Source organism: Lupinus angustifolius, chromosome LG03 (genome assembly GCF_001865875.1).
Source record: "Lupinus angustifolius cultivar Tanjil chromosome LG03, LupAngTanjil_v1.0, whole genome shotgun sequence".
Lineage (NCBI taxonomy): Eukaryota > Viridiplantae > Streptophyta > Magnoliopsida > Fabales > Fabaceae > Lupinus > Lupinus angustifolius.
In genome coordinates this window covers 14,764,794-14,836,882 of record NC_032011.1, presented here as the reverse complement: position 1 = coordinate 14,836,882, position 72,089 = coordinate 14,764,794, and the positions used below count along the sequence as shown (strand labels likewise).

The window sequence follows — 72,089 nt, the reverse complement described above, 5'->3', positions numbered from 1 at the left end:
TTCAACATTTTTAAAACATTTTACCATCTAAGACTTCATAACACTTTAAGTTTATAAAGTCAAGAATTTTAGGTAAATCTCATTATTTCAAGTATACTACTAAAACAAATTTTCATGAACATCTTAACACCTCCTAATTTTTTAGGAAAAAACCTCAAGGTTTAGTAAGTGTTATTTTCATAGTCATGAAAAAGAATGACTCTTAATTTAATATTTTACACTAAACATCTTTTAGTTATTCTTACCACTTTAAAGTAAGTCAACTAAAATAAATACAACAATTTTTTTATGAGCATCTTAACACCTCCTAATTTTTTAGGAAAAACCTCAAGGGTTAGTACAACAAAACTTCATAACACTTTAAGTTTATGAAGTCAAGACTTTAATAAATCATATTTTATCCCAAATCATTATTTTAACTTGGAAATCAAAGAGTAAAATATGCTAAACCATTTTTAAACACATTACTGTCTAAAAAAGACATATTTTCAACAACATCTCAAACTTTCAAGAATAAAATACAAAATTTTTCCTAAACACATTAACGGTTCCTTTGATGTTAAAATCATCACCTTTAAACATATTCAAATACTAACAATAATTTCTAATATTTCCAAACAAATAACTCATCTAACCTTGTCCAAAGATATAGTTTTTCCATCTAAGAACACAGAAGAAATTTCAAGATTTACAAAAGTCAAAAACTACATAAAGGTTCATATGATTTTATTATCATCCCCTTTAGTTATGCCTTCATAAAATACTTGAAAGAAAAAATATAAACTTTACTTTATGAACAACATAATAAAAGCTCATAACTTTCTATGAAGTATGAGAAGAAGATGAAGAAGAGAAAATAAAAGACTACCTTAGTTTGTATAGGAAATTTAGTGTAAAAATAAGAGAATGGGGTGAGGTATTTATAGGAGAGCCTCACCCTCATCAAATCAGAAAATTTAATGCAAAGTAAGTAGGTTTAGACTAGCATAGGTGATGTGTCTAATGATGGTGGAGTCAGAGGATTTGTTGAGTGATTTAGGGGATTGTGTGTAAGAGAATATGTACTTTTGCTTGTTTAACAAGCAAGCTTCTTACACGAAAGCGATGTGACCTTTTCGACGACACATTCTCGATTAAAAAATGCCTGAGTATTTTCGGCTAATACTCGGTCGGATATTAAAAATCTCTCGATTTCGGTTTACAGTTAGAACTTCGAAACATGGAATTCGAAGTGAAAAATATTTAGAAATTCGTTCTGGACGAACTTCATGTCTATCTTGACTCGAAATAATATTTCGAAGCCAACGGCACAATCAAAATTCGAATCCGAGTTACGGAACTCAAAAACACATTATTTGGCCGAATTCGGGCGAATTTGGGTCCGACAGCAGTTCAAAAACTTCCTGTCACATAAAATTACAAAAATTTACCACAAAATAGGAAATCACAAAACAAGACTAACACTCAACTAAGGTTTAGTCTAACTCAATACCTTTTAATTTCTAAAATTAATCGTTGTTAAAATAAATAATTAATAAAACATACATAGAAAATTCACGGTGTTACACGACCAACTTTAATTTGAGTCTTCATTGGCCTTTCTAAAACTCACCAAGTTATCTCATTAAAATCATACAAGTACTTTCTTTAATATGGATAACTTAACCTTTAATTACGAAAATGAAACTTTCCTTGAATTCAAATGTATCATACAATGATAAGCAAACATATATACGTGTATATACATCAGGTAATATCACATTAACAAAGACTTATCTATAATGTTCATCCTTTCTACATGGCCAATTTAATTTTTGCGCGACAATCCCTTAGTTAATAGAACCGTTACCATTAGATTAGACCAATATACTCTATAGTCACTTTCTCATTCCATATTTCTTCTTTAAGTGACAAGAACTTTAAATTCATATGTTTGACACCTCTAGAATACCTGTCATTCGTAGGAAAAAAATACAACTTCAAAATTATCACAATAAAACTCCAGCGGCCTAGCTACACTGTCTATAATGTCAAGCCCTGATGTAAAGTTCCGCAGCCACAATACATGATTTGTAGCCTCAAAACTTGCCACCAACTCAACCTTCATGGTGGAAGTAGCAATTACATATTGTCTACCACTTTTCCATGAAATGACTCCTCCACCCATTAGGAAAACATACCCAAATGTAGATTTCCTTGATTCCACACATCCTGCATAGTCTGAATCTGAATAACCGATCACCTCAAGGTGATCTAACATTCTGTACGTGAGCATGTGATCCTTAGTGCCTTGCAAATATATGATAACCATCTTTACAGCCTTTCAGTGGTCTATTCTAGGGTTACTTTGATATAGGCCTAACATTCCAACAGCAAAGCTGATATCCGGCCGAGTGCACGTTTGAGCATACATTAAACTCCCAACCACTGATGCATAGAGAATTGATTCCATTTCCTTACATTTAAAATCATTCTCTGGACATTGCTTTTCACTAAATTTGTCCCATTTCTGGATTGGAACTATCCCTGCGGAGCACTTTTCCATTATGAATCTCTCTAATACCTTATTGATATATCTTTTCTAAGACATTCCTAACAATCCTTATGATCTATCATTAAATATTTCTATTCATATCACATATGATGTCTCACCAATATCATTCATTTCAAAATTATTAGAGAGAAACTTCTTTACATCATGTAACAATCATTTACCATTTGCAGCAAGCAGAATGTCATCAACATGTAGGACTAACGTTATAAACTTGCTCCCACTAACTTTCATGTAGATACATCGATCAATAGTGCTTTCTAAAAACCCTTATGATATAATGGTATAATTAAACTTTATATACCATTGTCTAGTAGCTTGTTTAAGTTTGTATATTGACTTATTTAATTTATACACTATATTTTCCTTTCCCGTGGTCACGAACACTTCGGGTTGGTTCATATAAACTTTATCGTTTAAGTCACCATTCAGAAAAGCGATCTTTACGTCCATTTGGTGAAGCTCTATGTCATAATGAGGCACCAAAGCCATAACAATTCTTAAAGAATATTCCTTAGATACTGAAGAGAAAGTTTCTTTGTAATCAATACCCTCTTCTTAAGTGAAACCTTTGGCGACAAGTCTAGCCTTATATCTTTCAATGTTGCCTTAAAAGTCACGCTTGGTCTTAAAGACCCATTTACAGCCAACTCATTTTGAACCCTTAGGCAACTCACTGGATCCCAAACTTTATTATCATCCATTGATTTCAACTCTTCTTTCATAGCATTCAACCATTTTTTAGAATTGTCACTTTCCATGACTTGTATGAATGAGTCTGGATCCTTATCAATGCTCAAGTCACATTCATGTTCAAGTGAGTATACAATATAATCGTCAGAAATAGCTGGTCTTCTTTGCCTTTCAGACCTTTTTAATTCTATTTCTTGTTGTTCTTCCATCACTTGATCATTAATGATTACATTAATCGGCTCATTAACTATTTGTTCATCCTGTGGGTTTTGGATATTATCTTGTTGTCTCTGTGTGTTATTTAATGGTAATATAACTTGAGGAACAACAACCTTAGGAGACGTCTTCGGTGAAGAAGATTAATCAGAAGTCTCCATAATATCCATCTTTCATGATTTATCACTCCCACTAGTTTGACCATTCTCAATGAACCTAGCATTACCAGACTTAATTGTTCTCGTACTATGGTTAGGACAATAAAATATGTACCATTTTGACTTTTCCAGATAGCCGATAAAGAAACCAATAATGATTCTTGAATCAAGCTTCTTTTCATGTGGGTTGTACACTTTTACTTCAGCTGGATAACCCTAAACATGGAGATGTCTCAAACTAGGTTTCCTACCAGTCCATAACTCATACGGAGTTTTAGGAGCTGCCTTACTGGGAACCCTATTTAGTAGATACGCATTGGCCCTTAATGCGTACATCCACAACAGTAAAGGTACATCATAATGACTCAACATTGACCTAACCATTTTCATTAGAGTACGATTCCACCTTTCAGCCACACCATTTTGTTGCAGTGTGTAAGGCATATGTATTGAGCACATATGCCTCGACTTTCGAGAAACTTTGCAAATGGTCCTAGACATTGTCCATTCTCATTATATTTTCCATAATATTCACCACCTCTATCAGACCTCACAACCTTAATCTTATTTTCAAGTTGCCTTCAACCTCATCAATGAATAACTTTAGGGCATCCTTGAAATTTTTCATGCAACAAATATAGGTAGCAATAACGTGAGTAATCGTCTATAAAAGTGATGAAATATTTTTCACCACCCCAAGATGTAACATCAAAAGGACCACAAATATTTGTGTGTATCAATTCAAGAATTTTTCTACTTCTCATGGATGGGTTCTTTGATATGTATTTAGTTTGTTTTCCTTTAATTCAATCTAAACACACATCCCAATTGCCAAAGTTCAAAAGAGGTAAAATGTTACTTCTTGTTAAACTCATTATCCTTTCTTCGGATATATCACCTAATCTTTTATGCCACAAGTAACCAGAATTCTTATCAAAATCTTTAAGCTTGCTACCAACATCATGTTCAACATTAAATGAAGATTCTTTAAATTTAAAATCAAGATTGAAGCAATATAAACCATTCATTAATGTAACAAAACCGAAATAGGACGAATGTTTACATAATTTAAAACTAGAATACTCAATCTTAAAATTAAAACCTATACAATCCAGCCTAGCAACAGAAACCAAGTTCCTCGAATATTCAGGAACATAAAGACATTTCTCTAGATCTAAATAGTCTCCACTATCTAGGATCAATAGTTAGATATTTACAGAATGGCAAGTGTATCGTATCAATCTAGTAAAATACTGGGATATCGTCTTCAAGGAGCAAACTAGATTTTCACTAATTCCTACAAGAATGAATTGAGTGCATATTTACAATGGTGTTTCCATAAAATTTTGTGTTTAATTGTAAAAACTCATAAATTGAACAAAAAACAAGTAAAATAAACTAGGACGAAATGCATCGTTCTTTCCTAATGACATCCATATATTCAATTCCAAGTGAATTATGAAGTTACTGATTCAGATGCACATATCATTCATATCAATCCCTTGAGTGTAAAATCTAGATAATGGCTCAAATACCAATTCCTTGGATATTTGACCAATTAACTAGCATTACATTCCATGTGAAAGCAATTCATGCATCACTCTTCATTCCTAGAGTAATGATGTATGAAGGAAGATGATCCAGGTTCGGTGTCAAGTTTAACTTCCCAATTAAACTTGAACCCAAGAATAATAAATTGGTAGCAAATTAAATTCATGCATTAAGAACAGGATTAACTTCCCAAAATCAAATAACAATTACAATGGAATCGAATCCAGAAGTACAAAGGTTAGAAGATTACATTTTGAATCCCTCAGCAAGATCTAATCTTTCTTTCTCGCTATTACAACACTCGAATCATGAAATTATACAAGGAATAATGTGAAGTAGAATCGCTTCCATGATTTCTATCCTAATCTTCTTGTGTTTCTCTCTATTTTTGTGCTGAATATATTCTGAAAATTAAATAGTATCCTCTTTGACTTCCGAAACCGCCAATATTAGTTCTAACTTCCACACCCTCTCCCAAGCTAGAGATTCTCGCTTGGGCGAGTAAATAAGAGGCTCTCAGACCTGAGCACCTCGCTTGGACAAGGCATCCATCGCTTAAGCGAGGATCAGGCATGACATCGAGCACTTTTTTGCTCCACTTGTCACTTGGGCGACAGACCCTCGCTTGGGCAAGGGACACCAGTGATTTTTGGTGATTTTTCTCCTATTTGTGGCTTGGGCGAGGCTTGCGGTGCTCAAAAGTATCAATCTTATACTTTTTCTCCTTTTTTTCATGAATCTTATCCTGAAACAATATAAACACATAAAATTTCCTACACAGAACAAGATCACTAAGTTATCAGGAATCTTACACAGTTATAGCATAAATGTGCACTAAGTACCCAAAAAGCATATGAATTTCCTTAACAATTTGGCACTTAACAAACTCCCCTCAACCTAGAATCTTGTTTGTTCTCAAGCAAAGTAACAAAGTGCAATTCAGTTCAATGTATCTCATTTTTCAAAAATATTCATTCCTTCAATCATGGCATGGCTAGAATCATTCACTTGTTGTTCACAAAGACCTGTTTCATGCTCAATCATAGTGGACCAAGTTCCAACTAATAATAGAATGAAAATCCAGTTTAATTTCAACCAGAATAGCAAAAATAACTACTCAGTTCCATCAAAGGAACTCTCTCGATCTCACAGGTCATGTGTTTCACTCATCTTTTTGCTGGACCCCAAACAATTTGACTTTGCGTTTCAGTTCAATCAACCATGTACACAGGTTCAATCATAGATCTTAAGGAATTTATCGGGGTTGTAACGAGGTCTGGCTACAAATAAAATTGGTTTTTTCTGGGTTTCAAAAAGAGAGGTAGACCATTAGTGCATACTTACCTTTTCTTCTCATGTTTCCTTTCCAATTTCTTTGTATCATGTTCTTTCCTATCAACTATTGGATTCTCCTACTTCAACTAACTCTTTTCTTTTGAGTCACTATTTTTTCGCATGACTCTTTTTTTTAAAACAAGGGTGTCAAAATAGTTGTGGTTTTTTTTTCGCATGACTTACTTTTCACTTGTTTCTTTCTTTTTGTTGCTTCATGCTTTACCATTTATCACATGGTTGAACAAGGAGTCTTTTTTATCACTACCCACATAAACACATACTTCATTTCATAATGCCCAGTAAGACTCATATTCACTAATGATGTCTCTCCATGAGAATGGGGATTGATACATTTTGATGTGATTTTGGTGCATAATTTTTCACATTAAAGAAAAGTTTTCAGCTCAAAGGGGCTACAAAAAAAAAATCAAGTTCATAATTCATTCGGATAGGCTATTCCCTGCTTAATGACAATAAAAACTCAAGCAAAGTTCATTGGTGAAATCCAGTAAAGACACTCATCTGTGTTTGGGTATACTACCTCACCCGGTTATAGGCTTTATCCTTTGACTAACTTCTCATTATTCAACCTATTTGGTCTATGTCTAAATCAACATCCACATCCCGAAACAGTCAAACTTCAGAACCCTAACCATTCACAATCACAAAATCTTATCTCAAAATTTAATTCCCATGTTTCTAGCACAACACAATTGGACAACAATAAACACAATTAACCAGACTTAGTTTCATTGACTACACATTTTGTCACTAAACTTGAAAACAAACAACATACAGAATTAAAACACATAACAATTACTCCTACACCTTAAACATACAATCTAAATAGTTGTCCTAAAGAATCCTACACATGCATCCTAAACATGGATCCTAAACATTTATCCTAAATTACAAAACAGAAATAACAAAACAAGTAACAGAGGAACCAATTTCATTCAGTTCAACATTGCTCATCAGAGCAGAAATTCAACATCTTCAACATCACCATTATCAGCAACAACATAACCAGCAAAATCAATTCCATCTGCAGCAGGTCCAGCAGCTCCTGACCCCTCCGGAAAGGTAGGGCTGACCCCATGCCAAGTAAACTATTGAGTAAAAGTGTATGTGGATCCCCAAAATTGGTTCCCCGGACTCAACTGCTGGAAAGCAACAAATAGCCCTTGCTGCTGGAACACCTGTCCTTGTCTCAGCATCTCATTTTAGAGCTCCAAATGCTCCATATGCATTGTTAGCCTGTGAAGCTACTCCTGAGTGGAGAACTCCTGATATGGTGCCGAGTGTGGCATCAGTTGTGGTTGTACTGGCTCGGGTGGAGGAGGTTGTGGTTGAGATGATCCTTGGCCCTGATCTTGGCCAAGCTCCTCTTTGCAGTTTTGAGCCATGTACTGCAAGGTAATAGGAGGTTTAATCTTCTCAGTTCTGCTCCCCGCAACCCCATGTTGTGTGCACAATTCAGTGATCAGAGAAGGGAATCCCAGTGCACCCTTCTTTCCAGCCCGCACAACAGTTTTGTACATCTTCTGTGAAATGATTCCAGCCACATCGATTCTTAGGCACTGGAGGATGGCATAGATAATGTGGCAGTCGAACAATGGCAGAGATGATACGTGACTATTAGGGATCACGTTGTTCAGGAGGAATATCATCCGCAATGGATGGCCATCAAAGTTAGTGGTGAAAGATTGTCTTGGAATGCACAACTTCTGAGTGGTGTTGGTTGAGTCAAACCCGCCTTGGGATAGACTACGAGAATTTTGAATCATCCAGTTGTACTCATCCTCAGTCTCGTTGGTTGCTGCATCATACGGGCTACCCAACATTTCATTGATTGTATTTCTGTCAAATAGCATCGTTTTTCCTCTCACCCAGGATTTGTAATCCAACTCTTCTCCCCCCTCCTCCAGCGGGTAAGCATTTGCATAAAATTCACGTACGACCTCTGGATCAAATTTGTCATTTGGGGTGGCCAATATTCACCACTTCAGCTGATCCAACTGCACAGTGAAAACTGAAAGGTCCGATGGCTCTAAATGCACTTTCCTCTCTAGCACAAAAATCCAGTTCACGAGTAAGAGATAACGATCGTCCTCGCCCTTCTTCTTGAATTTAGTTCTGTCGAATGCTTATTAGGACTGGGAGGTTGATACACCCTTCAATTTCTTGGGAGGAGGGAGGTCATTTTTAGCAATAGACTTTCTCCTCCTATAACATAGCAAAACCAAATGCATAGTGAGAGACATTACATAAATTAATTCACCAATGATGTCTATTGCTACAATGTCACTATTACAACCTCTTAACCAACTCGAACACATAAGTACCACTTTTATGAATAATATTTGGGGTTTCCGGTTAGGAACCCGGATTTCTTGATGTGGGCACTCATGGTAGCACAACAACAATGCAATGTAAAATAATGATAAAGTAGCATCAAAAGTGACCTAAAGTACCTAAATGTGCCTAAAGGAATGAAAGTTACTAAAATGCACAAATAGAGATATAATAGGTTCACGATGCAAAAAATGCACTTACATTGGTCCGCTCATAATGCAGAGCTTGTGTGTGTGCACTAACGGATGAAGAAGAAGAGAACTTAGGCTCTTACAGAGATTTGCGGGCATGGTTTTTGTGATTGAATGCAATGGGGATGTGAGGGGTTGGATCCCTCACCCCTGTTTTTAAAACCAAATTCGCGGTCTCTCACTTGAGCGAGGAGATCTATCGCTTGAGCGAGGAGCTTAGAAAATGTGGATTTGTCACCCTCGCCTGAGCGAGAAGCTCTCGCTTGGGCGAGGATTGGACAAAACTTTTTCAAAAAATATGAAGCAAGCCTCGCTTGGGCGAGGGGCCCAACACTGAAGAGCCAGTTCCACGCCTGAGTGAGGAGTTCCTTGCTTGAGCGAGAACTACCCAAATATTCCTTTTTTTTATTTTTATTTTTTTATTTTTTTATATTTTGAATGCAAACATAAAATAAAGTTGGATTGCCTTCCAGTTAGCGCTTGTTTAACGTCATTAGCTCGACACCTGTTCTGTTATGCCTCTGATAAGTTGATGATTATGGTGAGTCGCTCGATGTCACCACCCAAGTAAGGTTTCACCCTTTGGCCATTGACTACCCAACTTCTCTGAGATATTGGGTCTTGCAATTTGATCGCACTATGCGATTTAACTTCCTTAATTAGGAAGGGTCCTAACCATTTAGACCTTAGTTTGCCCGGAAACAACTTCATCCGGGAGTTGAACAACAACACACTCTAACCCAACCAGAAGTCTTTTTGATGGAGCTTCTAGTCATGATAAAGCTTGACCTTCTCTTTGTATAATTTGGAAGATTCATATGCAGTGAGCCTCATCTCCTCCAAATGTTGCAACTGAAGTTTCCTTTGGTCACTAGCTGCTTTGGGGTCCCGGTTGAAAATTTTGAGGGCCTAGAATGCTTTATGCTCAAGCTCCATAGGCAAATGACAAGCCTTCTCATATACCAGCTGAAATGGGGACAATCCGATGGGTGCTTTGAATGTTGTCTAGTAGGCCCATAGTGCATCATCCAATTGAAGAGACCAATCCTTCCTTGTGGTTGACATAGTTTTTTCAGAATTCTCTTGATCTCTCGATTGGACACCTCCACTTGTCCATTTTTTTGCGGAATATAAGGTGATGCTACCTTGTGTCGGACCCCGTAGTGTTGTAGGACCTTCTCCAATTGTGAATTGTAGAAATGTGATCCTCCGTCACTGATGAGTACCCGAGGTGTGCCAAACCGACTGAATACATTCCTCTTCAAAAACTTGATCAAAGTCTTAGAATCATCCTTTTGTGAAGTTATAGCCTCTACCCATTTGGACACATAATCCACCGCCACCAAGATGTATACGTGTGAGCATGACGATGGAAATGGTCCCATAAAGTCAATTCCTCAGCAATCAAACACTTCAATTTCCTGAATGTTTGTTAAAGGCATTTCATTCCTCTTAGATATCTCGCCTGATCTCTGGAATTTATCATATTGATGTGCATACTGATGTGCATCCTTGAATACAAAAGTCCAGTAGAAGCCAGATTATAGGACTTTTGCAGCTATCCTCTCTCCATTAAAGTGCCCTCCATATGGCGAACTGTGATAGTGCCATAAGATGCTCTTAGCTTCTTCTGTGGATATACACCTTCTCAATAGTCCATCTGACCCAATCTTAAAAAGATGAGGGTCGTCCCACACATACTGATGAGACTCTCGCAAGAATCTTCTCTTTTGATGCCACGACAACTCTACAAGAATGACCCATGCAGCTTTAAAGTAAGCCATGTTAGCAAACCATGGCCTTTCCTGAACCATGAGAAGCTTCTCATCAGGAAAATCCCCCAACACCTCTGATTCTCTTATTGTGACCTCTTGATTGACCAGTCTTGACAGGTGATCTGCTACATAATTCTCGGTCCATTTTTTATCATTGATCACCAAGTCGAATTCCTGCAACAACAAAACCCAAAGCAACAATCTCGACTTGGAGTCTGATTTAGTTAGCAAGTATTTTATAGCAGCATGGTCAGTAAAAATTACGACTTTGGAGCCAATCAAATAGGATCTAAATTTCTCCAAAGCATACACTATAGCTAGTAGTTCTTTTTCCGTGGTGACATAATTAATTTGTGCCTCATTGAGTACCTTACTAGCATAGTGTATGACATGAAAAACTCTAGCCTTTCGATGTCCTAGTACCACGTCGACAGCATAATTACTAGCATCACACATCAGTTCAAAATCAAGATGTCAATCGGGCGCTACAATAACAAGAGCAGAAATCAGTTTTTGTTTTAAGGTTTCAAAAAATTTGGCACACTTAGCATCAAATTGAAAAATAGTATCTTTGTTTAAAATATTGTTGAGTGGCTTTGCTATTTTAGAAAAGTCTTTAATAAACCTTCTATAGAAACCTGCATGCCCAAGGAAACTCCGAATTACCTTGACATTAAGTGGTGGTGGAAGGTCCTTGATAACCTCAATATTTGTCTTGTCAACTTCGATGCCCGTGGAAGAGATCTTGTGTCCCAAGACCACTCCCTCATTCACCATGAAGTGACACTTTTCTCAGTTCAGTACGAGGTTTGTCTCAACACATCGTTGTAGAACGATGTCCAGATTTGCCAAGCAGCTCTCAAATGACGACCTGAAGACCGAGAAGTCATCCATAAAGACCTACATGCGCTGCTCCACAAGATCAGAAAAAATAGCTAACATGCACCTCTGAAATGTTGTCGGTGCATTTCACAGTCCAAATCGAATCTTCCTATATGCGAAGACATCAAAAGGACAAGTGAAAGCTGTTTTTTCCTGGTCTTGGGGATCCACAGTGATCTGATTATAACAAGAATAACCATCCAGGAAATAGCAGAATTCTTGTCCAGCCAACCTTTCTATCATTTGGTCCATGAATGGCAGAGGAAAGTGATCTTTGCGAGTGACATGATTCAGTTTCTAGTAATCAATGCACATTCGCCAACCAATGACTGTTCTGGTCGGAATGAGTTCATCCTTGTCATTCCTGACCACAGTCATACCTCCCTTCTTTGGGACCACCTAAACAGGACTAACCCACTTACTATCATATATGGGATAAATCATCCCAACATCTAACAGTTTCATCACTTCCTTCTTCACCACTTCCTTCATAGTGGGATTAAGACGCCTCTAAGGTTACACCACCGGTTTGTAATCTTCTTCCATATGGATCTTATCCATGCAGTAAGATGGACTGATTCCATGCAAATCAGCCAGTGTCCGCCCTGTTGCCCCTGCATTCTTCCTCACCACCCCAATTAATAATTGTTCATCACCACATGTAAGGGAATTGCTAATGATTATTGATTTCTGCCATCCTTCTTCTAAAAATATATACTTCAAATGTGAAGGAAGTACTTTCAACTCCATCTTTGGAGCTTCAGTTGTCTTCTCTTTCCCCAACTCTTCAAAATGATTTTAATGAGATACAACCTTGTGGGTGCATCTAATTCTTCCAAATACGTCTTGCTAATCTTATCTTCATTTATGTTGTTTCCCTCTAGGTTTCCCCTAAAAACCTTCTCCAAAGGACTACTCCTACTCAAATGAATGTCATCGAGCACGAAGAAGTCCTCAATGACATCCACCCGAAAGTAGCATTGTTTGTCCTTCAGATGCTGCATAGCCTCAAAAACATTAAAATTTACCTCTTGGTCTTAAACTCTTACCTTCAACTTTCCATCATCAACATCAATAATAACTCGGGCAGTCTTCATAAAAGGTATGCCCAAAATAAGAGGCACCTCCTTATCCTCTTCAATATCCATTATGACAAAATTCACAGGAAAGACCAACCCATCTACCTTCACCAAAACATCATCTGCAACTTCATAAGGATACTTCACAGATGTATCAGCAAGTTGCAAAGTCATTCGGGTAGTCTTGATTTCCAAATCCCCAACTCTTTTCAACATAGAAAGGGGCATCAAATTAATGTTGGCACCCAGATCAAACAGTGTCTTTCCCACAGACAATTCACCAATAATGACCGAAATAGTGAAGCTGTCAGGATCTTTAGTCTTCTCAAGCAAAGACTTCTAAATGATAACACTGCACCCAGCTTCTAAGGTCACTGTTTCTTCCGAAAACATTCTTTTCTTTGTCAACAAGTCCTTCATGAAATTGGCATACACGGGCATTTGTTCCACCGCCTCCATGAATGGGATGTTGATCTGGAGGCTCTTGAATAAATCTAAGAACCTAGCATATTGTCGCTCCTTGTCTTTCTTGGAAGGTCTCTTTGGATAAGGGAGATCCTTCAACTAAGTTAGGTCATCCTTCCTCTTATCACTATTCTCCATTATATCATCCTCCATAGTAACAACCTCTTCCTCATCTTGTATCACTTTACCCTTCTGTGTCTCTCTGATTATCTTCTCTGATCTTCCAGCTTCAGTGTTTCTCACAACCTCTTTCTCAACATCCAAATTTTCACCAGTACCCTTACTAATGACCTTAACACTTCTAGTAGTGATAGATTTGTAGTGTTCTTTTGGATTGGTTTGAGTGTTGCCTGAGAATTGTTGTCAATCTGAGTTCTGTTCTGCCATTTGCTTAGCCAATTGACTCATCTCAGTCTCCAAATTTCTGATAGAAGCATTAGTGTTTTTCTGGTTTGAGATTGAGACTTGCACTTCTCCAATGTTTCTTCCAACTTTGTTTGCCTCTCATGTAATGGTGGATGTGGATCTTGCTGATAAGATGGTTGATATGGTGGTTGCCTATTATATGGTCCTGCATCCTGCCTCCACCCAAAATTCTGATTCTGGTTTCCCCTCCAACCTTGTGAAAACTGATTGTTGAATGAAGGGTTGTTAGGGATTTAAGCCTGACGAGGTTTATTGTTAACATCATGAACCTCTTCTGCTTGTGTGTTGGTAGGCATTGAGCAGTGACCAGTAACATGATCACCCCCACAAAACTCACAGTGTAGCACCTGTTGATGAACATTAGGAGTCTGCACCACATTCAATTGTTGAGGCAACTTGGACATTTGCATTGTAAGTGCCTCAATCTGTTGTGTCAGAATTTTATTCTGAGCCGGGATGGCATCAGAAGTATTCAAATCTAACACTCCTCTATTTTGTATCGTCCTTCTATTATGTTGAGCCTATCGATCTATAGCAGATAATGCAGTAATAATTCTGGTGGCTTGCTCAGCATCCACTGCCATCATGGTGCCACCAGCTGCGGCATCCAATATCATCTTAGTATCTAGCTACAATCCATTACAAAAGATGTTTAGTTTATCAACATCTTCAAATTCATGATTGGAACACTTCCTCAACAACATCTGAAACCCTTCCCATGCCTCATAAAAAGCTTCCTCAACACCTTGTCTGAATGTTGAGATTTCAAACTTTGCATGCACATACCTCGCCGGAGGAAAAAATCTTGTTAAGAACTTTGTTTCCAAATCACTCCAATTGGTTAAGCTTTGGGTTGGATGTGATTTTAACCATTCCCTAGCTTCACCAATGAGGGAAAATGGAAAGAGCGTCATGTATGCAACTTCCCTCTTGGTGTTAGAATACCCCATAGTGGCCACCAGCTCATAGAAATTGTCCAAATGAGCATATGGATCTTCATAATCCTTCCTCGTGAACTGATAAGCATTGACTAGATTCAGATAGACAGACTTGATTTCCACTGCCTTGGCAGTATGTGGAATCATAATGCTAGAGTAGTGTCGAGGACCTTGATACATAGCATAGTCTCCTAAAGTCATCCTTGGAGGATTAGGCCTTGGGTTATTATCAGCAGCATTATTAACATTCTCCATATTTTCGGAACGAGATTCTGAAACTATAGGAATTGTAATTGATTCAGAGCTACACTGTGCTTCCTGAGAACCCTGATGTTTCTTCTCTTTTGCTTTCTTCCGGTTACTTTTAGCAATCTTCTCAATCTCTGGATTATATTGTAGTTGTTCTTCTTTAGATTTACCTCGCAAAAGCATAAATAAGAAACCTACAGCAAAGGTTAGCACAAGGGTTAACAGTATACTACAAAGAATTAAAGAATAACTATGTGCAAAACTCAATAAACTCTATAAAGAAACTAATGTAAATCGTTTATTGCTCCCCGGCAGCGGCGCCAAAAACATGTTAGATATTTTCAGAACGACAAGTGTAACGTATCCTCCAAGTAATAAAATTCGGTAAAATACCGGGATATCGTCCTCATGGAGCAAACTAGATTTTCACTAATTCCTATAAGAATGAATTAAGTGTATATTTACAATGGTGTTTCTATAAAATTTTGTGTTTGATTGTAAAAACTCATAAATTGAACGAAAAGCAAGTAAAATAAACTAGGATCGAAATGCGTCGTTCTTTCCCAATGACATCCATGGATTCAATTCCAAGTGAATTGAGAAGTTACTGATTCAGATGCACATATCATTCAAATCATTCACATCAATCCATTGAGTGTAAAATCCTTAAATAATTGCTCAAATACCAATTCCTTGGATATTTGACCAATTAACTAGCATTACGTTCCATGTAAAAGCAATTCATGTACCATTCTCCATTCCTAGAGCAATGATGTATGAAGGAAGATGATTCAGGTTCGGTGTCAAGTTTAACTTCCCAATTAAACTTGAACCCAAGAACAAGAAATTAGTAGCAAATTAAATCCATGCATTAATAACGGGATTAACTTCCCAAAATCAAATAACAATTACAATGGAATCGAATCCATGAGTACAAAGGTCAGAAGATTACATTTCGAATCTCTCAGCAAGATCTAATCACTCTTTCTCACTATTACGACACTCGAATCATGAAGTTATACAAGGAATAATGTGAAGTAGAATCATTTCCACGATTTCTATCATAGTCTCCTTGTGTTTCTCTATATTTTCGTGCTGAATATCTTCTGAAAAGTGAATAATATCCTCTTTGACTTCTGAAACCGGCAATATCAGTTCTAACTTCCACACCCTCGCCCAAGCTAGAGATTCTCGCTTGGGCGAGTAAATAAGAGGCTCTCATACCTGAGCACCTCGCTTGGGCGAGGATCCTTCACTTAAGCGAGGATCAGGCAGGATATCGAGGCCTTTTTTGCTCCACTTGTCGCTTGGGCGACAGTCCCTCGCTTGGGCAAAGGACAACATTGATTTTTGGTGATTTTTCTCCTATTTGTGGCTTGGACGACCATATCCTCGCTTGGGCGAGGCTTGCAGTGCTCAGAAGTATCAATCTTCTACTTTTTCTCCTTTTTTTCATGAATCTTATCCTGAAACAACATAAACACATAAAATTTCCTACACAAAACAAGATCACTAAGTTATGAGGAATCTTACACAATTATAGCATAAATATGCACTAAGTACCCAAAAACCATATGAATTTCCTTAACAATTTGGCGCTTAACATCAATCTGTATGTTTCAATTCCATGAACTTGTGCCATCATTTTGTTCCCCATATAAGGAAACTTCTCAGTTTCTTGGGTTCGGATTGAAAGAAATCCCTGCACAATATTTGACACATGAGTTGTTGCACCAGAGTCTAACCACCAAGTATTATTAGAAACCTCAATAAGAAATGATTCATCTATAACGGAAACAAAATGTTTACTTTTCTTTTCGAACCATTTCTTCCTTTTAGGACAATCCTTCTTATAGTGGACATTCTTCTTACATAAGAAGCATTTTATTTCTTTATGGATTTTCCCTTCTTTAATGAGGATCTTTTCCTTCTCCTTTCCTTTGTTCCTATTGCTTGCCTTGAATCTGTTGGTGCTACTTGGCTCCTAAATGGACAAGTGAATGAAGTCATTCTTAATTTTCATTAACTTCCTCTCCTCTTGAACGAGCATGGCCTTTATTTCCAGAAAATTTCATTTCTCCTTTATGGTGTTATCGTTCACCTGGAATTGGCCAAACTCAATAGGAAGGGAGTTAATGATGAAGTGTACCAAGAATACTTTTGTCACATCCATCCTCATGCCTTTCATTTTCGCAGCCAGATTTGTCATGTTAGTTACATGATCATGAATGGGTAGCGACCAGTCAAACTTCTTGGTCGTCAGCTCTGTCATGAGATTTCCCACCACAGACTTATCAGTAATGTCTGATTAGGAGTACTCCTTGATCATTCTCATAAATTCCCTTGCATTATTCATCTTAGACATAGACAGCTTGACATTCTCAGAGATTGACATTTTCATCAAGCTAAGACTCAACCTGTTTAACCGATCTCAAGCCTCATATAGAGTCTTGTCTACCTCCGAGTTACTCTCAGTTGTGGTTGATACATAATCCACCAAAACTAATGCAACACATAGAAGCATAAATAACACGACATAAAAGACTAAGCGGGTTAATGTATGGTGGGCCAATTTTTGAGATGACATGTTAACCAAGGTGCGATAAACAAAAAGTTTGCGTTGTGGAGGAATAGTCTCTATATATTTTTATATAAATTTCTTGGGTTGATGAAATAACTAAAATGGACACTTTCAAAATCTGACATGTGTTATTTATGAGTTTTATTTTGGTAAATTTTGTAGTAAGAGATGTGTTACTAGCTATAATTAATATTTTGTTAGCTTGTTACGTACTTTTAATGTTGATATATTATTTATCCTCTTGAATGACATACTCAAAGATCTTCAACTTTCTCATGAGTAAGATTTTTCTACCATTTTTTTCTCATTTTAATCACTCATTTTACTTTTTGTTACAAGTTAACATTTTGTCTATCTTCCTCACAACTTCTTTATGTTTAATTTTTAACATGTAAATTATTCACAAACTCAAGAACTCACAAGTCACAAGTAAGATTTTTCTAACATTTTCTCTACCTTCAGTCGCCAATTTTACTTTTTGTCACAAGTAAACATTTTGTCTAGATTTCTCACAACTTCTGCATGTTAATTTTTCATATATAAAATTTCCACAAACTGAAGAACTCATATATAAGACTTTTCAAATTTTTTTTTTCTCCCTTCGGCCACTCATTTAACTTTTGTCACGAGTTAACATTTTATCTACATTCTTCACAACTTCTCAATGTTTAACTTTTCATAGGTACATTTTGTCATCATTTCTCACAATGTTGATATTAATTTGATATAATATTTATTTTTTGAATGACATACTCAAACACCCTTTGACCTTCTCATGGTTAAGATTTTTCTACCTTTTTTTATCTATCTAGTCTTTCGTTTTATTTTTTCACAAGTTAACATTTTGTCTACATCATTTATAAGTGTTTGCTCGAGCAAATACGGTTAATTCAAATATCCTTTGACCTTCTCATGAAACATTCAACATCGCTTGTTCAAACAAGCGCCATTGAATGTCACTTTCAACAGTGTTCCTCAAACAAGCGTTGTTGAATGTATCACTTTCAATATCGCTTGCTCAAGATAATCATATTGAATGTATAACTTTCAACAATGTTTCCTTCAATAAGCATTGTCAAATGTTGACTTTAGAAAGTGTTTGCTAGAGCAAACACTATTGATTCTCATGACATGTTTGTTTTTTAAATTCACTCATCAAATCGCATCATTTTTTATTAAGTTTTACATTTCATATAATTTTGTGTAACAAAAAAATGTATATCTAGCCAATAGTTAGAGAATTATTTTGTTTTGAAAAATATAGCATAAGTGACAAATGGATTAATTTGGATAATAATCCTAATGAAGGGATGAAAAACTATTTAATAATTCGTGTAAGATTCATTAGAACACACTTAAACTTAATGGATATTTCAATTCATCAATTTTAATTAATTGTATAGGTGAAATGATGAATATTTTACCCATTTAAAATTTTCAATTTTGTAAAATTAGAAGAAAAAAAAATCACTTTTTAAAAAGCACTCTCTTGAAAAAACCTTCTCTAAAAATTAATCAATCTTCTATGGGAAAAAAGTAGCAATCGCTTTTGCGTAATAAGTCAGCCCGTCTGGGATTTTGGAAAAATGACTCTAAGATCAGATTAAAGTTGAAGATATTTAATTGATAAAAATAAAGTAATTTTTCAACCGAATTTGTGTTGGTTGGATATCATTTGCATAAATATGGGTTGAATACTTAGTTGAAATCAATCATTTAAATTTATTAACTTAAATGAGTGAAAAGGATAGACTTAATTTGTCATGGATTTGAATGGTTGATGAACTCCCCAACAAATTTTCACCCCTAGTAGAGATCCCATAGTAAATTATATATCTTACAACAAAGTTATTTCATACACGGCAAATATCAAAACTCTAAGTAATGCAAGTTATAACTCATTAAATAATGTGACAACCTCAGTAGATGAGCGTAAAACTTATATATATTGAGACTATATCTTCAACTACATAGCTATTATAGTACTACAATAGGTATTTGATGATAATTGGCAGTAGAAAAACATAGAAAATTCTCAATGTTCTACTAGCTGGCTATTTGTTATTATTGGCAATATGACAAACTATTGCCTTCTCCAAAGTCCAAACTCTTGAACCTGAATGAAATGGCTGAGCCATGTATGACTACGCTTGATTGAAGTGAACATAAATAAGGAAATGAAAATTGATTATAAATGCAATGATGTTATAGATATAATAATGTCTCTAACTACAATAACTCAACCTTAATCCCACTAGGTGAAATCGGCCTTATAATTGACTCCAACAAGGCATAAAGTAAAATATTTGGTTGAGGCATGAGCTATAAGTGTAATACACATTAGAGGTTTGAGGGCCTTAGGACAAATCAGTGGTATGCACACATTCAAGAAAGATCATATGGCTTTACCTAAGTTGGATAAAACTTGAACGTTTAGTTCCAACATTCAACTGGAATACAGAAATTAAAAAAACTTAGCATTTGCCAGTACAAACAGTGTATTCCATAAGTTACATGAAATCTACATAATTACCAAAAGAAGCAATCTATGCAACAAAATTTATTTCTTTACTGCTTACACACCGGTATGAGAAAAAAATCACCAAGTACACTTATGATCCACAAAATCTGGATCAAAGTCCAGAAAACAGAATCTCCACCAATCATTAGGTTGCCATTGCAGCTCTGACAACATCTTCAATCAAGTTTCTCCATCTACAATGTAAAAGAGGTATCAAAAGAAAATATATAAGCATTGTGTTGGTGGAGCAAAGTTCATTAAAAAAATGAAGAAAAAATGTTGCATGAGAATCTGGATCTGTTTTTAAATGATAATATCAAAGAGATAATATCATAGATCCATATTGTAGAGATTTGACAAAATTTTACGTCGGCTTTTTATTGTTGTTACAATATCAAAGAGCATATATGTGATTACCATGTATAACTATTTATTAATAATTGATAATTAATGGTGAAATAAGAAGAAAAGCATATATCAATCATTACCTTCCAAAGACCATCATTGAGATAATGCAAGTTGTCCACCCCAATCCCCTTGTTGATTGCTTTTCTGAAACCAAGTTAGAAAATAAACTTCTTGAGTACAAAAACCGACCAAGGAAGATGATACTATGTAATCTATATCCTCCCTCTATTTCAAGTTCTATTCTTTACATGAAAATGTAATTTCCACCATATGGCATGAGAGGTTGGCACATTAAATTATCATCGATGTGAGGTACAGGACTATCTGGCAGACCCATTTATTTGGGAAAAAATTACATATTAATTTAATTGAACATTCCTGTATAGTCAAAATAAGATATAGGGTAAGTTTCTTACATGTCTTTTGCTGACATTTTTGTAAAGCCAATAGCAAGAGCATGCTGTTTTCCTTCAGCCATTATAGCCTAAGATCAGATATGTAAGTCACGAGTTGAAAGTTAATATGACCTCACTACAAAATGTTACTTTGCGTATAACAATCAACATGTAAAATATAATGGCAGTACCACTGGACTTTCTGCCTCCACTTCATCATCCAAAACACCCCCAGGAGATGTCAGACCAGGACACATTATATTCGCCCCCGACAAGACAAATCTTATTGCGCCACGGTCAACTTGTAATTTCTTCATTATATCAGGATCTGTAAAATCAAAAAAATAATACAGTTCACATGCAATACAAGAAATGCCAATTGCAGACTGCCTAATGCCTATGCTTGAGCCTAGAAACTATATTGAACCTTCATTAGCACTGTGGTCAAAGCATTGGAAGTAAAACTATAATTGATGGATTACTAATCCCTTCTTGCATCTAAATATGAGGAAGGATGCAATGAAATTAACGAGAAACTGGTACCAGTATGGTAACAAACAATGGTGTTGTACAGCGAAAACAATCGTTGTGCAGCATTGACCACAAGAGAATTTATTAACAGGGTTCGACTAATTGTACCTACGTCCTTAAGAGTGCTGAGCGGTTGTGCCTACATCCTCAAGAGTGTTGAGCGGCTACCAAGATATCATTAGAGAATAAGGATTACAAACCCTAGCACACATATGGGCCTACCTACCCATGAGGTGTTTCTATTTGGTGTTTATATCTGGTGCACATTATAACAAGGGACTTGAGTCCAATATATAATAACATATTTCAAATATCCCCAACAATCTGCACTTTGATTGAAATAGACGAATATTTCGCTCCTTAGGAAATCTATATGAGAATCTTCACCTTAGCAAATATATGACTCCACCTTGTTCAATGTCTAATTCTCTTTAATTGTTCCCCTACAGCATAGACCTTATGAGTATCCTTGACGATGTTACCAAGAGACTAGCTCTCCAAACTTATAGTGCAGCTTCCCATACCGCCATCAAATGGAACATGCCTCCTAGCCACCTATTGCTAGAAAGTCTTTCGATATATTAGAACCTCTACACAAAAGTTCACCAACAATCGTCCTCTTCAATACTCAGTCAAACTGAACCTTGGAGCTTCCTTGGAAAGTCTCAATCGCTACCACCATTGTCTACACAATCCTAGTTCAAAATGACGTCTTCACTCTATCCTTTTGTGGATCTGTGCTAACAAATAACTTTCTTCACTATGACGTCTCAGACACGCCATTAGAATATTCCACACATTCTCTCAACATCTAGAGAGATATTGTCAGCATCTGTCTCTAGGTCAAACTCAACACAAGTCCATATCTCCACTTTGATCCTAACCCAATACATGAACTTATGGGTTCTGGATCAACACATACATCACCCCACAACAGTTCCGCCATATTTCTTTCTCCTTCAACTCATCTACTCTATCTTTGCCATGACCTTTGACGCACCTTGTCTAACCATCACGCATTCATCATCTTTAGCCATTATCTGATGTTTGGGTTAAGAGTCATCTACCAATTGGCTCTGATACCAATTGTTGGTGCAGCGGAAGCGATCGTTGCACAGCGTTGACCACAAGCAATCAAATAAAGAGCATAAAATAAATATAAGAGAAGAAACAAGAGAATTTGTTAACGGGGTTCGACCAATTGTGCCTACATCCTCGGGAGTGTTGAGCGGTTGTGTCTACATCTTCGGGAGTGCTGAGCGGTTGTGCCTACATACTCGGGAGTGCTGAGCGGCTACCAAGATATCATTAGAGAATAAGGATTGCAAACCCTAGCACACCCATGGGCCTACCTGCCCATAGGGTGTTTCTATTTGGTGTGTGCACATTATAACAAGGGACATGAGTTCAATATATAACATTGATATTCTACTCTATTCTAATTCTAGGTAATGTGGAACTTCATATAATAATATATTTCAAACATCCCCAGTAAATGGTTTGTACCTCCTCCGTCCAAATTATCTTTTCTTTTTCTTCTTTCATCCTATTCTAATCAAGGCTCTTTATACTGTAGATTACAAATATCACACACACTATTGTATAATATCTAGTTCTCGGGATAAGAAGGGTGGAAGAATGTAAATAGGAAGAAAGTTTTCTCAATCTTCAAGGGATCGGAGGAATATACAAAACAAATATCGGATAATCAATAGAAGTAGAAACATGTGGTTTTCACATTCTCTCTTGGTCAGAACAACTAGAAAATTTATCGGATTTCAAGTCAAACATATTATGGCTCCTAATAACAAGACAACAATGTTATCAATTAAAGAGTTCATCCAGATTCTTGAAAACTCCTACTTCTTAAGCATAAAATGTGCTAACAAACCATGTCAATGAACATTGTTCCTATCTTCTAGCTGTAATAGAACTTAACCCCACCACCAAACTTCCACCACCATGTTTGAGAGAAATATGCATAGGAAGGAAGGGGGGAAAAACCCAGATCAAATTCCTATAGTCATGATAATCAATCAATCAGAACTTCACTTCTCCTCATAGCCTTCAATATGTAACTGTATTTTTTAAGAATTAAAATCCAACTAATCATCATTTTCATTTAATCTAAGTATAGTGCATAGCAGTTTCTAGAAGAGTTAATCTATCTCATTCAATGACTGGTTGCACAAAACAAGAAAAACAAGCAACTATAAGTTTTTCCTATAAGGTATTAGGATATCCTTTTCACAACATGAGTTGAATCCCAAGTCAGCTGACCCTATACTGGTTTGATCAAAGCACATATGCTTCACTAGCCAGACCAAAAGAGGCAACCAATGAAGTGTTTATAATTCTTCAACTTACACCTCTTCCCGGAAAACAGATCGTTTAGACAAGCTAAAACTTGTAAGAAATATAAACTTTACATTGATGAAGAAGTCGCAAGGTGGGCATGTATGGTCCATCACGGACACTGAAAAACAAAGGCACATTGTTCACTAGAACCAGATTGAGGTGGTTCTGACTACAAGAACAAGGAAAAAATAACCAGTTAGCAACTATAAAAGTAACTTGTAGCGAAAAGCACGGCAAAAAAATCTCACAAACAAACCATTTAGCAACTATAAGAGGGGACTTCTTTGGAAGTATATCATCCATCACCGGTTCAAGGCCAGGATACTGCAATGGACTGAGTGAAGTTAGCATCATAACATAAGTATCAGTGTATCACAAATGGATATACAAAAAGAAGCAAATGCATATTTTTTTGTTGCTGAATATGTGTTATTATTATTATTATTAAGTTTAAGGGAAATTGCATTATGCTCCTTGAAGTTTGACTTAATTACATTCGACACCCATTCAAAAGCTACACTCATCTCCCATTACATTTACCTCCCTTAGGGGAGATGATTTGGGGAGGTGAGTGTAAATTATTCAACAAGAGGGTTGATGAGTGTAATTAAGTAAAACTCGGGGAAATTAAATGTAATGTTTCACTTAAGTTTAAAACTTGCAATAACCAATTCCAAAATATGATATAACCTCTTCTGCAATACTTTGCCGTATTTTTCGTTGAACAGAAGCCTTCACTTGGTTCTGTGCAGAAACCTCTTCAGATGAAAATCTGAAACAAAAGATCACATGTAAAAAAGTGATTTTTCCCGAAAATTAATTTTATTCTAACCCAATCATGTTATAAATCTAAAGAAAATATAACGATCATGCAACACATTGTATATAAAAGAATTGTTGAAAAATTTGGGAAAAAAGGTCCACAAATTGAATAATAGATATTTGAGGATTTAGGGCACCGCTAACACCGTCATTGGTGCAAATGCTAATAATAATATTCATAAAAAATGATACATTAATAAATAAAAAAGAAAATGAATTGGTAAATGACATAAGAATCTAGAAAGTGTAAGTTTTGGAGATATCTAAATAGAGTGAAAGAGAGAGAGCGTACTTTTTGAACATCTTTTGTTGTTTAAGGTTTTGGATTGTGTCTGATGTTTGTGTTCTGTAACACAGTGAAACAGAAGAATGATGGTTTGATTGAGGGAAGGAAGAGATGCAAACGCGCATGCGAATCTCTCACTACCATCGGACCATTATTCTCCTTTCTAAATCCAGCCCAGGCCCAAGTAGGCCCAATTAATCACTTAGAGTTAGTTTGGGAGTTGGATTTTGGGGAGGAATGGAAATGGAAGATTTGGGAGCTATGAAATACACTTGTGAGAAGACTCTGTCTTCCCATTCCCTTCCTTCCCCTCTAAAATCCAACTCCCAAACTAACCCTTAAATGATTTTCGAAAAGATTTAAAAAAAACTTCTATGAAAACGTGTATATATATATATAAGAAGATAATCAATAAAATATTAACAACATATTAAAAATTTTATTCTAATTAAAATTTAATCCTAATTGATAGTACTATAAAATATAAATACACGTGTGTATCTAAATATGACATGTTAGATACATTTTTACGTAAGATTTTGTCCAATTATATTATAAAGTGGTCTCCTATCAAGCTTAGATAATCATTTTCTAACCGAGTCTATTAGAAGCTAAAACCCAATTATGATCCAAACTCGGATAGATACCAAAACACTAGATACCTGTTAGAGTAAAGTTTAATGAATAGAAGCCTAACTATCTTATGTGATCTAGTGTAAAGTTTGCTTTATATGATAATTGTTATAATCTTATTTAATCATCAAAATACATCAAACTTTTCTTAATATATTCATAGATTGATACAGAGTTGATAAGATAGAGACTTTATTTATAAATCATTAAATAAATAAAAATAAAATAAAGTGTCAACCTTATTTATAGCATGTTTATAATGGGTGAGAGGATGCATAAAAAAACAAAAGAGTGTAACAAATGCATTCAGCATGTCTCCTAATTAGAACCAAAGGTAATTTTTTGTAATGCTGATATTTGTTGAACAGTATTTTAGTAATAAATAGATTCCAAAAAGCTTATTATACAGGTATCTAAGATAAAATAGGATGCAATCTTATCACTAAGTTCAGTTCCTATAGCAAATATCAGGACAAAAATGATTCCATAGAAACATAACTACCAATGGATTTTGGATAAAGTAATGAAAGGGAAAAGTATAGACTTAAACATCAATGTTGTCTTGTGTAAAATTTCCCTATTTTAATTTTCATCTACCTTGTGCTTTAAGATATACACAACCAAATAATGAAAAGAACAGTTCTTAAAAATAAGAAGATTGTTTATCAAGCACACCCAATTGAGCAAGGCATTTGGCAGCAAGACTTTTCAAACGGCTATCTTTGTTCTGAGTCATATCCACCAAGGGCATTGTGGCCTTAGTTTTGTACTTATTTTTCACTTCATCCACTTGAAAAATCTGTTCTAAGGCTATTAGAGTTTTTTCCTGCAACGTTGTAGCTTGAAGGCTCAACAATTTTATCATTGGTGTAATAGCATTTGCATCTGCAAGTACCTTACTTCCACTTTGTGGTGCTTCAACATCCAGCAAAGTCAGTAGGGCATCTAAGGAAGCTTCACATGTTTCGATATCTTGATCTGCAAGCAACCTCACGAGGGGATCCAAGGCATTAGCTTGTATAATGCAGAATGAAGACTCAACTGTACAAGTGCCTTTGTGTGCTGGACAACCAATTTCACTGGCTATAAAGCAGGCTTTGAAAATACTCGGCTTCTTTATCAGCTTGCTCAATTGGTATGAACTTTCCGAAAACTGCTTGATTGAAATGGCTGCATTTTGTTTCGAAAAGGGTGTTCCAAAAACCAGCAATCGCACGAGCACTGGGATTAGGCCTTCTTCAGCTACTCTCTTCTGCAACTCCACATTTGATGAGACAGTAAAACGACAAAGCGCTTGGACTGAGATCTCTACGACTTGCTTTTTATGTGAGGCATGTTTGATTTGATCTGTAAGACAAGCCAAAATAATTTGAAGTGCCCTGGAATCTAGAAGCCACTGGGTTATGTGTGACTCCTGTGGTAGTTTTGAGATGATGCCCATAGCAGTAACCATTTCTTCAGCTTCATCAGAAGCCTCAATGATGGTAAGCAAGACTTTTATAAAACTTTCAGTTACATGAGGTGAGAAGTTGCTGAAATCACCGTCTTCTGCTAAGCAATAGAAAAGCTTCAAGGCATCTACCAGCACTGTTTGGGAATTAAGCTCTACCAAATGGACCAATACTATGGCTGCTGATATCTGCATTTATAATAAGTTTATAACAATGAAACTTGTAATTAATGTTGTTGCTATAATTTGAGGTTGCTACTTAGAAAGAAATAATGTGTTCCATAGTTTGATATAAAAAGAAGCATTTTGTCAAGCAAGAGAAATCAGGATTGTATGACAGAAAATGTAATAGAATACTGCTAAATATACTTTAAAATCTTAACATAGATAGAATATGGAGAATTACAATTATTAAAATTATAGGCATGCATAGTTCATAAAGAGGGTGAGCTTATTAGCACAACGGTAAGGTGTTGCTTAGTGACCATGAGGTCACGGGCTCCTGGAAATAGCCTCACCGCTTGCCGGAGTAAGGCTGTGTACGTCTACCCTCCCTAGACCCCACCAAGGGGGGCCTTATGCACCGTGCTACTCTTTTTTTATAGGCATAGTTCATAAGTGAAATGCAACAGAAAGGATTTTTTAGTGTACTACTACTAATGGATTAGACATTTCTCCTATGTTGTTTTCTTTTCATCTATTAATTTCCTTAAACATTGTAGCTTCTTTTCATTCTAAATAGCTATTCCATATCTACAACAAGGACAATCTATATTATATATATAGCAAAACACCAAAATGCTAGTTGTTAACATCAAGCATTTTTCTTCTACTTTTAATTTCTTCAAATTTTGGCACTATAAGAAAAGTGCAAACCTGTCTCAACCTCTTTCTGGTGGTAAAGCCAGAGAAAGACTTGCACAATGCCTGGAAAGCTTTGAGAATCATGTTTTGTATCTCAGGTCCTGTTAAAGAAATTAGAGAGAAGAATTTGTATATGTCTTCCTCGGAATCTAACAATGAAACTTGTTCTTCTTCAGCTTGTTGGTGAGTAGTTGATATGGCAAGATGCATGATTGTGGAAACAACTTGTTCGCGCAAAGTAGGAGACTGTATACTGTGGCAGTATAGCAATTCCAATAGTGGTTGAGCAACACCTTCCCTTATCATCTGCAGGCCGTTCTCCGGCAAAGTTGAGAGCTGTAGTAGAGCTTTCACAACCACTTCCTTGATTTCCACATCATTATGTAAGAGCAGATGAAGAAGAGGCTTCAGTGCTCCATCTTTGACTAAGGACAATTTATTTTGGTCAGTCAATGCAATTTTTGACAAAGTTTCTGTCATGGTTATCTTCATGCTTTCTGGTCCTACACCAAGGAAATAAGTATTCACAATCCATGAGTACATTGGTGCATCTCAGATTCATATTTCAGAAAGGGTCACTTTCAATGAACATCTAAACTTTTTTCATTTCAGGAATAAATTCCATGTTCTGTAGTTCCATTTTCTGTATTGAAATTTTATCTAAAAGGAGTATCAAACAGTTGTACCAACAACGCGATGGTTTAGTAGTGTAAGGCCCCACTGAATCCCCATGGTCGAGGGTTCAATTCCTGGGAGCAACACTTGTTGGGAGGGGCAGCCACGAAACCCGAAAGGGATTAGTTCCTTACCCAAAAAGGTGAGGGGATACTCTTGGTAGTACCAAAAGAAGAACGGTTTGGTTGTATCTAAAAGGGTCACTTTTTTTTCACCATAACTCCATTGGCTTGATTAGGTTATGTTTCCATTTTCCCTTGGATACATTTATTTTCTCTATTTTATCCACTCTGTATTGTATTGAACATATATCATATATGTGCAATATATAGATGCTCATGTCTACACTCACAAACAGAATTTTTTAACAGATACATGATAATTTATACACATTATTGAAGGGAGCAAAACAATAACATATTAGAAATCTTCTCTGTTATGGTCAGTGAGCATTACCAATTTTGAAGACTTTTGTCTATAATCACAAGCCATTAACACATGACACATCTATAATTCAACAAATAGCAGGGTAATGACTTTCCATATATTTTTTACTAAAGAAAAAAAAATCAAGCATGTGGACATGTTGTATTTATATTCTACTTCATCGGTATGAAGATCAATGTCAACAAATAACATTGAAGTCCCTCCCCCATCGCATAAAAGGGATAAATAACAAGAAACATAAAACTTAGAAAGTTCTAAGACTACAAAATCTGCACACATGCTGATCAAGACATTAATTGTGTTTATATCCTACTTCATAGGGTATGGATATCATTGTCAAAAAAACATTGAAGTCCCTTCCCCTTCTAAAAAATGGATAAAACTAATAAAATAATAACAAAAAATACAAAATCTATGAACTTGTAAGACTACACAGAGTTAGCACAGATGCTGATAAAGACATAATTCCCTAGAAGTTCAGATGGTGTATCTCATTCGTGGAATACCTGTAGAAAGGTTCAGCATCAAAGGCTTAAGATAATTTGCCTTTGCCATCTCTATGACATTCTGTTCAAGGAAAGAGAGGTTCTCCAGAAGCTCATGAGCATTTTTGGATGCTTCAACGTCATCACTGTTTAACATTGTCATGAGGAGAAGTATGCTTCCTTGAATGTTACCTACAAGACCGCGCACCATTTCACTTTTAGATAACTCCAACAGCAACTCCAATGCTAACTTACTTTCCTCGATTTGACGTGCAAGCGAGCGAACAATTGATCCAAGTGCGTTATCCACTTTAGCAATATCTTCCTGCCAAAAAATAAGTATTAGTGTCTTTTTTTTACACAAAATCAGTATTGTCCTCTTCAATCTTACATGGAGACATTTAGAAAAGTGCAGAGTTAGCAATGTTACATATTTATGAGGTACCTTGTTCTCTTCACTATCCACTGCAAGCAAAGACAGGATGATCAGAACATGCTTCCTTATTTCACGATTTTTAGAACCAAGAAGTCCAACAAGAACAGCAATGTAATTCTCCATTTTCAACCATTCTCGGTGAACCTCTCTTTCTAAACATATATCCTGCAATCTGTTTAAAGACTGAAGTATTTCCTCTTCTTCATCTTCTTTTTCAAGTTCGGATTTGATATTGGAAATCGTAATGATCGTGTTCCTGTCTTTCCATTCTTGGATAGACTGTCTGAGAGTCTTATTAGGCCTCAGGATAGAAGTATCCACCGGCAACATGGTCAAGGGGCAATGATTGTTCCCTTCGGCAAACCACCTCTTTATAGCACTTCTCTCAAATGTCTTGCCAGAAGAAGTCTCCACAGGATCCACCATAATATCAAGAGAGATTGGGCAGTAAAATGAATGCAAAGGCACCAATGGTCTCCTCCCCAAAGAATTTCTCCTTTCATAATACTTCTTTTCCTTCTCTCGCGCTGAAGTTATCGAATCAGACTTTTCAAGTACTGCAATAATCTGCTCCATATGTAGAACTTCTGCCATATCTTTCCTAGACTTAGCACTCTCCATGTCACTTTTTAGCTCTTCAAATTCTCTCTTCAAAGCAGCATGGTCAGTAGATACACCAATAGCATCTGCAATACAAACCAGCAACTGATTCGCATATGACCGATCAGCGTTTCCCTCGTTTATCGCTGTCTCGATTTTTTCCAAGATTTCCTCATCTGCTGCAGCTGTTTGATACTCAGAATCCAACATGTTCTGGCATAGCTCACCTATCTCTTTGTTCAAACCAGAGTTAATGTCCAAAGAGGACAAAGGGATGAGGCTTACTGCTCGACTTATATCTTCAATGCAACCCTTCATCTGAGAAACAATCCTTCTAGCATTGATTAAAAGATAAACCTTACCTCTATTGTTGCATTCAAAAACCAGCTTCTTAGCAACTTGAACCTCTCGGTTGAGAGCATTCATAGCATTAATCAATCTCTCAGGATTGTGTGTGTCTTCCTTTGACAAAGACTTCAATGTAAATGAGATCTTTTCCAAGTGAATTGAGAATTTCTTAAAATTTTCCTTGTGAATGACAACCTCATTGGCTGCTTTGACAGTCTCAAATATTGTGAAGATGGTGTTGGAAAGTAACTCAGACGCTTCGATTAACGAAGCGTGAACCAATAAATCCATCACAATTTCATCACAGAAGCTAAGGAAGAATTAACTTCAGTCCTGCTCAAAAATCAAAACTCATATTCCAATCAACCATATACCTAATTAATTTTTCTTTCCTGCATGTCAAGCACGAACATAAATTTTCATCTGATCAAATTAATGAACCTAAAATCAAGTTAATGAGTCAAACAAAAACATTGGTGAGCTAACTGAATGAACATAATTCATAAGTGAAGTCATTAGTCCAAACATGCTCAAAAGAAAGTGAAACTCAGCAATAATTTGTATTTGGATACTATAAAATGTAAGGTGAAAAGAAATAAAAAGAAGGATCCTCTCTCATATAGTTACCATTGCATAGGAACAAAGACTCAAAATTAAACATGGATTCTTCTCTTTAAACATAAAATTCACTAACTTCATTAACATGGTAATGATACAAAAGCATTTCTACACAAACCATAGAGATACAGGAACAAACCTGATTATTCCATCTTTGGTAGAATTACCAGGAAAAAAAGAGAAAAAATAAAAAGAAATCAAATAAAAAATAATGGGGTATGATCATAATTCATGTGGCAAGCATGTTAAGAGAAGAAACAGAGATAAAAGGGAAAGAGAGTTTATTTTGAAGCAGCCATGAAAGTGTTTATCTTTTTGTATTGACTAGTTGCATTGTCTATGCTCTTCACTCGGTTTCGTTGACTCATGTTATTGTAACACGCTGCTTCCGTACTTCAAGTCAAAACTCCAAACAATAACTGCCATAAACAAACCCTTGGTACATTGATATTCTAGTAATAATATAACTACAACTCATTCTTCAATGCTTACTTTATAATCTTTAATCATTTATTCATGGTTGTTTCTAAATAAGAAATAAAGAGAAAAAAATGTAAGTACAAAATGTATGAGTTTTATATATTATCATTATATCATTCATTATTTATTATAGTTGACTCATTCAAAAGGAATAATAGAAATTAATAATGAATGGTGTATTGCATATACATTTTTATATCAACTGATATTACATTCTAAAAATTATACTTTGATCAAATGATTATAAAAATAAAAAATGATTTGTTAACACCATAAACTTGAACATCATACGATGTTAAATGTTTCAATTTAATGTGTTTTGGAGATAAACGATGTGTATTAAAAATATCAAATTGGTGTATTTAATTACTTTACAATAATGGATACTATGTTAAACTTTTTAGGATTTAATATATATACACTGACAGTGTAAGTAATTTTTATATTGTCAGTAAATCCTTATGTCCAAAGAGGACAAAGGGATGAGGCTTACTGCTCGACTTATATCTTCAATGCAACCCTTCATCTGAGAAACAATCCTTCTAGCATTGATTAAAAGATAAACCTTACCTCTATTGTTGCATTCAAAAACCAGCTTCTTAGCAACTTGAACCTCTCGGTTGAGAGCATTCATAGCATTAATCAATCTCTCAGGATTGTGTGTGTCTTCCTTTGACAAAGACTTCAATGTAAATGAGATCTTTTCCAAGTGAATTGAGAATTTCTTAAAATTTTCCTTGTGAATGACAACCTCATTGGCTGCTTTGACAGTCTCAAATATTGTGAAGATGGTGTTGGAAAGTAACTCAGACGCTTCGATTAACGAAGCGTGAACCAATAAATCCATCACAATTTCATCACAGAAGCTAAGGAAGAATTAACTTCAGTCCTGCTCAAAAATCAAAACTCATATTCCAATCAACCATATACCTAATTAATTTTTCTTTCCTGCATGTCAAGCACGAACATAAATTTTCATCTGATCAAATTAATGAACCTAAAATCAAGTTAATGAGTCAAACAAAAACATTGGTGAGCTAACTGAATGAACATAATTCATAAGTGAAGTCATTAGTCCAAACATGCTCAAAAGAAAGTGAAACTCAGCAATAATTTGTATTTGGATACTATAAAATGTAAGGTGAAAAGAAATAAAAAGAAGGATCCTCTCTCATATAGTTACCATTGCATAGGAACAAAGACTCAAAATTAAACATGGATTCTTCTCTTTAAACATAAAATTCACTAACTTCATTAACATGGTAATGATACAAAAGCATTTCTACACAAACCATAGAGATACAGGAACAAACCTGATTATTCCATCTTTGGTAGAATTACCAGGAAAAAAAGAGAAAAAATAAAAAGAAATCAAATAAAAAATAATGGGGTATGATCATAATTCATGTGGCAAGCATGTTAAGAGAAGAAACAGAGATAAAAGGGAAAGAGAGTTTATTTTGAAGCAGCCATGAAAGTGTTTATCTTTTTGTATTGACTAGTTGCATTGTCTATGCTCTTCACTCGGTTTCGTTGACTCATGTTATTGTAACACGCTGCTTCCGTACTTCAAGTCAAAACTCCAAACAATAACTGCCATAAACAAACCCTTGGTACATTGATATTCTAGTAATAATATAACTACAACTCATTCTTCAATGCTTACTTTATAATCTTTAATCATTTATTCATGGTTGTTTCTAAATAAGAAATAAAGAGAAAAAAATGTAAGTACAAAATGTATGAGTTTTATATATTATCATTATATCATTCATTATTTATTATAGTTGACTCATTCAAAAGGAATAATAGAAATTAATAATGAATGGTGTATTGCATATACATTTTTATATCAACTGATATTACATTCTAAAAATTATACTTTGATCAAATGATTATAAAAATAAAAAATGATTTGTTAACACCATAAACTTGAACATCATACGATGTTAAATGTTTCAATTTAATGTGTTTTGGAGATAAACGATGTGTATTAAAAATATCAAATTGGTGTATTTAATTACTTTACAATAATGGATACTATGTTAAACTTTTTAGGATTTAATATATATACACTGACAGTGTAAGTAATTTTTATATTGTCAGTAAATCCTTACCATTCATATGTTTGTTAGTATTGACTTTCAAACAAAAGTATTACAAATCAATGGTGGATGATGTGCTGACAGTGTAAAAAACTTTACACTGTCAGTACATAGATTTTAAACTCAACTTTTTAATATCTAACTATCCTAGCTCGTGAGAAGATATATAAGGAGGGTGTTGGTAAAAAAGAAGGAATGTCATTTTCTCATTACTATGACAAAAAACAAAACAAAACAAAAAACGTATGACCAACCAAATTGGGATATTTTATCCCAATTTATTATACTTAACGGAATACAATTAATAGGATTTGTATAAATAATTAAATATATACCAAACAAAAATTAAGTTAAGAATATTATACCTGGTGATATTTGATTAGTGGTAGCAATTTACGTTCCTTACCAACCAAACGTTTTTTGTACTTCTACATTATTATAGGATAAATTGACCAAAGATGTGGTATTTTGTAGGAGTTTTAAATGATGAGTGAACGTCCTCCTTACACCGTTGAACTCCAATTGTGTAGTAGTGAATACGTTGAAAACATAGGATAGTTAAGTGAAGGTGGAAACATTCTTACATGCTAGACTAGAGGAGGCATTTTCTTCATCTAAAAGCGTAATCAGCCTAAGCTAAATATAGAATTTTAATGGTTCCAAGTTCTAATCATCTAATGTATTGAAAAGAAAAATTACTAAGTATGTCATAAGTCGTAATTTATCCATCAAAGTAACACTAATACATCTATATATGGAGAAACTAATTTTACTATGCTACATGTCTATGCGTAAAAATAAATATATTCTTTTAAAGATTTTTAATCTTTTATATTGTTTTGGTTTAGTTGTTGGAGAATTTTTACACCTTTGAGTTGCGGATTGTATTTTGGAGGGAAAAAGATGAGTATGATCCGACCTACCTTCTCGCCTAATTTGCCTCGTTCATAATTAAACCTGAATACGGTTAGATTTCATTGAGTCTATGACCAAGTTCGATTTCTAAAATTAGACATGAACAAAATTTGAATATGGTAAAAGATAATCATGATGTGTCACGTCTAGTTGTCACTAATTAGTAATACTTGTATTTATCTATTCAATTGTGTAGAAAGTAATGAAATATAAATTTGACCCAAAATATATAGTGCATTTTGTTATAACAACTTACCAATTAATATAATTTCATAATTTTAATCATATTTTTTAATTATCTTTGCTAGTTATTTAAGATATTCTTATACAAATAATTAATTTATTGTTATAATGAGTATATTATTTCATGTATGAATGACTCTTTCTTTTTTTATCATATATGTATATCTAATTGATTAAGAAAATAACTTAATTAACATTTTGGGTCATACTCACTCCAACCATTCACCTTTCATTTCTTTACACAAGTTATAAATAAAAGATCTCAAATTATCAACGTTTTGTGTTATCTCTTTCCATATACAGTGTTTCTCTGAATTTCTGTCTACGTCTCTTCACCGACTTTATTTAGTAACCGTAAGACTAACTTTTTTGTATTGACAGGAAAGGGACTTCATTAGAATGGACCTAATAAGTGCAAATTGATGGGCCTTAGGCCTTGTGAGGAAGTGAATGGCCGGCACAATTGTCACTTTTAAGTAAAATGACATACTAGATATTATTGAAAAAATGTAGTATCTATCCACTAATAATATAAAAATTTATATACAATCAATAAATTATTTAGCATTTATTTTTATTATTTTTATTCAAAAGTTAGTTATTAAAAATAAATAATATATTGACAATATAAAAAACTCTTTTATTATCAATGCATATATCTTTTTCATCTTATTCCTCACTCACCAACTTCATTCTCCCATTCATTTTCTTCCTCTTCTATTTTCTCACTTATCCACTCACACAAACCTCAAACATCAAACTTTACACCACTTTCAAACCTTATCCAATATGTATCAAGAAAATTACACTAGTTTGAGAAAATCGTCAAGCACTTAACCTTAAAACATACAACTAGACATGGTCAATACTTTTTATTTTAAAAAATTACATTTTAGTGATCTCGGACATATTCAAAAAAGTTCCAGTAAAGCTTGTTGTTAATGACTAAAATGAGATTATGAGAATAATGATTACCTACTCACGAAACAAATGTTGGTTGAATTTAGAGATGATAATGAAAACTAAACTCTTAGACTTTGTTTGGGAGTTACCTAAAATGGAGAGAGGGATATCAAAGGGTTAGGAAATGGGAGGAAAGGAAGGGAAATGGAAGACAATCATTTCCCTTGTTTGGGAGCATGAAATTTAGATGAATGATGATAAACTAATGATAATGAAAGAATATTTATATTTTTCCTATAAAAATGTAATTAATAATGAGAAATAGACAATAATGTATATTTATATAATATTACTAAAAATATTTAAGTATTTTGACATTTTATCACAAAAAACCACAAATTGTAGGAACTTTAAAAATAAACACATGAAGGGTTTTGGAGGCCTCCAAAACCTTCTTATCTCGTTCATCCAACTTCCAAACAAGGGAAATGCTTTCCAAATTCATCATTTTCCTTTCTTTCTCCTCCAAAACAAAGTTTTAGGTTTTGTTTCAGAGTTAAGAGAGAAAGGGAATGAGAGAGATCAAATGGCTAGGAAGGGAAGGAAAAATGAAGGAAATATTCTCCCTTATTTGGGAATATGAAAATTTATATGAATGAGGGTAAGCTAATAATAATGTAAGAATATTTTTTTTATTTTCTCTTAAAAATGTAATTAATAATAAGAAATGAACAATAATATGTAATTATATATTATTATTAAATATATTTAGCTATTTAGACATTTTATCTCCAAAAAACTCAAATTGGGAAAACTTTAAAAATAGACACATGTAGGATTTTGGAGGGAAACCCTCCAAAACTTTCCCCTCTCCTTGATCCAACTCTCAAACAAGGGTAAGGTTTTCCAAAGCCATTCATTTCCTTCCCTTCCCCTCCAAAACCTCACTCTCAAACAAGGCCTTGGGTACCTATCTTTTTTATAAGAGTGAGCATAGATTTGATCTTAAATATTGAATAGACTAATTTTTGAATCTGAACTCAATCCTAAATCTAAAGAGGTACCACACCATAAATATTAGTTACACTAACTTTTAGATTCAACTCAACCCAATACCTAATTGAAGTTAAAGTTTTAATAATACTTATTCCTATGAATACTAGTTTGACATATAAAATGATATATTCATTCAAATATTTATGAATCTTTTACATGTGTATATACGACGAAAAGATTATAGTATTAATGACACATGAAATAATATATGAATTGCCACACTAAACCATTTACATAAGAGTGTCCTAAATAACTAGTAAAAATAATTATAAACATTGTTGAAAGATAAAATTATATCAATGTCACAACCAAATACATCATTTACTTTAAACTTAAAATATATCATTGCTTTATACACAATTAAAATAAACAATACAATCGGGATAGAACTCAAAATGACAACTGAAATGAGTTGATCACAAAAGGAAGGGTAAATTTGATTTGGGAAGAAATTATCCATCTAATATAGTTTATTTATAAATAAAAATAATAATTAACAATAAAATATGTAAAAGAACAAATGTGCATACATTTAAAGTTTCATTTATTTAACAATTTAAACTCAAATGGTCAAACAAGATCTAAAAATGTCAATTATTAATCTTTTTCAATAAAATCATCATATTATATTGTATGTATATTTGTTATTCTAGTTTTTGTCAAAACTTCACATTCACACAATGCAAAAATAAATAGTTTTATGGTTCTTGGAACCCGAATGATTAATTACATACGGAACAAAATGTTAAAATTAATATTTTAGATTAGTATTCTTCATTTTGCTCATTGAAATGTATATGATAACATTTTTGGATTAATGTTAAAATATACAAAAATACTATTTTGACAACTTTTAGTTGTCCTTTGATTTTTGAATGACTTTTTTTAATAAACATGTAATAATAAAAATAGTAAGTGATAGACACATACATTTTATTTATTACAAAAAAATTAAAAAATTAAATTATACTATAACACTATCATTAATTAAATATATATCACAAAAAAGATGTACTCATTCCCCATGTTTAAACGTCCATTCATACATTATATTTGTCCTTTCATTTTATGAATAATTTATTTATATTATTATTTATTTAAAAGTTAATAATGATTAAGATATTAATAATGAATGTTGTGTTGGTTATATAAAAAAACATTAGAGCAACAATTCATAAATATTAAATCCTAAAGTTATCTGCCAAATTTCTAGTGATCATTTTAGTATAGCTAATAGTTTGGACCATAAAGTGGTGTCATGCACATATCACTTTACTATTGAAATTATGATGGACTGGCTTTTAAAGATTTGTCTTTCATCTAAAAAAACTTATATATTATGGGAAGGGAAAAATAAGAATGTGATCTAATAGTTAGCAAAGTTCACTATCAAAACAACGATTAAATCCTTGACATCATAGTTGTGAAGAATACCTACAAAAACAGAGCTGACGGCATTACCTTTGACAAATGACAATTCCGTTTGGAGGAACAATCCAAGAGAGTGCATCAGTTATTACTTTATAACAAGGAATGACTTTAGCACATGAAGATGTGTAGCAATAATGTGGCGTGTTGATGGAATTTATGATTCCAAACTTGGAAAACAGAGTTCAAATTTCGCAACAGTGAAACTCCCTACACTATTACACTTACTATGCATATAAGAGATATGTGCAATTTCTTAAACAAAAAAAATAATGACGAGTGTAATTAAGTCAAACAAAATATGATATATTGTGAAACACATTCAAATAATATATATAAGAATTAATGTGTATTCATTATTTTTAGTTTGTTATAAACTGTGTCAATAATTATAATGATGTGTTTAAATCACTCTTATATTATATCGTAACTAATTATAATAGTGAATAGACATTAACTCTTATACTATTTAGACTTATCTTTACAATATATTATATATGTTTGACGTAATTAAGCTCGTCACGATTTTGTGTTTAAGAGATTACACTTATCTCTTGTACAATGACAGTCAATGTAATGTTTATATATAATTAGGGATAATTTGTGTAAGTTTAAAAAGAATGAATGATTTATATAATTTCACTAAATTTCAGATAATATTACTATAATTTCACTAAATTTCAGATAATATTACTATAATTTACTCTAAATATTTTTTATATTAGCAAAGTATTTTATTACACTCTTTTAAAGTGTGTGACTGAGATAGTTAGATAACTTATAAGTGTTGTAAAAATACAACAGATAACATATTTACAACAATATGTATATTGGTGGCTCCTGAAATATGATTTAGTTAATGGAAATGCCCAAATCATCTTTGTTTTTAAAATTTATTTTAGTCCTGGATAAATTTTAGAATATAATATCTATGTATTAACATTATAAAAATTTATATATATTCAGTATATTATTCTTAATTATTTGTATTTTTGAATAATCAATAATATTTAAAAATAAATAGTAAGTAATGGATTGATAATATATAAAGCACATACATTTTTTTCTTTGCCCAACATTTACATTTTACACCAACTTTACCTTCTTTTTTTAACAAACAAAAATAAATAAAGAAAGATAAATCTCCAACATGAGACTTTTCCTTCCTTGACACGCATGAAGAGAGGGATGATGTAATTAACCATTCACACACCACAAAAAAAAGATAGAGCGAGTATGCAATACGCGCGAGTAATATATGGCGCTAAGTAGCTACATAAAAACAAAAGGACAAAAACCTTACAAACAGAATCCGAGGAAGGAAAACCGAGGAAATTACAATATATAATTCTACTGTTTTTCTCTCTATTTGGGTGAAACTGAAAAATTGAATCAAAAATTGTTGCTGCCATTTTTTCATGATTTGAATTGTCTAAAAAAACTAATATTGTGATTTGTAAACTCCTCAAAAATGGAGAAGTTGCCTATGGAAATTTGTCTTAAGATATTTTGTATCTTGGATTATCAGAATCTTGCAACAGCTCAACAAGGTCAGTGATACTCATACCCCTTTTGATTTTTACATTTTTGTTGATTTGTGTTTGAAAATATAAACTTTTTTAATTACCCAATTGGAATTGTGATTTATAAATTTCAAATTAGAAGCATGTTATAATATTTGATTACATTGATGTTAGATCTAAATTGGGTTTGTTTAATTCAATATATTTGGGTTTGGATTATGTATTGGAATTGGATCAAGAGATGACCCTTCTAATGTATTGATTGGTGTGTTGAGTTTGTTCAGTGGTGAGTGACGACTCTGCCTTCAATTTAACATTTAAATTGATCCATTCTTATAATCAGAAGCAAATTGGTGGAAGGAAATGCAGTGACTAGTGTGGATCTCTAATTGAAATTGAATTGCTCATTCTGGTTTCTGAAATTAATTGTTGATGAAATGGAAATGGAATTAGAAACAGCAACATGATTGGATGTTATGAAATACCTTTCTTATAAGCAAATTGTATTTAGAGATAGTACTGAGGGTACTCAACCCAATTACAAAAGGATCAGCAATAGTTTAGTTTGATAAGCTTTGATATATTTTTCTTTCTAGGTCCATTGTTATATTTCTTATTTCGATAAGCCGTGAATTTGACAATTTTTTGTATAGTATGCAGGAAGTGGAAGCTCATGGCCTCGGACAATGCTCTATGGTGTAACCTTTTTAAGGAGAGATGGGGAGGAGATCATGCTGCTTTTTATGCTCCTATCGGTTCAAAATCGTGGAAAGATGTATTCGAGGTGCAAGATAGATGTGAGCGAGTTGGACTGTAAGTTGTTTACTTTACTGAGATTTAGCATGCACAGCACACATACGCGACTAAAATGCAGTGATAATTGAAGGAGATTTTGCTTTGTCATTGCATAATCACCCATTGCATTTACCCCCTTTGGGATGTCATTAACTGAACTTCTAATTATTGTGCCTAAAACATTGTCATTGGCTTATCTGCATCTTTCTGAGCTCTAGCATGAATCATAATAATATAACAAATCAAATTATGTGATAAATGATTTTGTCTGTGATTTCATTCTTCACAAAATAGGGGATTGAAGATAATTAGAGAAGGTAGTGACTACTATCTTGTTCACCAAGGTGAGATTCAGCGATATCTGGGTTCAAGAAAAAGTCAGGAACAAGTAACTGCCCGCAGCTGCCATAGTTTCGGTTCCGAAGGGGGAAATTCTCTAGCGGAAGAGAAATCATGTCGGGGAATTTTGGACAGAATCCTTTTCTTCATTGGGGATTTGGAAGTTGCATCCGCAGATGCAAAACGTAGCCGTGTGATATGATCAAACTCCAGTATTCAATAGTATATTGAAGTTCACTGTAAAACTTATTATATGTTAGTAATAATAATTTGTGTGTACATGTATTCATATGATTAAACAATGAATCAAGTTATTTGGCACCACTTTGATTTGTAGTCAAGCCATTGCAATGCTGTATGATATGATTGTATCAGTTCATAAAGGCCTTATTGTAACTTTAATAATTTCTCTTCTACAAAATGTTCTATCCTGTTTAGGATCTAGCTGTGGACATAGACAGGCTAAGGTTAAGGTTGAAATGTGATGGCCCTCAAGTGCACTAGTTATGTCACAAGCAATAAGCATGCAAAAATTGAATCAAAACAAGGTTTAGCATTGACATCTGACAAAAGAAGAAGTATATGCTTCAACTTTAATATACTACTGATTTCACTGAAATTGTGTTGCACTTCTTTGTTGCTTCTTTTATGGGGAACTTGTAAAAAATTCACAAAATAATTAACAAAATTTATTTCCCAAAATCTGGTCTTTACCTTTTCAATTGGGAAGTAAGTTTCTGGGCCACTAATTTTCCAAGGGGCACAATTTTATTATGATTAGAGAAGTATGCTTCCTTTTTTTTAATGACGATAAGTCAGTGGAAATATCAACTTCTCAAATGATCATTCATGTGTTGATAAATTGGTTTGGGTAAGACCGACTTTTCAATCATACAATTTTTTCATCATTGAGAAGTTGGTTTAGGATTCTAACTTATCAAATAACCACTTTTTATTTTTAAAAGTCGAATTATTTATATTATAAAGAGGTTTAGTTTTTTAATATGAGTTAAGGTTGTGTGGTGTTTTTTCGGTGTTTGAATAATTTAGGATGTGTTGCTTGTGGTATTGGGTGTTTTAAGGTGGTTATTATTATATTTATATAAGAAAAATCATGTTAACACTGTATACTATGTTCTTATAGTATAGTGTTAAAATAAAATAAAAATGTTTTTTTTGTTATGGTACATAGGCTTTGAAGTTTAATTTGATAGTTATATTAAGAAAATTAGTAAGTAGAAAAATAAGTGGGTTTCTTTGATATTCTTATTAAGACAAAATAGAATAAAAAACGGATTATATATTTTAACTAATTGGTAACTATTTAATAAATGGAGTTAAAGCTAAATACTAAAATAGTGAAATATATAAAAGGTAATTCAAACATTAAATTAGTTCAACAATTCTTTTATGGTATAATACTTTTGGTTTCATTCCATAACCATATAAAATAATAATAGCACATGAAGTCTTATTTTATTTTTAAAAAAATCTAGGGTAAATAACAATTTAATGTAAAAAATTAACATCTTACTAATTACAAATTAGTCTAGATTCATCAATTGAATTTAACATTACAAAGGCTAAATGGAATAAAAAGGAACAATTTGGGACATGTAAGGTTATATTAATATTATTTTTTGTTGATGGTCGAACACTATCTGTGTTGGGTTTGGGCTCCCTTCTTATGTAGAGAAAGGTCCAATTAGGTAAAGTCCACTTGCCCCATTTAACCTAATTGATAAGGGTCATATGAGGCATGTGTGTGCAACCAATTTAGGTAAAAAGAAGCATTAGAAAAGTGAGAGAGAAGTTGAAAGAACTCAACCCGTAGGAACTTATAGCAGTTGTAGGAGATTTGAGAGTGCGTCTTCATTCACTGCTGGATTTGACTGAAATTTGGACAACAAGTTCACAACTTTTGGTACTTCATTCTGAACGGTTGGATTGATGAGTAGTCATCCGAAGTGGTAGAAAATGAGCCAAAACAGTGGTTGTTTTTCTGACTTTTTCTGCAACTGTGTTCTCATTTTCAAGCTTGTTGCTCTATTGTATGCTATATTGTTGAGTTTTGTGCTGTATTTTTTAGACACTCTTGTATTCCTATTTTGATCAAAGTGGAGCTTGATTGACTGGCTTGTGCTCGTGGTTTTTACTTCTCACATTGGAAAAGTTTTTCACGTTAAAGTTCTGGTGTCCCTTGTATTTTCTTAGTTACTGCATTACTTGTTATTGCTCCTCATAGATTCTAGCAAGTTGGGGAAATTATTTATCCGCTACATATACTCTGTTAGTGATTTTCTTGTTATTGTATTGAGTTTCCCATTAGAGTGGTATCAGAGGTCTTTGGGGTTTGAGGTTATTTGACTTCCTTGAATGATGGAGTCAAATACACATAGAATGATATGTTTGAATGACACTAACTATCACTTGTGGAAATGAAAAATGAAAGATTTATTGTTTGTGAAGAATTTGCATATTCCAGTGTTTGCTACTGAGAAGCTAGAGTCCAAGTCTAATGAGGATTGGAGTTTTCAATATCAACAACTTTGTGGTTTCATTCGACAATATGTAGAAGATAATGTCTACAATCACATTGCTAATGAGGAAAATGCAAAATCTTTATGGAAGAAAATTGAACCCTTATATGCTTTTAAATCAGAATAAATTATACTTGTTGAATTCCTTATGAATTTAAGGTACAAGGAGGGAGCTTCTATTTCAGATCATTTGAATGATTTTCAAGGGGTCCTTGATCAATTATCAAGAATGGGTATCAAGTTTGATGATGAAATGTTGGGACTATGGCTACTGAATACTCTACCAGATTCTTATGAAACATTTCGAGTTTCAATCACAAATTCTGCCCTTGATGGTATTATCTCTTTGGAGAGTATAAAGGGGAGTATTCTTAATGAGGAGATGAGAAGGAAGGCACATGGTACTTCATCTTATTCTAAGATGTTTGTCACTGAAAACATGGGGAGAAGTCATAGAAAGGAATCGATAGGTGATAAATAAAAGGGAAGAAGTAAGTCCAAGTCCAAATACAAGAATGTGGAGTGTCACTATTACCACAAAGTAGATCACATACATAAGAATTGTTTTCAATGGAAAAGGGAGAACAAAGACAAGAAGGGCAAGCAAAACGATAAGAATCATGGTGATGATGATCGTGTTACTACTGCCACGTGTGATGATCTTATTATTCTTCATGACCGTGATTCAGTTAATCTTGTATTAGATGAGAGTATGTGGATGTTGATAGTGGTGCTACACTGCATGTTACACCAAGGAATGAGTTCTTCACATCTTACACTTCTAATGATTTTGGAGTGTTAAAGATGAGTAATGATGGTGTGTCAAAGGTAGTTGGTATTGATGATATTTGTTTGCATGTCAACATGGGAGTGCAGTTGTTGCTATGAGGAGTTAAACATGCTCCAGATGTTCGTTTCAATTTGATATATGTGAGATGCTTAATGATGGTGGTTATGATAATCATTTTGGTTATGGAAGAGGTAACTTGGTTGTGGCCAAAGAGGAGAAAATTTCTAAATTGTATTGGACACAAGCTTTGGTTGCTAAAGAAAGTGTGAATGTCATGGATATGGAGGCTTCTTTGTGGCACCGCAGACTCAGTCATATCAGTGAAAAAAGGTTGAATTGTTTAATCAAAAAGGATGTACTTCGAGGATTGAAAAGTGCAGAGTTGGAGAAATGTTCTTATTGCATGGCTCGTAAGCAGACTAGAGTATCCTTTAATAAGCATCATCCCTCAAAGAAGTCAGAGTTGCTTGAATTTGTGTATCATGAAGTTTGTGGTCCATTGAAGGTAAAGTCATTTGGTGGTGCACTTTAATTTTGTCCATTGAAGGTAATATTTATTGCAAGAAAGAAGGTATTAGACATGAAAAGACTCATCCTAAGACTCCTCAACTTAATGGCTTAGCAGAGAGGATGAACCGAACTTTGGTTGAAAGAGTTAGGTGCATGCTTTCTGAAGCAAAAGTACCTAAACATTTCTGGGGTGAGGCTTGGTACATGACATTGCATGTTATTAATCTTAGTCCTACAGTTGCTCTAAATGCTGAGGTGCCAAACAAGATTTGGTTTGGCAAGAATGTCATGTATGATCATTTGCGAGTCTTCGGTTACAAGACATATGTGCATGTGCCAAATGATGAAATATCCAAGCTGGATGCAAAGATAAGGTCGTACATCTATATCGGTTATGGTGAAGATGAATTTGACTACAGATTGTATGATCCTATTGAGAAAAAGGTTGTTAGAAGTCGTGATGTATGGAAGAATAAACCATTAAAGACATTGATAAGATGAAGAAGACTACACCCAAGGAATATAATAGATTGTCTGATATCCATTTTGGACGCCTATACATGATTTCGATACAGTTGAGAATATCATTTAAAATGATGAGCAACATGATTACGTTGATGATCAACAACTTGGAGATGAGTTAGATATTCCCATTGATATTGGTGAAGATGAACATAAGATGTCACAAGATGAGAATCTTAGTGATGCTCCTAAACCACCTCAAGTTCAACTTCGAATGTCTAATAGGCAGATGAAACCACTACCAGGTACCATTCTAATGACTATGTTGTTGTGACTGGTGGAGGAGAACCTGAATATTATCATGAGGCCATGGAGAATGAAGAAAAGAAGAAGTGGTTGGATGCAATGCAAGAGGAAATGAAGTCCATACATGATAATCACACTTTTGATTTGGTCAAATTGCCAATAGGGAAGAAGGTTTTGGAAAACAAGTGGATTTATAGGGTACAAGCAAGAAAGTAATTCTACATCTCCAAGGTATAAAGCCAAATTGGTGGTTAAAGGTTTCAGATAGAGAAAGGGTGTTGATTTCAGTGAGATTTTTCTCCTGTGGTGAAGATGTCATCCATTAGAATTATATTGAGTTTGGCTGCTACTCTTGATTTGGAGGTAGAGTAAATGTTTGTAAAAGCTGTTTTCCTTCATGGTGATTTGAAGGAAGAGATTTATATGAAACAACCTGATGGTTGTCTTGTTGAAGGGAAAGAAGACTATGTGTGTATGTTGAGAAAGAGTCCATTTGGTTTGAAACAGGCTCCATGACAATGATACAAGAAGTTTGAGTCTGTTATGTGTGAGCAAGGCTACAAGAAGACTACTTCTGATCATTGTGTCTTTATTGGAAAGTTTGTTGGTGATGATTTCATCATTCTATTATTGTATGTTCATGACATGCTTATTGTTGAGAAAAATATTTCCATGATTGACAAGTTAAAGAAGCAATTAGGCAAGTCATTTTCCATGAAAGACATGGGAGCTGCTAAGCAGATTCTTAGTATAAGAATCATGCGTGATAGGCAAGAAAAGAAGTTTGATGGAAAATGCTAAGGCGGTAAGCACTCCTCTTGCTACTCATTTTAAGTTGAGTGTTAAAAAGTGTCATTCAAATGAAGCTGAAAAATCAGATATGCAACGGGTTCCTTATGCATCTACTGTGGGAAGTTTGATGTATGCAATGGTGTGTACATGACCAAATATTGCACATGATATTGGTACAGTTAGTAGATTTCTATCAAATCCAGGTAGAGAGCATTGGAATTCTATGAAATGGATTTTGAGGTATCTTTGTGGTACTGCTAGTTTGAGGCTTTGTTTTAGAGGTGATAAACCTACTCTTGTGGGCTATACTGATTCTGATATGGTTGGAGACATTAGTTCTAGAAATTCCACTTCAAGTTACTTGATTAAGTTTTAGCATGACAATTTAGGTTTCAAAAGTGTGTTGCATTGTCCACTACTGAGGTAGAGTTTATTGCCATTACAAAAGCATGCACGGAGTTGCTTTGAGTGAAGAAATTCTTGGAGGAGCTTGGTTTTGTCCAAGACAAATACTTGTTATTTTGTGATAGTCAAAGTGCAATTCATCTTGGGAAGAATTCAACTTTGCATTCTAGGCCTAAACACATTGATGTGAGGTATCAGTAAATACGTGATGTTTTGGATGCTAGTTTGTTGGAATTGGTTAAGGTTCATACAGATTATAATGGTGTTGATATAATGACTGAGGCCTTATCAAGGTGGAAGTTTGAAACTTGTGAGATTGTCGGTTTAACGATTCTCTCCACATAGTTGTGAGGAGGAGATTTGTTGGATTTGAGCTCCCTTCCTATATGGAGAAAGACCTAATTGGGCAACCCACTTATCCCACCTAATCTAATTGATAGGGGTCATATGAGGCATGTGTGCGCAATCAGTTTAGGCAAAACGAAGCATTAGAAATATGAGAGAGAAGTTGAAAGAACTCAACCCATAGGAACTCATAGCAGCTGCGGGAGATTTGTGAGTGCGTCTTCGTTCATCGTTCGATCAGACTAAAATTTGGATAGCAGATTTATAGCTTATAGTACTTCATTCTGAATGGTTGGTTCGGTGAGAAGTCATCTGAGATGGTAGAAAACGAGCCAAATAGTGGGTATTTTTCTGGTTTTTCTGCAACTTTGTGTTCTCATTTTCAAGTTTGTTGCTCTATTGTATGTTGTATTGTTGAGTATGTTTTGTGTTATATTTTTTAGACACTCTTGTATTCCTATTTTGATCATAGTGGAGTTTGATTGATTGGTTTGTGCCCGTGGTTTTTACTTCTCACATTGAAAATGTTTTCCACGTTAAAATTCTAGTGTCCATTGTGTGTTCTTAGTTACTGTATTATTTATTAGTGCTTTACATAGATTCTAGCAAGTTGGGGAAATTATTTATCCAATGCCTATGCCCTGTTAGTGATTTTCTAGTTATTGTATTGAATTTTCCATCAATCTGGACATATTATCCTAACATGACTCGTAATATGATATAACCAACACATCTTGAGATGATTGGATGCAAGCGTTATCTGAAATGATTGAGTGCAAAGCGTTTGTAGGTGGCTTTTTAAGTTCCCTATCAAATCCCAAGGCTCAACCCTGGACATACAGTGGAAACTACCAAGTTGGATCTCTCTAATGTCCATCTCTATGTGAAAGTGAGTTGACTTTTGATGGTCATATGAAACTCTCCACATTTCTAGGATATTTCAAATAATGAGCCAATAATAATTTGGCCAAAACCCATATTTCCCACAACTTCAAACTCATGACAATAAATATTAAAAGCAATGTAGACATAATCAAAATGTGCCATGCAATAAATACAAACTTTTGAACATGATCATGCATCAATAACATGCATATAGTATAAATTAAGTCCTAGAAAGATTCCTTGTTCTCATTAATTGATATCTAAGTTAACAATAAAATTTTCAGCATGTCATTCTAGTTTTAGGTTACATAGTTCCTCACCCAAGAATGTAGTATTTTCTCTTGAAAAATACTTGGACATCGAACCAGTTAGCAAGTACTTGATTATCTACTATTGCATATGTAAGAGTTTTTGTGTATAGTTGTCTATATGCCAAGATTGAAGCAATCTCTACACCACTTTCAGAAAATATGGTTGCCACCTTGCAATAGATTTCTTTAACCAAAGTTGTTATTGACAGATTTTGTATACCCTTAAATAGTGCATAACATAGTGGACAAGGTTTTTTGTCATATGGCCCTAACACTAGCTACCATCACATGCCATTATCCATTTTAGATTTACTTGAGTTTAAAGTAGTTTATGTAATTTGATAAAACATAGAAGGTAAAGTTGGGATATGAATTTTTGAAAGTTTTTATGGTGTCTGAAAAGTTATTTCAAGCAGTTTTCCAGAAGCTAACATGTAAAAGCTATATAAGCTTTGATTTTAAAAGCTAACTTCATTTTTTTACTGAATGATTCTATTAGTTTATTGATTAACTCAAATTTATTTTATCAAACATTGTTGATTAATTCTACAACATGCATCCTCCTTAGTGTTGGACTAGTCATCACTTGGGAGAGTAAATAACAACGACGGTTAAAATACTCAAAACCATAAACAACATATCCTAAACCACAAATAATATGGTGATTGCTAAAATGCAAACTCTAAGTTAGTTCGTTTGGGTGAAAACTACGATATCACTGTTGGATTAAAGGATTTGGTGACCGGATACCGCTTTTACAATTTTATGTTTTCAAAGCCAGGAGTCGTGATCCAGAAAACCAACTTCTATATGTAAAGTCAGGAATCTAAAGTCGAGAAAGAGGTCAAAGACTTCCAAAAAGAAGTTTGGAAGTCGGGAAACAATGACACGATTTCTGACTGTGTACTACAAATATTTGAAGTCAGACCATACTTTAGCGACTTCAGTTTGAACCATTTTAAAGAGTGTGAAACTGAAAATGAATGTGATGAAGTTTATAAGAGTATGTTTGAGAAACCGTAAAATAGTGTATCCTTTTAGTGACTTGATCAATTTGCTTCATATTTGTGAAGGTAAGTTCTTTTTTCTTCTTATTTACTAATTTTATGATTATTGATTTGATTATGTTATTTACATAGAAACTTTCTTTTTATTAGATGGAAGAAGATATGAATTATAATAGTGGAAACTTCTATAATGAGGTAGAAATTTATTTTAAATTGTTCAGGGAAATGATTTATTTTATTTATTTATTTATTTTCGTTTATTTATTTATTTATTGTTATTCATGTACATGATGTAATTTTTTGATTTTAGACTGTAGATGAAGTTGATGTTAGTGATGATGAAAATATAAATGAGATAGAGGAATTAGATTTTCAAGAAATTGATTTTGGATTATTAAATGAAGATGACGTTAAGAAGTTTAGGTTTTTAAATAATGATATTGGATACGAAATTTATAGGATGTATGGTATGAAGAAAGGATTTGGCATAAGAAAATATCATATCTGTCGGGATAAGGACGGTGAAATAGTATGACAATCATTTTTTATGACAGAGAAGGATTTAGGGAGAAGAAAAATGATTTGATTCAAAAGAGGGCACCTAGAAAAGAGACAAGATGCGGTTGTTTAGTAAGAATGAAGATTGATATTGACAAGGAAAAAAGAGGTTGGTATGTGAGTTATTTTTCTGATGAACATAACCATGAACTGGTTGGTGAGCATTATGGTGGGATGATATTCTCTAACCAAAGAATGATAGAGACAGATATTGCTCAAATGAACAATATGAGAGAAGTGGACAGTGGAACTGGAAATTTTTTTGGTTCATTTACTAGTAAATGTGGGGGTTATCGATATATTGGGTTTTCGAAGAAAGACACGTACAATCAAATCCAGAAGTAGACACGAATCGGAAATGGCAACGTTGAATCTACATTACAATACTTGAAGGAGCAATCGAAATCAGATTGTGCAATGTATTGGAGGCATACTGTAGATGAAGAAGGTAAGTTGCAACAATTATTATGGGCTAATGGATGTAGCATTTTTGACTACTCCATTTTTGGTGATGTTCTTGCTTTTGATGCAACTTACGATCGAAATAAATATAAATTTCCAATGGTCGTATTTTCGGGTGTAAATCATCACAAGCAAACAACAATATTTGTTGTTGATGTTGTGTCAAATAAGATAGAGCAAACATATGTGTGGCTTCTAGAAAGTTTTTTGGAGGCAATGAATGAGAAACAACCAAAGTGTGTTATCACAAATAGGAATTTGGCGATGAAGAATGCAATCCAAAGAGTTTTTCCTAAAGCTTAGCATAGATTATGTGTTTGGCATATATGTAGCAATTCTGGAAAAAATATAAAGAAGAAGAAGTTTCATAAGGACTTCGAGAAAATTATGTATGCTAATGTTGAGGTTGAAGATTTTAATATGATGTGTGAGGAACTTATCATCAAACATGGACTTCAAGATAATGTTTGGCTCGCTCAGACTTATGATAACAAAAGTATGTGGGTCATGGCTTACATTCGGGGAAAGTTTTATGCTGGTTTGAATACCACATCACAATGTGAAGGCTTGCTTACATTCATAAATGGGGAGGTATATAGAATCTGGATACAATGTGACCGAGTTTTTGTATCATTTTCAATGATGTGTAAGCCACATACAGAATAATGAGGTTGTCGAAGATTTTAAATCTTCATATGGTGATGAGTTGTTACAAACTCCTTATCATAATTTAGAGGTTCATGTTGTTTCCATATATACTAGAGTGGTGTTCAAATAATTTCGTGAAGTATTGTTGGAAGCTGCAAAGATAAAGATAATCTCTACTCACCATACCTCAAGTCATGTAATATACAAAGTCAGAAAGCATTACAACCCCAACAGAAAATGACATGTTTTCCATTAAGATAATCTCTACCATTCCTTGGCACCTAGGGTGAGCCAACTACCTACTTATCCATTTGCTTCAAAGTAATATAAATTTCTTCCTTTACATAAAATTATTTTTTCACGAATTTTTTCTTTAAACTAAAATAATTAATTTCTATTTTCTATAAGTGGGGTTCTAAGAATGCTAATTTTCATGGAGTTCCACAAAGAGATTTAACGGGATATAGGTCACGATTAGATAATATGGAGGTCAATGATGTAAATATTCTTAAGCTCTTATTAATTTATAATTTACACAATAATTCGAATTTTTTCTAACTAATAGTGTTCTTATTTTTGTAGTTTAAATGGTTACCGTATGAGGCTTATAACAACAATCTCTCACGTCAAGTCCAACAAGATAAGAATTTATGAAGTGCATGCACGACTTTAATTTGTTTCTCTATTATCGAGTGGCATCAAACAGATCGAGTCAAACTACAGTTTGGTTTGATCCAGGATGTGCCACAATCACCAATAAATATGGATGCCCTCCACAGAATTGACAAACGGGGGAATCAAGACACAAATTAGCCTTCAAGCATGCACAATGGATTGACCATTGGAATTATCACAGAGATCAAGTGTTGCAAGGACCTGCAATTTAATCTTCTTTCCACACACAACAATATGAGTTGGTTTCTTACCAATTCTAGACCTTTCTTATCTGCAGAACCATAACCCCGAGACCCACGCCAAATAAATTACCAACAAATCTAACCACACCCCTACCATAAAAATCAACCCCACACACCTCAAACTCCAACACACTATCCTACAATGAATCAACCTATTATGTCACAACGTCCAATGTATCAACCAACAATGTATGGCTCTTATAATATTCAACATGCGAGAATGTCTTTTCATTATGAACCATCGCACCAACATCAAACTAATCATATCATTCCTCGCCGTCATTCATTTTCTACAATGATACTGATAAACTACAATGAAGATAATGGTGATGGGCCAAGTTCTTTCATGATTGATGACAACATTTTCCCAACCAGACAGACTGATACTGATCAAGAACAAACTAGAGTTGGACGTCGTCACGTTCCTCAACATAATATGCAACCACGTAGATGTGGGACGGGAAGTCATTTAGGGGATTTATAAATTTCTACTATTTTAATTTCAATTTACATTAAATTTCATATTACTATTTTTCAATGGAATTATTTTTTATATTATCCATAAAAGAAGACAACTAAAAACCATTTTAAAATAATGTAACCAATTTCAAGCAAATTAATGATGTCTAAATAATTTTTTTATTGATTAATCTAACCAGACATTTCAAATTCCGCTAGGCTTGAATAATTTTTATATTAAGTTCTATTTTTTCTGCCTTCGTGTGCTATATAAATAATTGTTAAAAATGTGCTAAAATATTAATGTTAAATGTATTTAAACAATATAATATGTGGATCATTAATTGTTTCTTGTATTCTAAATAATATAATAATTAACTTAAAATTATTGGTCATTTTCAACTATTTACTATAAATGTATGGTATAACTTATTTTAGAATAAATTGGTTTAATAAAATAAATTAAAATTTAGCGGTTTATTAATTATTAAAAACAGTTTAGCAATTACTCAATTATAAAATTTAGGGGTTGGCAATATGACGATATTTATTTGATCTATTTATATATCGTTAATAGTTTAGTCTTCGCTTGTGATGTCATATACTACTTCGTCAACTATACAATTACACACAAATCATCATTTAATACTTCAAGGTGAAATAAGTTAACTCTACAGAACTAATTGAAGAAGAACAAAAGGCATTTCATAAATTATTTTTGGAGAAAATGGAAATGGGCACCATCAAGGAAGAAGGAGGAAATTTTGAAACAACAAACACTAATATGTGTTCCATATTTGTTTCTCTGTTTTAATGGTACCCATTATGAAGTCGGGAACCACTTTCATGACTTCAGAAGTCGGGAATCAATTAAACAACTTTCATGAACTAATCCTTCCCAGTAACCAATTCAAAATCAACGATACAAATTCAAATCAAATTAATTCTACGACTCTTACACAGTTTGCTTCCATGCAAACTTCAACTAGTTCGCAGGTTAGATGGCTCCAAATAAGATATAGTAAACTCTCCAAACACCCCAAACCATCACATAAACCATGAATCACCATGAAAACAAAGGCATCTTTATTATATAAATAATACAAATTTTTAAAATAAAAAATAATGGGCCAATTGAAAAGTTGCTACGTTGAAAAAAGAAGGCCCACTTGAGAAATCGATATAAAAATTGAGTCATTTGAGAAGTTGGTATCTCCCAAATTGACTTATCAACGCTTAAAAATAATTGGGCATTTGAGAAATCAATATTCCAAAAACCTACTTACCAACCAAAAGGGTGAGAACCGGATTTTAGAAAATAAATTTTGGAGAATGATTTTATAATATTTTAAAAAATAATTATTATTGACTAACAATGTATGGTTAGGGATGGCAATGGGCACCGGCGGGTAGTGTTTTCCCCTACCTAAACCTAAAATATTTGCGGGTACCCGTGCAGATAGCATTTATTTACGGGTACCCAACGTGTTTTTAATTTTAATTATATATTTATATAATTTGTAACAATCAATATGTAAAAATAATTGTTACAAATTATATAAATATATTTTTACATATTGATTGTTACAGATATATGATAAATTTATTATCATAGTTAAATATGTGTAATTTATTATGAAATAATAATAAAAGTAAATTCATGCACTAAAAAAGTCTTGTAAACACCCCTCCTCAAAGGAACCATAGCAAACTACTTGGCACCTTCCCTTATTCTCCTTCATTTCCTTTTGGTAGTGTTAACTAATCGAAAATTCCCTAGTCGATAACTGGATTCTTCAACACGGATACAAAAGCTCACTTATTCCGGAATGGTCGAGTAGATTCATGAGAGGCAAGAGCACAAGAACCACTACTTGACTGGAAAGACGAAAGGCGGAAAAAGGCTCCTTAACCCACTCACTCTGAAAGCCAGAGAAAGAAAACGAGCCAAGCCCGTATGGTGTAAATTGAGAAGACCAATAGGGAATCAAAAGACAAGATTGAGAGATAGAAGGCCAGACTTGTCGCCAAGGGGTTCACTCTGAAATATATAATTTTAAAATAATAATAAGTATATATAAAAATTAAATTAAAAACTAAACATATAAATTTGCGGGTACCCACAGGGCGGGTATCACAAAATCCGCTCCCACGTATCCGTTGCGGGTATTTCCACGGGTACTCTCGAGTCGGGTTTTTTTGTCATCCCTATGTATGGTATAAGACTCTGCTAAATTTTCAGAAAGACTGAAAAGATGAAGAATTGATTACAGTGAGCAACACTTATTAGGAAGGTAAGTAACACACTCCAAAATGATTAGTTCATTATTCATAGGATGAATGATTACTCACGACTAAAAAATAATCATTATTATCATAGATTACCCTTCTTTTATTCATTTGCTTTTTCTTCTCAAAAAGATGAAGAAGATGAACCTAAACCAAATAAAAAGGATATCTTGGTTTTAAAAAATCCAAATAAACGTGAATTGGAACAAAGCACTTTTCAGAAGAGATGAAGACAAAGTTAAAGCAAATAATACCAAGTATATCTTAGTTTTTTATTATTTTTAATTTTAATCTCGCAAAATTTCATGTTGACATATTTACTCTCCATTTTGATGTATTATTAAAAATGAATGTGATACAGATTTGTCAAAATATATCCCAATCCTTTACACACTTAGCAATAATTGATGCCGACAAAGAAAACGACTGATGTTAACACATCTGACGACAGCTAAATGATAGAGAGCAAAAGTTATAGCAAGATTCTTTAAGTAAATATCAAACTTCGAACCTGGAAATAAAAGGAACTCAAACACACTACGTAAATAATAAAAAAATCAGAACAATTAACTATGGCTTTGAGATGCACTTCAAGTTGTGTTTTGTTCGTGTAGCAAGACGGTGAGTAACACCATTTTTTAATGCACATGAGGAAAATTTTCACGCTCAATAGGAGTCAAGGTTGCAGCATCATCCACCATCCATTACAACCTTTCAACAATTGAATTGAATGGTTGCTCAATATTAATTGTGCAATATTAGTTATTTTGGCCTCATTAATTGAGCAAAACTTATTGGAACCTCAAGTAGAATGTTGTACCTAATTTTATGTAACTGATTGAAACTTTAGAAGTAGAGTACTTCGCTCGAAATTCGACTTGTTATTTAGCTTAACAAACTTGGTTCATGAACAATTGAGTTGAGTTCATTAAATAAACAAATCAAATTTAAAGCAAATATATCATGACTCGTTAAATTCGTGAGTTTGCTCAATTATATAAATACATGTAGAAATTCTTTTACATTTATACATACTAAATAAATCAACATTCGAGTTGACAAACACACATTGGATGAATAAGTTAATAGGTTAATCTAAACCGTTCTCAAACTCCAATTAACCTAAACAAATTCGAGTTGATAAATCAAATCAAATATATCACGAACTCAAATTGAGTCAAGTTCAAAATGAAAAATAAATCATACTAAAACTCGAGCCAAGTTTCGAGCTAAATCAATTTTATTGAGCTATACTGGGTTCGACAAAGTGAACAACTGCCTTATTTTCATCCATTAGCATTATGATCGAGAAGTTGTACCTCAAGAAATGCACTACCCTCTTCTTTAGGGAAAATAAATGCAGATTGCATGGAGTGCAATTTCATTACAAAAGTTAAAAAGATTATGAAAGAAATAGTATGGTGCATATACTATTCCGAACGGGACAAACTATAGATCCCGCCCCAAAAAAGAATAACATCAGAACTATCAAAATGGAGATTTCTCCTTAAATAATATCATAGGCTTATAACCAATACAAACCTAATGCACTACAGAATTGATATTTAAAAGCAAAACGGTTAATACTTTAATCCAGCTTTGGTGGGCGTTGAAGGTTTTACACTCAAGTCACTTAGTACACAGTTTAGATATAAACTGCATTTTGTATGAATGATGCAGCTGTGATCAGGGCCTTTAGATGTTCAATGGCTCTGTCTCAGTGTCCCTTTCTTTCAATTGCCAATCTTCTGTTTCTGTTTCAAACACAAGTAATCTCAGCTCAAAGTAAAAACATTTTTTGTTCTATAAAAGAAAGGGGAAATAATGTTGAAAGAACTTCATTGGTCCATAACTTCATATTTTGTAAAAGGAGGGAGCATGTGTACTTATCCTTTTCAAAGCAAAACAAACTCGCCAAAATAGGCTTATTGTCTTCGCACAAAAGAATGTTTTGTCCGATCCGTGTACGAGTTAGGTTTTGGAGGGGAAGGAAAGAAAAGGGAGGGCTTCTAAGCAATTTCACAAGTGTATTTCATGACTTTGAAGCCTTCTATTTCCTTCCTTCCCCTCCAAAACTAAACTTGCAAACAAACCCTTAAGTGTTAAGCTCAGACACCATATAACAGAAGGATATATGTGGCAAAGAACCCAAAGGTTTACCATTCAGTGATTTCCAAGATAAGATAAAGTTACACAGGTTATATAGACTAAATAAGTTTTGACCCTGTTGCTGTCCAATTTCTAAATCTTTAACATATATACTAAAAATCATAGCGTGAGTCTTACTTGGCTTTTCTGCAATCGCCATCAGTCGCCTTTGTAAGATACATGCAACCACAAGGAAAATTGAGCACATGCCAAACATAACAGTGATAGGGAATGCATTAACCTGCACATAGAAAATACATAATAAATAAACAAATACATTTACAGGTATAAACATAAAGAATTGCAAGAGACTTCTTTCTTTTTCTTTTAAGCTCATTACGGTAGAGTAGACAGAGGAAGGGATTGAATATATTTCCAAGAAAGAGATGTGAGTGTGTAAAATTCAATGGGATGATAACTGGTCCAAGTCCAACTAGATATTTGAAAAAGGTCGAGTTTCAGGTTCAAACTAGGGCAATAGAAAGTAGGTTATACTGTTAAACTCCAACAATCTATGTAATCTACATCCACAGAAATATTACATTCTTAAGATAATGGTTTGCATCTTTGTAGATTGTGCAAAACTTACATTGTACAGCACAACACACACAAAAATGTTTAGAGGAATGCGGAAAAAGTTCATGATAGTGCTCCGGGCCTCCTCGGGAATGTATTGAGATCTCATCTTCATAATGGATGGCCAGAATATGCCAACACAACTCTCAAAAATACAGAAGCCAAGAAGTTGAACAGAACCGGCGAATGAGATGCTTCCACCTTTCACATTGGTAGGAACTACCAAAAACTGTTCCACAATAATTAAGTCAAAATATAGCAGGATAAGGAGATTTAAAAACACAATACTACAGGGAAACGAGTAAATTGGAAGACTAGCATACAGTGGTCAGAATGGGAAGCAGCAGAGCAGCAGAAGAAACTGCAAAAACAAGCTGCATGTAGCTCTCTACTCGAAGTGCTGAACGGGCCATCAACTTAGATGCAATTGAGCTTCCCAACATTGAGGATAACATGAATGTTGCAAAAATAAAACCATGGGGAATCTCTTCATCATTTGGGCTCAATGCAGGAGTCCATAGGAACACGAAGGTATACATTGAACCCTCAAAGAGGGACTGTATTGCCCCTAGCAACGCAATTTTTTCATCTGAAACAAAAAAAAAAGTGATACTAAATGAACATGTGATAAGAAACGAACAAACATATGAGACAAGAGATGAATAAGATCCAATAATAACAAACAAAATAAGGAAAAAATAAAGAACAATTTGTCGTTTAGGGTAGCTTTATTAACAACTGATATTGGTCATTACTATATTTTAATTGCAGCAGATTTGGCACCTGGGACTGGAAATAGGTTCATTTTGGATACTTCATAGCGAAAATGGGATAAAAAAGTGACTAGTCCAGTCCTTTTGCGGATCAATATAATGCATAAAGATTTTCCAAGTTCAAACTTGCAGTACTTACATGAACTATTGTATAAAGACAATGAGAAAATATAATCCAAGGAAAGAAAAAAAATCTACCAGAGGCAATGGCCACAGCAGCACCCCTAAATTGGGTAAGCAAGTCCTTGTTCTCAGAAGGATCTCCATAATTTTCTGTCCATGAAGATAATATGACAGCCATACCAATAGCCAGAAAACATGCAGCAGCATCAAAGGGGGCCACTGGTCCAAGAGCCAATGTATCAACAAGGACATTTCCAAACAGCCCAGCCACAATAGCAACAAGACCATTTCCAAGAAATATAGCCTTTGAGAATGTTAATGACAGCCATTGTTGTTCGAAACCCCTCTGACAGATGAAAAAAAGTAAATTGAGATTTATACACACAAGATAAACATGAAGGGTATCAAGACACTACATAAACATGGATTTTGAGAGTAAATGATATTTTTGAATCTTGATGACCAAAAAGCACTTCATTCAGCATTTGGCAGATATTTAAAAAATGCATTTGTCCTTGTTTATTATAGAGACAAAATAGCAAATTTTATAAACCTGGAAATAATTATCTCGTAGAATCAACATAATTTGCTAAAACGGTAGATTTAAAAAACATGAGATTGCACAACAGGGAAGCAAGATACGGAAACCTAAATTAAACACTAAAGACGATATATTTCAGGTGCTGTTTAACAGCCTTGCCATTTTCTACAAGTGAACACAAAACATGAAAATCAAACGATGCAGCTATGCATTTGTTTTAAAAACACTTCTAAGATGAAACTAGTAGAACTAGTTTTGCTTAGAATGATATCATAAGAAAATAGCTAATTTGAAAGGTTAGTGAAAAACAATCAAACAAACATTATTATTTGTGGAATATAAAACCCACCCTATTCAAGTCAGAAATAGATTACAGCTTCCAAATACAATGAACAACCTTATTACCATGTGCGTAAAAAATCAACATATCCAGAGGAAAATTTAATAATAAAGCGGCCAATAACCTTTTGAAAAACAAAAAAATCCTCACCTTGTTGTGTTCAGCGACAAGCCAAGATTCAAATGCTGAAAACAGAAGTGACGTCGCAATACCTCCCAAAATACGCCCCAACATTAAGACTTTGTATTGAGGAGAATGTTTGGTGATACAGCTCAAAATGTAGGTGATGCAGTAAGTCACACAAGCCCTCTTCCGACCCCTGATTTGAGGATAACAAGCATGAGAAACTAAAAAAGATATGACACTAATGTAGCGAGATGAAGTAAGAAAATTAAAAGGCAAAATCTCACTGTTTGTCAGCTAGAGATCCCACAATTGTTCCAAACAGCATGGAAGATCCAAAACCAGCAATGAACAGTTGTCCTATCTCTCCTTTCCCATATCCATATGTACTGTAAAGGTAGTAGACATATGGACCTTGCAACCAATCTCCAGCTATAGCCATACAAACAAGTCTCTATTAGATTAGGGGGGAAAACACTAACAATAGAAACTTAAATCCAAAGTCATGTTTCTCAAGTATTGCATAAGCGCATATGCAACCACTAACAGATCCAGTGAGTGACAAGGTTTAGCTACATCTATGTAATTTTTTTAAATTAGTTTATAAAAATATTTACTACATATATATATGGGTCTTATGTTCCCGGGATCCGTCCATGTATATGCAGCTGTGGACAAATCAGAAAGAGATAGCTCTCTCTTTCTCTGCTAACACTTTCTGGAGTAGTCAGAACATATATTCACTAAGATCAATTTATCCAAGCCGTAACTGAATGATGAAAACAAATGTAACTAAGATCCGATAAACACATCAAATAACATGAATATAGTCAACAATTCTCAGTTTAAATATGATCTCAGTAAACATAATTTGATAGATCAAATTAGAAAGAGAACTCTCTCTGTCTCTGCTAACAATTTCTAGAATAAAATTCACAAACAATAATTTCAACCAAATCATAACTAAATGCTAAAAAATCTAACCACGCTCAAATAAACACGTCAAATAACATGAATTTAATGAACAACTTAACCAAAGGAGAATCACATAAATTTAAATATGATCTCAGTGAACACAATTTAACGGATCCATAACAACATTTACATAAAACGCGAACCTCAACAGGCTTAGTAAATAACAAATCACAATCTAATTAATCACGATCTGTCTCAAACAATAGCTTCATTTACTTATTCATTTTTAATAACAAAAATAATTGAATTAAAATAGAAATGTGATAGAAATGAATAGATCGAAAAGAAACGGTGCTAGATCTATGAAGAGAGAAAAATGAGATGAAAGTGTTTGGGTTACCCATCATGAGAGAATAAACAAGGAGGTAACTGTTTTTGAAGGAATTGAAAGCGGAAGAAGTGTTGATTCGATCCTTATTGTTCTTGCTTAGTTCAAGAACTGCAACAATCGCGGCCAATCCTCCAAACACGGTGTAATAAAATAACTCCATTTTTTCTAGAAATGAAGATTCGTTACAGAAAGTGTGTGGGGAAGAAGGGTTTATATAGTGGTGAAGGATGGTGCTGTGATCAGGTGCTACGCTCACACTCTACTTATCATGAATCTACTACTATTTAAGTTTATTTATTTGTTTATCCTTATTTGACAATTGGGGGCATTCTAAATCCAACATCATTATGATGCACCTACCATTTCAAAACCACCACATGATCTAGTTAAGGAGGAAAAAAGAAAAGAAAGTAAAGTGGGTTATACCATGTGCTAAAATAGAAAGCTCAAAAAGCATTACATTTTGAAACAAAAAATAGAAACACGAGCTAAATATAAAATTTACTCCTATCTTTTTTTTTTGTTTATGTAGAAAAAAGTTGAATCTTTTTAAATGACTATATAAAAATTAATGCAATATTCATTGTTATTTTTATAATTTTACCTAAATATTTTAGGAATGTGCACCTAGTTAATAAAGAGATACTTCCTAGATCCTCATTAATTGTCTTTCTGAAAAATATTTCCTTTTTAAATGTCTTCCTAGAAAAGTAAGGAAACATTAATTCTACCCTTGTATTTAATGAATGTGCACCTAATTAATAATGATGGGAAATTAATGACAAATATGCACTTGAGATATGGTAAAGGGAAAATTGAAAAAGGATAATGAATATTACTGAAATAGATTCTATTATTCAATCTATGTGTCATAACCTTGACAAATAAAAAGGAACAAATGAGTAATGAGGATGACACTAATGTCCGGTGTAATTATTATAGGGAAGTAGTGGGAGACAAATAAAAATACATAAATTTAACTCAAGTAAACATATTAATTGCATCAGGATCAGTGTTACAACCTTAAAAATAAATAGAGTGCCTAATATAAAAGTACTATATATTATATGGACTAAAAATAAATTTATTATTTATTTACTAGTAGTTAACAGGATTAATAAAAAAATAAATAAAGTGAATTTAAAATTATTATCAATTTAATCCGCTTTATTTTAAGGACTAAGGTTATATCACAAGTAGGAATGACAAGGGGTAAGTCGAGGTAAGATTTTACCTTTCCTAACCCCGAACCTAAACTCGAATCTCTCGATTAAAAATGAACCTAATCTTTGATCCTATCAGGTTTTGGGTTTCCTTGACCTTAAACCCATTTCATTCCCCAACCCGACACACATGTAAGAAAGTTATGTAAAACCTTTATATATAATTCTAACTCCAATAATATATATATATATATATAAATGAGGTTAGGATAAGTATCATAAAAATCGAACCTAAATATAATAAGATTGAAAAATTAAATTTAAAATGAGGTTTTCTTTTAAATTGAGTTGGATTTAGACATGTACGTATGAGTTCAGGTTATATTGTCATTCATAGTCACAAGTTAGTATTGTGATACTATTATTAAGGAATGATAATGAATAAAATTGAATGCAAACAATGTTTGGCTTACCACATTGCCCTTCCACTTATAACAAAAATACAACACCAGTTTGAATTTTCAAGAAAAAAGAATAAAAATATAACCTAATCTTATGTAATGGAAGTAGGAGCCTTCTATTTCCTTTATAGTTTTTCTTTGGTATTACTAAGAGTATTTCCTCACCCTTTTGAATAAGGAACTAATACATTTGAGATACATTGATCACATGAATCGAACTTTAAATTTTTCTAATAGGATCTTACACTACTAGACAACAACTTATTGATTTTTCCTTCATAATTTGTATAATATTTTTATGATATAATTATGAAATTAACTCTCTAGTCAATGTAGTGGTTAAATAAAATCCTTCCTAAATTAAAGTTTGAAAGACTCAAGTTTTTAACTTGTAGGCAAAGTTCGCCTTTAGATGTTATTTTTCTTATTTTGTATCATCATTATTAACATTCTCCCAATATTTTGGGGCTTAAGTTCCTATTAACTATATTTCAAATTATTTATTCACATTTTCTATTAAACAATTATTTGATCATGTTGTTAGAATTTCTGACAATTTATGAGTCACGAATATAATTCTATAATTGTGTTATGACCATTATTTAATAGTCAAAAATATAAAATGATCTTCAGTAATTAATTTGGTGACTAAGTGCATATGTGATATGAAATATTATAGGTGTAGATACATTTAGGCAATTTCTGATTTGATGAATGGACTAAATTAGAACTATTGCAACTTAAGTAGTAACCGCTTCAGTTACTTTTATGGGTTACGGTCCCCATCCGTAGAACAACGAGTTTTGTTTTGTTGAGTAGGCCAATGAGAATAAAGGGAATTGTGAGAAGTTATCAAAGATAATATAACACATCACCACAATTCCATAAGGTAACTTCGAGATATCTGGAAGATCATCACACACTTACATACCTTCGAGATTCCAAATGACTAATCAAGGTATGCTCTTCTTCTTCATTATGAAATCAATTGGAGTTTCTTCGGTCTGGATCATGGTTGTTCCATTTGGGTTTAGGTATGGGCATAAACATTGTGTTATAGGAACAAAACCATGAATGATCATTGAGATTTCTGCATTTCAATCTAAGGATTATTCATAGAAAATTTCCAACACAAGTTTTTATTTTATAAAACTATGATTATCATACATAAAGAATTCTTTTTACAAATAATAATAAACATATGCTAATAACAATTCTTGAATCCAAAATTAAGGTAAGCGATTGTGAATAGGTTATATATTGTTTTAACAAAATTTGAAATATTAAATATGACCTTAAAAAAATGCTATAACTTATGGTAACTCATATTGACAAGTTGATTCCGAAATGTTTGTAATGTTTTAGAATGGAAAAGTAACATTTGATTCAGAGACTGAATATAAAATATTTTTAACGATTCCATCACAGCAAAAAAAAATTCCTAACACCGACAGCATAAAAATACGAAGCTACATTTATGATTCATGAAGGTGAAGCACAAGCTGCGGGATCACTATCAATAATGGGGTGACGTTGCACTGGATCACGAGGTGTACGACAACGCGGTTTGTAATTGATATTTAATCATCCTCGTCGTTGAAGTTTGAACAGTGTGGGAAGGACACATGTAGGCACGTGAGACGTGTGATTAATTTTGAATTTGGAGTAACCAAGAGGTGGTCCTGATTATGGGAACGGATCTTTTGTGTACTAAAATGATCATGTTCTCATGTTTTTATTCAATCAATTGTATTTAAGTAATATAAAATATTATTTTATATTTTTAGAATTTTTTAATACAATACCATTTTTTATTATTGTTAGTCTAATCGTATAAGGTTTTGTTAGATATCCAAATAACTAAAATGTCAAAATTTGATTTATGTGACTAACACTTGTTGGAATGAACACATATATCCAAATGGGATAAGTTTTATCCAAAGGAGTGAAAGACTATTCTTAATAGTAGAAAAAATAACATTTTTTTATTGGAATGAAAGAAGAAATTGTGAATAGAATACATTATCTATAACTAATTCTGGTGTCGGTGGTGATTGCTTTTGCCGCAGCAGTGAGATGCTCTCAACGGCGACGTCTCGGATCTAGATAATTCTCAGTGAATTAGCATGAATGGATATGTCAGTGCAGTGGATCCCACCTTCCCTATCCTTTCCTTAATTGCAGGATATTTTGTATACTTTTCTTTTGACCGGTTAATGGTTTGGTTTCATATAAGGTGATAAATGAGTAACCTTTATGCTTTGCTTTAGGAGGAAAAAAACAGAAGGCATGGAAGTTGTAAGAATAGAAAATTGATAAAAAAATAATGTATTTTTTAATTGTTTGGTTTCAAAGAAAATGAGTGGAATAAAGGAGTTTGAATATATCAAATTATATAAATATATTCCTTACATATGATATAAATATATTTTTTAATCATTTAATATATTGAACAAATGAAAGTTCTATAATCACCCTATTTTCTCACCCTCTTTTTTCCATCCATTTTCACTAAAACCAAACATAAGTTTAAGGTTTGTTTGTATTTTGAATTTTGGAAAAAAAAGTAATCTCTTTGAAACTATCTCACTACTATACTCTATGATTATCAAACCTCCAATTTTCCTACATACAAAATTTATAGGATACTATAAGACATCTAAGAAAAACTCTTCTTCTCCATTTCTCATTTGAACACTAACAGATATTTTTTATTGTCTGCACGCGCTAGGATATATTGGAAATGAATTTTCCAAGTCCAATTGAACAAAATTAGAAAATAACTACTTTACAAAAACATCTTCAATTATTAGTCCAAAACTAAAATTACTGATTTTAGAAGAGACAAATAAGAAGAAGAAAAATAGCTCATTATTTTTGTCACATATTTCCACAACAATTATTGTTGAAGCCGACTAATTCATTGACAACATATTTGAATCACTAATGTCACTAACACCCTTCTCAATGCTATCAATGCTAATATTGTTTTCATTGTTATTTCTAAGAAATGAAGTTTATAATTTTAAGTATTACTCCCTTATTTTTTGAATAACCTAAATATAACATATAAATGCTAATAAGACACTATTTTAAGTATCCTTTTTAATACATTGTTATTATTGAGTGAAGTTTATGTTGTAAGGAATTTTGGGTCACACATATAATGTTTAAATGTGTTTAAGGTCATTATTTTAAGTAGTCATACTAAAGTGATCTACTTTAAGTAAGGTACATGGTTATAGACATAATTGTCACGAAAATTATTACGTAGATACTTAAAGTCTTATTTCTATTTTTATGATGAGCAAAAATAAGAAATAAGAAAATTAAAAAGGCATCACTTTTAATAAAAGGGAATGTTTGTCTTATAAATAGGGGTTATGGTCCCCAATTGTAGACAATACATAACACAACAAGAACCACAACATACATGCAAACATGTCATTCTCTTTATGCCATTAGAGGAGATACTAAGGTTAATGGTGGTCTACAATTGGAAGGTCAAAGAACCTATATGTTCTACTATGAACATGCATTCATATTCAAGGACGAAGGACATGAACTTGGTGGATATATGATGAAGGATGATATAAAGTTCAATTCACCATATTTTCTATGAATATATTAAGATACGCTTCCGCTTTAGTTTTATATTTATTCTCGATGATTTGACATGAAATATCTTGACTATATATGATTATAGTTGTTCATCATCTTTAATATGTATTTTATATCTTTAAGTATAAAGCCTCCCACCAAATTAAAGTCTTCTATATTAAAGATTTTTCCAACAAGTGATATCATAGCCACTTTTATGTCATTTCATTGGGAAATAAGATTTTAAATTAGATGTAATGATTTTGAGAATATGGTCGAATTATCTTTCTAGATATTCATTGTTTCATAAAGATATCATGTTAAGATTAAACTCATTCAATTTGTTACAATCTTTATTTTGTATTATGAAAATAATGAGAATATGAATTTTGATTTTGTTTCAAGTTGAAACAAAAGATTATTGATGGTTATGATAGACAATTCTATGAAAATAATTTTTTTTTATATGTTTTTCTTAAAATACTACTATCAATAACTTTAAGAATATTATTATTCAATTTGGTTTTGTTCTAAATTCATGCAATGTGATATTATGTATTGGGTGTCATGATTAGAAAGCATCTGATGTAATCATGTAAGTAAGTTTTAGATGTCAATCTAATGCAAACTTTGGTCGTTGGTTTGGACTGATTGGATAATTTTAAGAATGTGCACTAATGGATTTCAAGTTCAAACAAACTCATCATTTTTTTTAATTTTAATGTGAAATCCATGCAGTAAATAGTAGTAATATTTGTTGTCAAATGTTACAACAGTTCAGTGTGTGGTGCATTGATTGATATGTTTATTAATTCTGTTTCTGGTCATTTCAGTTCAATATAAATAAATGTTATTGTTTACAATGTTTCAAAGCTAGTCATGTTGGTTGAGGTTGGTATAAGGCAGTGTAGTGGTTTGACGCTACTATTTTAGTGTGAATGTCTACGGTTGAACAATTTTTTGAGTATATTGTTTTGGTATTTAACGATTGAAGAGGTATCATTCGTGGTTGCCAAAACAGGACAACATTTAGCCATTGGTTGCACTGTTTAAGTGATCAAAATTAGAAAATAACTACTTTACAAAAACATCTGAGTAATTTTAGTTTTGGACTAATAATTAAGAAAAATAGCTCATTATTCTTGTCACATATTTCCACAACAATTATTGTTGAAGCCGACTAATTCATTGACAACATATTTGAATCACCAATGTCACTACCACCCTTCTCAATGCTAATATTGTTTTCATTGTTAATTATAAGAAATTAAATTTATAATTTTAAGTATTACTCCCTTATTTTTTGAATAACCTAAATATAACATATAAATGCTAATAAGACACTATTTTAAGTATCCTTTTTAATACATTTTTATTATTGAGTGAAGTTTATGTAGTAAGGAATTTTGGGTCACACATGTAGTATTTAAATGTGTTTGGGTCATTATTTTAAGTAACCATACTAAAGTGATCTACTTCAAGTAAAGTATATGGTTATAGATATAATTGTCATGAAAATTATTGTGTAGATACCTAAAATCTTATTTCTATTTTTATGATGGGCAAAAATAAGAAATAAGAAATAATAAAATTGAAAAGGCATCATCACCCTTAATAAAAGGGAATGTTTGTCTTATAAATAGAGGTTATGGTCCCCAATTGTAGACAACACATAACACAACAAGAAAAGTTCAATTCACCATATTCTCTATGAATATAATAAGGTATGCTTCTGCTTTAGTTTTATATTTATTCTCGATGATTTGACATGACAAATCTTGGGTATATATGATTATAGTTGTTCATCATCTTTAGAATGGATTTTGTATCTTTAAGTATAAAGTCTCCCACTAAATTAAAGTCTTCTTTATTAAAGATTTTTCCAACATATGTGAGACTCAAAAAATCATATCAGGTGTATCTATTTAATGGTTCTTATTTAAAGGAAGTATTACTAATATTTTTATATAGAATTTAATAGAGTAACAAGAAGGAAGTATTACTAGTATTTTTATATAGAATTTAATAGAATCAAAATCTCAATTAAATTTGAAGTACAAATTCAGTTTAACCATTCAAGACAACCCAAATCGTAACTACCTTTATCCCATGGTGTCAAATAAATGAGTTTTGATTTGTACATTTGATATCTATTCTATATCTATCCAGAGAAATATAATCAGGTGCATATATCATCTTTTTTTTATTTGGTATCTTCTCACTTGTTAGTAAGGATACAATCTTTTTGGGATACATAACTGTCTTTCCTAATATGTATTGTTCACAAGAATCAAACTATTGACCTTTTAGTCATTATAAGAATCTAGCAGAACCTTATATTACTTAACCAATATCTTGTTGATATCTCCTTCTTCTTTTTAAATGTAGGATTTAAATATTGAAATAACTTTTTTTTCTAAACAAACAGAAAGACAGTCAACATTTTTACAAGGAAATGGAAAATTACCTAATTGGGAAGAGGTATTAGCAATGGCCAATGGTGACTATGTTAAATACTCGTATGTAGTGCATTTCTGCCTAAAGAAAAAATAAAATTTTATATGCTCTTTTAACTGAAGCACCCAATGTTCAAGTTTAGCTTCTGAATTTTGATGGTATCTTTTCTATTGGTTCAATAAGGTCAAATAATGAAAGAAACAAGAATTCAACTAAACTATGGGAAGACCAAGGTCAACTTGCATTATCTTAAGGGATAAGGATACTTTGTCTCATAATTTATCTGTCTTCATGTCTTTATTTAATCAAACTTCACAATAAAATATTAAAATAATAATTTCTATTTTTATAATTTTTATTTTTAATTAAATTATGTTTTTTAATTGATTTAGGATAGAAAATAAAAAATGAATGAAAATATATGATCTCCACGAAAGGGTTAATAGCTTAAATTTCAAGTTTGAGAAATATAAGAATAAGTTAAAAATTAAAATATAGAACCCAACTCGATCTTCAGAAGAATCAAGTACATTTTGAAATTATTTTGGAAATTTTCAGTCTACGAATAAATTTAATTACAACATCAATTTCCTCTAACCATTTTTTAGATAAAAGGTATTTATGCAAATATCATATCCAATAGCTTTTACTTCTTAATGTTATGTCTAGAAACATGTATGTATTACAAAATCTAAGCAAAACGTTGGTATATTCATAAGTGTTGTTATCCTTTAGAAGATTAATGCAATTTACACTTAATAAAATCAATATTCAACACAAAAGCGACTTTTTATAATACCAAAACAGGCATATATAATTAATTTGCTAGAATATTTAATTATGTAGCTTTATTTCTTGTTATAACTTCAATTATACTCAGCCTTTATTATGGCTTGACTACAGCTTTCATGATAAACGAATTGATTCTCTTTTGAACAACTATTAACAAGAATTGACTAATGTCAATCATGCCTTTTTCTTATGAAAGGTGACATATCTTTGAAAAAGATAAAATTATACTTACTTTTAGGGTACAATTAACTTTCCCCTTGTGGTTCCAAACCACATTGCCACTTGTAGTTTTTACCATGACATTTAACCTCATTGTCGATTTAAATGTTACTCTTATGATCCTTAGTTTCTTTTATGTAATTGAGGATCAAAATTATGAATGTTGAATAAATTGTAATTCTATCTCATTAATCAATTAAGAATATGAATAGGAATAATCGATTAATATGATTATTTGTTAGTAGTTAAGCTTTCCTTATTTACCAAGTTAGTTGGGTTATTGGAAATCTATAAATATCACTTATTTATTTGAATTAAGTGTGTTGTTATGTTTTGATATTCAATACATTTTAATACAACTTGAAGTCATTCATATATGCATTTTCTCTCAAACTCATTTTCTTTTCCTAGTTCAACAGTGGACACATATGCTATCACATACAGTATGTCCCTCTATATATAATTATTTATGATTGGTTAAAAAATGTATTTGAATTAAAAATTTAATAAGAAAGTATTTATCTGATCAATTACAATTAGTAACATATGGAGTTGTACACTCATTTGGGAGTTGAAGATGTCGTCCCACCAAAAATGTTAAGGTTTGATGAGTTTATACAAGTGTGAAGTCCCTACATTGGATATGCAGGGAGAATGAAAAGAGTTTATAAGCAGAAAAACTCATGAAACTAATGCCTTTATGTTTTGTTTCAAAACGTGGTATCTCACTTGTGGCTCTCCACTCTTCCCGTACTCCGATAACAATGGAACTCCATAATAATTGGAGGCTCCCAAATCGCACTCTGATCCAACATTGTTCATAAATTTTCCATCACTATGAGCATCTTCTTGCACCTCTAACCGGTATTACGTGAAACTCTGGAAGTCTAGCCCCTTCTTGATAATACTCATTTGAATTTTTAATTCATATTGCAGGAAACCCAAATTACTAAAAAGTTGAGAAAAAATATATATATCTATTATTCATTCTTAATTATCATTAATTTAAAAATAAATAATACAAATGAATAGTAAATGATGTACTGATTATACATAGATATTTATACTAATAGTATATAGATATTACACTAAAAAAATTAATGCAAGAAACATACAAAAAAGTCCCCCCAGTGTGATTCCAATACCCACATCAACTTCAATTACTAAAATACACCATTTATGCCAATTGTCCCATGATTCACCTTCATGATACCTCCTCTAACTTCAAAGTTCACAAGTTTGTTAATGTAGTTTTGAACTATCTATGATAACTCATTATATTCATGTTGTTGAAAGATATGCTACACTTTTTGGTTAACTTCCTAAACTTCTTAGATGATTATTAAACATTATGGAGTTGATACACATTTTTAACTGTGTGCATAAAGTTGGTTATGATTTTCCTAATTGATAGCTTTATTGTTACTAGTTTGTTTCAATAATGGAGCAATCTCCTTATATTTTTCTTTAAGTTTAGAGATGAGAATAAGTTTGGTTGGTTTCAGGTAATACACTATCCAAATCCACTCTATTTGACCATTTTGGGACTCAGACTCGCCCTAGACTCATGTAGGTACTTGATGGATCTGCTACTTATGGGTCATTAGGTACCAAACGACCACAAGTACCCAAAAATTCATAAAATATCTAAATTTTTTTAAAACAACTTAAATATTTGTGCTTCTATTTCTTATAATTATGCCTGTTGTTTTAGACAATGAAAAGCGGGAGAAAAAATGACAATAACAATTATAAAATATAATTAAAGTACCACACAACTTTAAATTGTAATTTAAATATAAATATTTGTACTAAAAACATAATTTAAAATAAGATAATAAAACATATTAAACTTCTAACATCTCCATCAACATAATATTACTTCATAATTATGGACTAACAAATAAATATTATTGCGAATATAATATTACAATTATGATAAAAAAATATGTTTAGTATTACTATATATATTTATATTTAGGAATTGCAGATTTGGATACCTACATGTATAGGTACTTCACTATTCATATCTGACTCACTCAAATAAGAGTTTCAAAATCGTCAGTTCCAACTACTTATAGGTCCAAAAACAAGAACCCATACTCGACTTGTTCCAGATACTCACAGATCTACGTCCATTTTCATCTCTATTCAAGTGCAATGTCGTGTTTTTTTGGGGCATGTGCTATTTGTAATTGATTTGAAGTTGTGAATATGTTCTTTTAATTTTGATTTGGTCTAATTCTTATAGAAATGTATGTATTTTTCTTTAACACAATATCTTTTTAGCACCATTAGAGTATTAAACTTTTAGCTTTCAAACAAGGAAAAAAGGCAATGAGGTAAAGGTGAAAAGCATAGGGGGTAATTGTCAAGGTGAGCATCATAGGGATTAGGGAGCAATGTGTTTATAGGCCGAACCACATGGAAGCAAAGTGTCTATTATCCAAATTTTTATCATCCATCTATAACGGACACATAAGGTGTTGGAGGAAATATATTACTTTTTCACAGTTTAATATGTGCACCAAAAATATAAAATTTTACGTTATTGATATTCATTTTTTTTTATGAATTACTTTTATTTAAAAGTTAATATTAATAAATCATTGACAATTTATTAACAATGGAAAAAATCTTTAATGAATAATATATTAAGGATGTGAAAAAAA

The 72,089-nt window shown here is 33.0% G+C and overlaps 5 protein-coding genes across 10 annotated transcripts; 2 read left to right on the top strand and 3 right to left on the bottom strand.

Moving 5' to 3' along the window:
• Positions 19,836-24,907, bottom strand: LOC109343484 (malignant T-cell-amplified sequence 1 homolog). Of its 3 annotated transcripts, none has more exons than XM_019581800.1 (9): positions 24,773-24,907; positions 24,349-24,430; positions 23,915-23,982; positions 23,730-23,827; positions 20,961-21,097; positions 20,791-20,858; positions 20,455-20,518; positions 20,133-20,160; positions 19,836-20,101 (listed from the first exon to the last, which is right to left on the bottom strand). In XM_019581800.1, exons 1-8 carry the CDS (start codon positions 24,889-24,891, stop codon positions 20,143-20,145), a joined length of 654 nt encoding a protein of 217 aa, XP_019437345.1. In that variant the 5' UTR covers positions 24,892-24,907; the 3' UTR covers positions 19,836-20,101; positions 20,133-20,142. The 3 variants fall into 3 exon arrangements, with proteins under 3 accessions (XP_019437345.1, XP_019437347.1, XP_019437344.1); XM_019581802.1 differs by having other exon boundaries at positions 19,836-20,102; positions 20,137-20,160; XM_019581799.1 differs by having other exon boundaries at positions 19,836-20,160.
• On the bottom strand, positions 25,944-33,384 carry LOC109343483 (U-box domain-containing protein 43-like). 4 transcript variants are annotated; one of them, XM_019581798.1, is made up of 6 exons: positions 32,733-33,384; positions 32,266-32,691; positions 29,766-30,611; positions 29,342-29,645; positions 27,726-28,216; positions 25,944-27,038 (listed from the first exon to the last, which is right to left on the bottom strand). In XM_019581798.1, exons 2-6 carry the CDS (start codon positions 32,647-32,649, stop codon positions 26,043-26,045), a joined length of 3,021 nt encoding a protein of 1,006 aa, XP_019437343.1. In that variant the 5' UTR covers positions 32,650-32,691; positions 32,733-33,384; the 3' UTR covers positions 25,944-26,042. The 4 variants fall into 4 exon arrangements, with proteins under 4 accessions (XP_019437343.1, XP_019437342.1, XP_019437340.1 ...); XM_019581797.1 differs by having other exon boundaries at positions 33,116-33,384; XM_019581795.1 differs by lacking the exons at positions 32,266-32,691; positions 32,733-33,384 and adding an exon at positions 31,462-31,501 and having other exon boundaries at positions 29,766-31,037.
• On the top strand, positions 39,660-41,433 carry LOC109343482. Its single transcript, XM_019581794.1, has 3 exons — positions 39,660-40,002; positions 40,629-40,788; positions 41,065-41,433. Exons 1-3 carry the CDS (start codon positions 39,924-39,926, stop codon positions 41,309-41,311), a joined length of 486 nt encoding a protein of 161 aa, XP_019437339.1. The 5' UTR covers positions 39,660-39,923; the 3' UTR covers positions 41,312-41,433.
• Positions 50,438-51,784, top strand: LOC109342361 (protein FAR1-RELATED SEQUENCE 7-like). The gene is made up of 4 exons (XM_019580359.1): positions 50,438-50,718; positions 50,815-51,073; positions 51,539-51,628; positions 51,713-51,784. Exons 1-4 carry the CDS (start codon positions 50,438-50,440, stop codon positions 51,782-51,784), a joined length of 702 nt encoding a protein of 233 aa, XP_019435904.1.
• On the bottom strand, positions 56,109-60,937 carry LOC109343480 (molybdate-anion transporter-like). The gene is made up of 8 exons (XM_019581791.1): positions 60,735-60,937; positions 59,707-59,851; positions 59,447-59,615; positions 58,491-58,761; positions 57,843-58,108; positions 57,533-57,748; positions 57,082-57,184; positions 56,109-56,549 (listed from the first exon to the last, which is right to left on the bottom strand). Exons 1-8 carry the CDS (start codon positions 60,883-60,885, stop codon positions 56,491-56,493), a joined length of 1,380 nt encoding a protein of 459 aa, XP_019437336.1. The 5' UTR covers positions 60,886-60,937; the 3' UTR covers positions 56,109-56,490.

Bases quoted from the DNA above. Each gene is read 5' to 3' on its own strand.
- LOC109343483 (XM_019581798.1), bottom strand. From the start codon at position 32,649: ATGGATTTATTGGTTCACGCTTCGTTAATCGAAGCGTCTGAGTTACTT. The intron at 30,612-32,265 runs ATAAGGATTTAC...TCCTCTTTGGAC, and splicing joins TCCCTTTGTCCTCTTTGGAC to ATTAACTCTGGTTTGAACAA. The intron at 29,646-29,765 runs GTACCTCATAAA...ATTTTTTGGCAG, and splicing joins TGGATAGTGAAGAGAACAAG to GAAGATATTGCTAAAGTGGA.
- LOC109343484 (XM_019581799.1), bottom strand. From the start codon at position 24,891: ATGCGCGTTTGCATCTCTTCCTTCCCTCAATCAAACCATCATTCTTCT. The intron at 21,098-23,729 runs GTAAAGTTTATA...TTGATTTTACAG, and splicing joins CTTGCGACTTCTTCATCAAT to ATCCTGATATAATGAAGAAA. The intron at 20,519-20,790 runs GTAAGAAACTTA...ACTTGGTTTCAG, and splicing joins AAAATGTCAGCAAAAGACAT to AAAAGCAATCAACAAGGGGA.
- LOC109343482 (XM_019581794.1), top strand. From the start codon at position 39,924: ATGGAGAAGTTGCCTATGGAAATTTGTCTTAAGATATTTTGTATCTTG. The intron at 40,003-40,628 runs GTCAGTGATACT...TTTTTTGTATAG, and splicing joins TCTTGCAACAGCTCAACAAG to TATGCAGGAAGTGGAAGCTC. The intron at 40,789-41,064 runs GTAAGTTGTTTA...TTCACAAAATAG, and splicing joins AGATGTGAGCGAGTTGGACT to GGGATTGAAGATAATTAGAG.
- LOC109343480 (XM_019581791.1), bottom strand. From the start codon at position 60,885: ATGGAGTTATTTTATTACACCGTGTTTGGAGGATTGGCCGCGATTGTT. The intron at 59,852-60,734 runs GTAACCCAAACA...GTATGGCTATAG, and splicing joins TGTTTATTCTCTCATGATGG to CTGGAGATTGGTTGCAAGGT. The intron at 57,185-57,532 runs GTAAGTTTTGCA...TTCTATGTGCAG, and splicing joins TGTGTGTTGTGCTGTACAAT to GTTAATGCATTCCCTATCAC.
- LOC109342361 (XM_019580359.1), top strand. From the start codon at position 50,438: ATGTATTGGAGGCATACTGTAGATGAAGAAGGTAAGTTGCAACAATTA. The intron at 50,719-50,814 runs GTGTGTTATCAC...GCATATATGTAG, and splicing joins ATGAATGAGAAACAACCAAA to CAATTCTGGAAAAAATATAA. The intron at 51,074-51,538 runs GTATATAGAATC...ATTTTCTATAAG, and splicing joins TTACATTCATAAATGGGGAG to TGGGGTTCTAAGAATGCTAA.